Genomic DNA, 72,089 nt, shown 5'->3' with positions numbered 1-72,089 from the left:
TTATAGCTTTTTTCAGTCCAACCCGTAAGTCTCAATGAAGGCTTCTAAGAAAAAAAACACAATTTAATCAGTAATTGACCTCATCTTTGGTGGGGTTTCAACCTCTGGTATTTTGTTTTTGTTTTTAATATTTTATTTATTTATTTGTCAGAGATAGTGAGAGCAAGCACAAGCAGGGAGAGCAACAGGCAGAAGGAGAAGCAGCCTCCCTGCTGAGCAAGAAACCCGAGGTGGGACTCAATCCTAGGACCCTGGGATCGTGACCTGAGCCAAAGGTAGACGCTTAACCAACTGAACCCTCCAAGTGTCCCGGATTTCAAGATTTGTGAGAGCTAGTTTCTTTATAGCCTTGCCATTACTTTTAGAGAATATTCCTTCAGGTCTTACAAGTGAATGACTAAAATATTTACAAATGCTCCTTCACCTGGGTGGGTCTTACATTTAGTTTCTGTTATCTCACCTTTGAAAGATTGCAAAAATCTTTGCTCAGTATCTTGGATTTTGCACCACCATATGTGGGTTGTTAAATGCCAAGAGGAAGAAGTACCTAGGAAATCCGTACTTACTTCTTTATTTCCCTTTGGCCCAGGATCTACTTCCTTCAGATCTTGGTAGCCTTGAAGTAACTTTTGTTTTGTTTTGTTTTTAATTATCTGTATTTTCTGGTTTGGCGTTGGAAAATTTGTCTGATACAGGCTAATTTGGCATTCCTATAAGAAGTACTTCTGTTATGTATATGTGAAGATTCACCCTCTTATTCCAATTATGCATATGATTTTTATTTTTAAGCATATGATGATCACCAAAATTGAAACTGAAAATTATTTAAATTTATTTTCTTTTTTTTTTCTCAGCACTTAGTACTGTAATATTTAGCACTAAGGAAGCCATTATAGATTTCATATACTGACTATAAAGAAGAAATTCTGCTTGAAGTGGTACATTTTCATTTGTACTTGACTTCAAGACTAGTGAACACCTTACTATTAAAAATGCATTTTTTTTCCAAAAGAGTAAGACTTATGTAGCTTAATTAACTCATGGGACTTCCTGAAGTTATAAGGCCAGGTTTGGTCATCTTAAATATTATTAATGAAATATATAAAGAATAATGGATATCTAATAACTTACTAAATATTGTGGTAAACATTGGGAAGGAAAACACTTTTTTAAAATATGTTGTTATTCTTGGAGGTACATTTCTGAATTATTTATGAAAGCCATTGGAAAAATAAATTTGTTTCATGAAGAAAAATTACTTAATTAATAAAAATCATGATAAATGATAACAAATGATTAGGACATAAACTAAATACTAATCTCCTCACCTAGTCTTTTGCATGCATGATCACTATTTATCATTATAACTCTTAGAGATAGATATTAGGCTTTTATTGTCTATTAATTTCTCAAGATCTCAGAGGTCATAAGTGGTTAAGATCTGACTTAAGAACAGCACTGTCTGATTTCAAAGTCTTTTTTTAAAATAAAACTCTTCTTTACTCCTCATGTTATTTCACAAGTTTACAACTTATTCTCAAACAAGTATTTGAAGTACAGATTGTGAAATAAAAGTTAATTCTCATTTTTTATAACTAATTTTAAGTGATCTGTTAACTATTTATTACTAATAAATACATAATCTGAAATACAATAATGTGGATAAGCATAAGAAATGAAGAATTCTTGGAGCACATGAAATTGGCTTTTTGTTTGTTCATTTTAAATCTATTTGTTTACCTGTCAATTCTGGTTATTAAATCATATTAGGTATGGACGCCTATTGAGACAATCTGTCTCAATATTGTGGTCATTTTTAAAGTATTTTCTGACATTACTGTAGATAGTGCAAAGTAGCAGAATATGCCATCCCAAAATATAACCAACCATAGGCGTTAGGGCATGAAAACCGCAAATATACCACCTTAGCATAAGGATTATTTTGAGCCAAAGGCTGTTAATAAGAAGCAGACACAAGTAAAGCTCTCTGACATCCCGCTATTTGCCTAAAATCAAGACATGAATTTACAAAGGTATTCCTCCTTCCTTCTCTACTAGGAAGGGCAATGGTTAATCCTTGGAGACAACACTTTAAAACCTTCATGGGAGGGAGATCATGGAGAAGTCCATGACTTAAATATGCATAACAGATCTTAGCCTTGTTTATCATGTTTTTTCCGGGCAACTTTCCCACAACTAGCCTCGCTACTACTCACTGTACACATCTTTCTTTCTTTTGTCTCTAGCTAAAGATAATATTTAAGTTGGAGTTCTAAACCAGCTCTTTGAGCTAATCATTTTTCTCTGCATTTTTTCTCTGAATACATGAGGAGTTGTACATGTTAAAAACCTCTCCTTGTTTTGTTATTAATCTGTCTTTTATTACAGGAGACTTAGCTAAGAACTCAGAAGGTTAGAGGGAAAATAATGTATGTTAAACTAGCATATTTCACTTAGTATTCATTCTGATTAGCTATTATGGACAAGCAGAACTTCCTGTATGCCATCATATAGAATGAATATATCTGTTTTAAATACTTTAAAAATAATTTGTAGTCACAAATTATTAATTTCAGTTATTTGTTTTTATGTACTTACCAATTATAAATACTGTTTCAATCACCCTGCTTGGCACTGGGAATATGACAACTTGTCTCAGGGCCCACACACTCTAAAAAAGAAATACACATAAATACAGTGCAGGTAATCTTGAGCATTCTGGGAATTAAAGCTTAATCACCTAATACAGACAATGTGAGTATATAGCAGTTGCAAAGGGCATTAAAACACACATACACGCACACACACACACACACAACTTACTTTAGTTTCTGTAGGATATCACTTTTGGCTAACCCATCCCCAACCAAGTGTCAGGGAGGTTAAAACACATAAAGAAAGAATTATTAATTTTTGTTAGTTTGTTTGTTTCATTTTGATTCACTGAGACCACTAAGTGGTGAAGATTGAACTTTGTATTTTATTTTACTGCTAGTCTTTTAAGGAGAAGCCATACAGTTACTCCCCAGTATCAGTTTTCTTTATTGAGATATAGTGCTCCTGCATTCATTGGAAGACCTAGCTTCCCATTATCAACCATGTGGTATAATCATTTTCTCCTGAGGTGGGCAGTATTATACTCAGCTTATGCTGTATAATCAGCTTCATTACCATATTAATTTCTTCAGAAAAGGGCTTAAAACCCAAACAGATTTAACGTGACTAAGAAAAGCATGCCATGAATTTTTGGAGAAAGAAATTTCCCCTCTCCCAAAGTGACTAAATTAGGTGCTTCTTTTAACATTAATTGTCTATAAGAGTTGATCTGCACAGCTGTCTTCCATGTATTATAACATTTATTTTCCACACTTATACTAATCCATATGTTTCAAAGGAAGGGAGGTGTGTGTGTAAACTGTAGTAGTCATAGTAGATATCCTTTTTCTTTTTAAGCATATTGACCTATAAGAACAACTGAGAAAGTTAAAACTTTGTGTTCTTCTGTGCTTCTGGTTGAAATGAAACTCAGTGACATAATTAACTGTCTACAATTAACTAAAGTTAATTTACATAGTTAACTATGGTCAACAGTTTAGTTTTTCTTGTTTCATTTGCAATTATATAAATGGAATTTTTCTCAAGTCATAATAAAGTTTCACTTACTGATTACAAGAGATATGCTACATTCCTAAGCCCTTAATGGTTACCATAAGAAACAAATTTACATAGGAGATATATGTGATAACAACAATCTTAAATATCTACCTTGGGCTATCGTGTCTTAGAATTTTATTTTATTTTTATAAAGAGTCATATCATTCAAAACTGATTTTTGCTTTATATAAAATATAAGATTTAAAAATATAGGTATATAATTTTTTTTTAAATTGTTACCAAACCCAAGTTTGGCTGCCTGTTGCTGAAAAGATCAATATGCAAGAGACGACTTTTGATTGGAAGGAATAGAAGCTTTATTCAGAAGGCTAGCCACCTGGGGAGAATAGACTTTTATCCAAAAGCCAACTATGAGGTTTTTTCCTGGTCCAGAGATTTTTAAAGGGGTATAACCAATAAAGGAGTATAGTGGTCTGTGACATTTCTTGATTATGTGTAGACTGATGATGCCAGCTACAGAGTTATCTTGGTGCCCAGAGGTTGTGCAAAAAAACTCTAGTTCTTTGATACCTAGGGGAGATTGTACAAGACAGTCTGGTTCCCTGGTACAGAGTACTTGTGCAAGAAGGTCTTGTTCCTTGGTACCAGGAGATTGTGCAAGACTACTCTGTTCTTTCTGCAAAGGAAGGCAGAGGGCAAGGTCTACAGATGTTGCAAAGGGTGGTCAATAAGTCATTTGTGTGACCTTAAAGAAGAAAAACATTTTGCTAAAAGATTGCTAGACCAACCAGAAAGTTGAGGGAGCTTCAAACAGACTTGCTGGCCTCTGGGGCCTGGGAAGGTTCTGGTTCTTCATTCCCTAAGGAAAGAAAGCAAATTAGTTCTGTTACAGATCAAGGGCCTTAAGTCAGCAAGAAAGCGAGTATTTTTTTTTTTTTAATTTAATTGGGGCACCTGGGTGGCTCAGTGGGTTAAAGCCTCTGCTTTCGGCTTGGGTCATGATCCCAGGGTCCTGGGATCAAGCCCTGCATTTGTCTCTTTGCTCAGCTGGGAGCCTGCTTCCCTTTCTCTCTCTGCCTGCCTCTTTGTCTACTTGTAATCTCTGTCTGTTCAAATAAATAAATAAAAATCTTAAAAAAAAAAAAAAGAGAAAAAAACCCGTGTTATTTATTTATTTGAGAGAGAGCACAAGCAGAGGGAGAGGCAGAGGGAGAGGGAGAAGCAGACTCCCTGTTAAGAAGGGGGCCCCATGGAGGGCGCTCAGTCCCAGGACCCTGGGATCATGACCTGAGCCAGAGGCAGATGCTTAACTGACTGAGCCATCCACATGCCCCAGGAAAGAGTATGTTAACTTTATTGAGTGTTAACCCTGAAGACCGGCTGGAGTGCTGTTACAAAATGAGTAATCACCAACAATGGCTAACACCTAGAAAAGACGTTCTGAACATTTGCCAAATATCACTTCAGATATTTCTCTAATAATATAGTAAGTTATAACCAAAAAAAAAAAAAAAGAACAAAAATAATTTAATTTATCATAGGCAATATTAAAATTATTATATCTAAGTTGATTTTCACCCAAGGTGGGAGAACTATACTGAATACTGAATCTTTTTCTATTTTTTTTTTTTTTTTTTGGGAGTCACATATTCATTTGAGAGAGAGAGAGAGCAAGAGAGAAAGAGAGAGAGAGAGAGATCAGGAGTAGGGAGAGGGGCAGAGAGAGAAGGAAACAAAATCCCCACTGAGCAAGAAGCTGGACAAGGGTCTCCCAGGACCCTGAGGTCATGACCTAAGTTGAAACCAAGTCAGACACTTAACTACCTGAGCCACTCAGGACCCTCAAAACTATACTGAATCTTATAGGTTTTATGGTAAATGCTTTTTCACAGGAGATGTAAACTGAGAAATATTCTTTACAAACCAATAAATAAATTTTATAAGAAGAGAGATTAAGAAAGAAAAAGAGGTTAGTGTCACTGTATTTAAAATTTGTATTTTAAATTAGATTCTTTAAATCAAGATCTTGATATAGGAAGTGTGGATATTAGTATATGCATGCTAATACTAATTTCTTTCCAATCTTCTATCTTCTGATTTGTTACAGGGTTAATTTTAAAATATAAAGGCTTATAGCATTTATATTGTCTTCTCATATTTTTAGCTTTTGCTCTTTTCTAAGTGTATTTACTACTCGACAGAAATCTTTTTACCATGTTTTCTTCATTTGGCTTTATTTTGAATCATATTCTATCCCATGGATGATCTTCATATAAGATTTTAATATTTTTTTATATGCCCCTTCTTCTGGATTCTAATTTGTTGCAAATTTCTTTTACCACCAGAACTAAAAGATCATTTGTATTAATTATAACATTGTTGGGCCATTCTTTTTCTCAGATTTTAGTTGGAATTACTCCACCGTCATCAGTAGTGAATGTTGCTACACAGATTCTGAGACCTAACTGATTTTCCATGTGTAGGTGACTCTCTTTATTTTTGCTTAGACCCCCATTTGATTTCATCTTCATGATTAAGTTCACTGCCTTCACTTGAATCATTCTTTTCCCCTAGCTGAAACACTGTGAGGCATTCACTATAGCAAATTCTTTATAAGAAAAATATCTTCTTGTAGATGGGTGGTTTTTTTCTCTTTTTTTTAAAAATTCTATCCAAATACCAGTTATATTCTGCTGAATTTTATTTCTCTGGTTTCTATAATTAATCAGTAACCATTCTTATGCAACTATCCCTCTCCATTCCTTCTGTTGTGATTTCCTTGGTTTACATCATAATTCTCTCAGGTTATTCCTTTTTTTAAAAATTTTTATTTGATGATTATCATAAGGCATGAAAGCCTTTGCTGTTTAACATTTTAATTTTTCTTACATTTATTTCATGGGTCATCAACCTGAAGTTTTTGATATTTATACTTTTCCTTAAACTGTTTAAATTTGAGGGTTTTTTAAAATTTATTTTATTTTTTTTTTGTAATTTTACTTTATTTTTTTTTTCGGTGTTCCAAGATTCATTGTTCATGCACTACACCCAATCGTCCATGCAATATGTGCCCTCCTTAATACCCATCACCAGGTTTACCCGACCCCACACCCCACTCCCCCTCCAAAACCCTCAGTTTGTTTCTCAGAGTCCAGTCTCTCATGGTTTGTCTCCCTCTCTGATCTCCCCCAACTCACTTCTCCTCTCCATCTCCCAATGTCTTCCATGTTATTTCTTTTGCTCCACAAGTAAGTGAAACCATATGATAATTGACTCTCTCTTCCTGACTTCACTCAGCATAATCTCCTCCAGTCCCATCCATGTTGATAGAAAAGTTGGGTATTCATCCTTTCTGATGGAGGCGTAATACTCCAATGTATATATGGACCATATCTTCTTTATCCATTCATCAGTTGCCAAACTGTGGAAAGAGCCAAGATGCCCTTCAACAGACAAATGGATAAATTTGAGTTTTTAGAAGAGAACTTGTTTATAAACCCCTTTCATATTTTGGTTAACTCTTCTTTCTTCATTTGAACTAGGCCTTCTGTGAAGTCTCCATTTATCTGCCTCTGAATTTTGTCCTTTTTTTTCACTTTCTGTTCTTTTTAATATGCCTTATGACATTTCAGCTCTTGGTTTATTTGTGGTTATTTTTCACTTTTGAAAGAAGAAAAGATTAGTTTTTGTTCATAACTTTGTACTTTAATCAAATTCTTTTATATGGGTGACACTTAGTGTTGGATAATCTATATATCTTGTTAGCCTGGTAATAGTCAGAAGTAGTTCTGCTGACTCTCAGTATGGTTCAGCCATCAGAGCTTTGGACAGTGCATGCAATATCTATGAGTTTGAGGTCAAGGCGATTATCCATCTTTCTGTATTTTCCTCTTATTTTGTTTTATTCCACCATCTTTAAACCAAAATTTTGTTCCATAAAGCACTATAGCTGAATGGAACTTTAGTGACCATTTAATTGAACCACTCTGTTTTACAGATTGGAAAATTGGGTCCCAGGCCTTAGTGGCAGAGCTAGAAATAGAAGGCTAATCTAATTTGTAATCCAGTGCTTATCCTACTTTACCTGACTGCCTTTTTGTAGAACAAATTCAGCCATTCCACAGAGGACATTTCTATTGTACTCATAGGCCAAAATAATTTTTGTTCCACTATTATCTCAGTGATGTCACGATGACTCTTCCTCTCTCAGAATATGAGTTACTATTGAACCTCCTATCTTTCTTTGGCTTTATTGGAGGAATTGATTGTTTTGGGTAGAAAGCAGGAGGCACAGATGGAATCACAAACTGCCTGTTGTTTAGTTTTTCTTGGTTGGGAAGGAGCTCTGGGTTTTATTTATCACTAATCTTATTTCGTTGGTGAAGGAAGAAAGGGAAGTAGTAACAAATGAATCAAGAGCATTCACTTCCAGTATAAAATTTATTTTTGAAGGTAGAAGGTCAGTGATAGTTCTTGAATTCATAATCTAAGTGGAATAAATTTGGGTTTTTTTTGGTATGACTTTGTCAGAATTTATACAGCAGATCTAGCTATAATGTTTCCATTGACATCCTGGGATTCTGACCTTCACAGATGAAAACCTTTTTGATTTTTAATCATCCACATCCATCAAAGTGAAGAGAATCAAATCTAAGAGGAAGTAGCCTCTGCCCTTAGACCAGAGGTTAAAACGTTGTCGTTAGCATTGCTCTTCTCTGCTTCTGACCCATTTTTCTACATTGAATTCTTTAAGTCAAACTTAGTAAACGTTAGCTACTTGTTAATCCTAATGTCCTGCTTTAATCTTTACAAACTATTGACCTTGATCAGATCAAGACCTTAGACTCACTTGCCTGCTTACCGGTATCTAAAACACTAGCATTCTCTCTGTATTACACTTGCTGAGGATTTGATTTATTGACTGGTTAAAATGCTACTCTTTCAGAGTCCTTCTCTACAAGATGCATTACTCCACTGGTCTTCCTTAATATGTTTCAGCCCAAAGAACAGCATGACATGTTTCTAAAAGAATTTACTAGAAGTATTTTTGGAATTTTACATCCCCTTTAGAGATTTTTCCTTGATGCTTATCCTTTTAGAGTTCTATGTAAACATGTTGTTGATGAATACAATTATTTAATCTTTTGAGGACTTAATTTCAATTGAATAAATAATTGTGGAAGCCCCATTTTCTCTCACGTGATTCTATAAACACAGTAGAAGTGGGAGGTTTTCAGAAATTTGGATTTGATTTCTTTGCTGTCTTTACCTCTTGCAAGTCCTTTTTGATTCATCTGAGGCGTTATCATTTCCAGGAATATTTTCCTGACTTCTAAAGGCTCCCTTTTATATCTCAACAATTCCCTGTTCATAGTTCATTATGATTATGTACTTACTTTTCCCTTTTCTTTCACATTAATGTACATTCCTAAAAGATGCATTCACCTTGATTTTCCTGGAAGTTAGCACAATGTGTAGTATGGAAAGTGTCCAACAAGTGATTGATGAACAAGTGAGTAAGTCAGTAATACGAATTCAGCTTTGAGTTCAGACATTGTTAGAGCAAAAAGGGTTGAATTAGGTGAATTATGATGCCCCTTCCACATCTAATTTCTTCATTTTGCAGAAGTTTGAATTATATGAGAGAGATAAGAAACTTAGAAGTTTACAGTTATGTCAATTGAGTAAACCATCTAAACAAAAACCTTCATTTATGATAAATGAGAAACTGGAAATTTTCACTTGCTGAAAATACAGAATTTATAAGTTGCAGAATTAGAGCTGCAATCTATTTTTTAAAAGATTTTATTTATTTATTTGACAGAGAGATCACAAGTAGGCAGAGAGGCAGACAGAGAGAGAGAAGGGGAAGCAGGCTCCTGCTGAGCAGAGTGTGATGAAGGGCTCCATCCCTTGACTCTGAGACCAGGACCTGAGCTGAAAGGCAAAGGCTTAACCCACTGAGCCACCCAAGCACCCTAGAGCTGCAATCTGATTCTTCTGGTAATTTTGATATTTTTTCAGAGATATAGTGCACAGGTGAGGAAATAAGAAATATTAAATGATTGGCAGAAATATTTATAATGGTAAATACAATGTGCAAGTAAATGCAACAGAATTTAGTAAAATAATAGGGATATGGGTAAAGTGAGATAAATTAGATCCAGAAATGTGGTAAGACTTAGATAGAAAAGGGAATGCAGGTAGATAACAACATCATGAAAGACATAGTTGGGCATGTTTGGCTTGCTTAGGTATTTCAGAAAGGTAAATTGTAGCAAGAAATGGCAAAGGCCCCAGCCTTACTTTGGAAGACTAAAAGTTGAAAATTATCAACTTAATTTAAGCAATAATTTTCATTTGATGCATCTCATGTTTATTTGCCTCAAAATATCTTTCTGTTGTTATTAACGAATTCATCATCTACATGAAGATGAAATAATACTAATACTAATACTGAATATTTAAATAATCTAAACTGAACCATAGGTCATCACTTTGCTAAAATTTAGGTCTTTGATGTTACTTTTTTTTTTAAAAAAGATTTATTTATTTATTTGAGGAGGGGAGGAGCAGAGGGAGCAGGAGAGGGAGAATCTTCAAGATTCCACCGTGAGTGTGGAACCTGATTCAGGGCTTGCTTGATCTCCCAACTCCCTGAGATCATGACGTGAGCCGAAATTAAGAATTGGATACTTAACTGACTGAACCACTCAGGAGCCCCTCTGGTATTACTATTTTTTAATTTAATTTAATTTTATTTTATTTTTGCCTTTCAGAACTAGTAGCTTTTGATAGTCTCCCATATTTTCTAAATTTTGTTTTTGTCTCTCTCTACTTACCTTTTTTTTATGGTACTCTCTCATTATATAACCTCAATAACCTTATAGATAGGTGCTTGTAAGATTATGATAAATTTTACAAATGGTATTAATGTATATATAAGCTTTTGGAAACCAGTGTACTTCAATGGAAAGTCTCAAATTTTAGGAGTGAACCATTTAAGTTTACCATCCTCTTTCAGACATTTATATATAAGACCTCATTGCGAATTTTCACTAACCAATGGTAAGATTGTATTTATTTTATGATTAAACAATATCCTGAGCAACTATGATTTGTGTAACAACATAGACAGTGGCTTAATCACAGTCACAGTGGTGGGGCACTGACATTCTTTTCAAGTTTTTCTTCATATATGTATATTTGGTGATGGCTTTTTGGTAAACCTCTTTCCATTATTAATTATGCATGTTAGAATGTAAGAATACTTGAAAAATATTTAATATTTAATAATCGGGTTTGTAGAGTTTATGCCCTCAAGCTAGTCCCGTTCCAAAGTTTTGGTATAGCTCGTTTACTTTTATCATGTAGTCACATATTTTTTTAATTATGTTTGCAGATGAGAAAGACATTTAAAAAAAAATACATGAGTAATGAATTGAAAACTTTGACCTGCTTCTGCTTTCAGATGTTCTTGATACTTATAAATGCAAAATTATTTACTGAGACCCCACTTTCATATTTTTATCCAGATATCACTCCTCCTGTTTACAGTGAATTTGCCTTCTTAAGACAGATAATTTTACCCTTGAGATGTTAGGTCATTTTATGACATCCTGTGAAAGAGCCCACATCTGTTTGAATGATGAATACTCATTCTCATGTGGCTTTTTATTTGTGGCAAAAAGTTAGCTTCATGTTTATAATTTAATTTTGTCATTCAAAAATGGTTCTGTTGTTTTAGCTCAAGTGAGGACTGATCTGTTTCTTATTCTTATGCCTAAATAGAGTCTCGAGAGGAAATATGGTGTTTATCAATGGGTCCAGAGCCAGAAAATGACCTTTCAAAATTCTAAATTAATTTTAAGTGAAATTTAAATTTAAGTGAAATTTAAAGGTGTCTTATTTTCTGCAGTTGCCATTGAAAATATACTCATGCTCCATGCAATCCATGCCCTCTATAATACCCACCACCTGGGTGTGGTGCAAAAATAATGAATACTGTTATGCTGAAAATAAAAAATAAATTAAAAAAAAAACAATGAATACTGTTATGCTGAAAAGAAATAAAAAATAAAAAAAAGAAAATATACTCATGCTATCTATCCTTTTAACTTCTTTGATAACTTTTGCACATTTTCTCCATATTTTTAAAAACAAATTGGTCTTATTTGGGTCATTGTTAATTTTGTTTTTTCTTAAATAATCAAACTGAAAAACTATGTGAAATCAGTGGTTTCAAAATTTCATGTACCATTACCTTTATTTCTTTTTAAGAAGATTAATTGTAAAGAGGTTTTTCTCATCACAACAAAAATCCAAATTACTGTACATACAGAAAAAAAATATGGGAATTAGTATGTTGTACAAAAACTTTTTTTCAATACTTATCAAATATTTATTGAGAACATATACATTAAAACTTTTTATAAACCTATACTATTATGGTAGCCACAGTCACATATGCCTATTTGAATTTAAATTTAAACTAATCAATTTAATAAAATTAAATATTTTTTTCCTTCTTTGTAGGAATCACATTTCAAGCATTTCATATCCACATGTGGCTAATGGGTGCTATATTGAGTAAGGTAGACATGGAATAGCCCCATCATGGCACCGAGTTCTCAGTTCTATAAAATTTTGTTGATTTAAGCAATTTTTTCTTTTTCATTGAAATTCTGAGAGGATAAAAAGGAAAGGAAGAGCCATATACTTCAACAGATTTATTTAACTTTTATTTTTCTACCGATGATGAAAGCAAAACTAATTCTTCTTAATTTTTTTTTATTGAGGTATGATTGATACGCAGAAAAGTACATATTTGATGCATACATCTTGATGAGTTTGAATTAAACTATACACTGGTTAGGCTGTCGCTATATACAATATCCTAAACCTAACTATCACCTCTAAAAGTTTCTTTCTTTCTTTTTTTAACATAACAAATGAATTCTCATAATCTCTTTCTACTCATTGGAGATATTCACTGCTTCCATTTTCCCCTATAAATTTTCCATATATTGTTAAATCATCTAACATTTTAAAATATTTTATCTCTTTTGAAAAAAAAGTAATGTTTATTTTACTATCAAATTTTATCTTTATTTTTTACTATCAGTTATGTTGGCTTATTTGTCACTGTTTTCTCACATCAATACTTTCCATCTTACCAATACTCTAAGTTCTTAAGTTTAGGAAAATCTCTTTTATCCTTAAACTTGAGTATTTACTTGTACTTGTTATGGACAGAATCTATGTTCAAAATCATCTTTTTGCCCTTCAGAGCTATGAAGATTTTGTTTCCTTATCTAAGTTTTGTCCAGAAAAAAAATCAGTGGATGATATAATAGGTTTTCATTCAATAGTTAACCTGTTTGGTGTTCTCTTGAGAAATTTTAATAATTTTCTTTATTATTAGCATCTTGTGTTTTACAATTTTGCACTTAGATATATTTTATTATTTTCACTTTGTTATAAAATATCTTATTTTTATGTCATTATTACTTTAATGATGTCTACCTTTTTCTTTGTATTTGCATTTTAAACCACTGTAGGTTAAATTCAGGGCCTTCCGTTTTTGTAATCTATGACACTTTTCTTTCACTATATGTTTTCTTCAAACTTGGTGCCCTAAGACAAACCAGTTGTGCTTTCCTGCATTAAGGTTTAAATACTGAATTTTTTGAATGTTTATTTTTACACTGAAAAACTTTTTAACTTTTTTAAAAAATTTGTATCAAAGTCTCTTCTTTGTGGATAAATATCTTCATAATATTCTTTGTACATATATGTATTTTTCATATTTTAAATTTTTGTTTATTTAGTTAACTATTTTGTTACTGGGGATGACTTTCCAAACTCTCAAGCTCAAGGGGTCTATAACCGTTGGATGCTTTTTTAATTTTCTAGCTATTTTAGAACATCTGGACACCATAATATTGGTGGCTAGAGTATGTATCATCAAAGCAAGTAATGATTTATAGAATTTTTGGAGTCCTGGCCAGGTGGTTGCATGAGTGCATCAGAGGACTAGGAAGAGGAAGCTTCTGAGTAGGGCCAAAAGTCACCTCAGGTCCTGTTTAATTTTTCTGGCCTCACCACCTATTGTAGAAGTGCCCTACCTCAGGGAGTTGATATTCTTAGCTTCAGGCTGGGGATAAACACTGACATCAATATTCAGTGCTCAGGATCAGCATGGTTTTTTTGTTTGTTTGTTCCTTTGTTTATTTTATGCTTTAACACCCAAAGTTAGTGTCTACCCCAATCACAATTTTGAGTGTAAAATTAATGTTTTTGGCAGTCACTTCTGATAGTACCATTCTTTGCACCACTGCTGTGAATTTGTATTTGTTCATTATCTTTTTTCCCAGTGCTATTTAGAAGGATAGAAAGATGAAGGCAGATAATTCCTTGTCTAACGTAGTTTAGCTTTGGTCTTGTATTTTCCTCAGGATTGGATGCATAGATAGTACATGTGCAGGAGAGATGTTGCAGGTTGCTATCGTTAATTGTATACTTGTGATTTTTCAATTATCAACTTCTTTTTTGGCAGTAAATTCACTTGTTTTTTAAGAGTACACATCCTGATTCTAAGTTATTAAGCTCCTAATTATGTACTTACATTCAATACTAAACTTATACCCAGGGAGGAAATTAAGCATAATAATGATGCTACATCGTTCCCCTCAAACTGCAAGGACAATGACTTATGGCATTGGTAATGAAAGGTAAATCTTTTCAAGTAAAAAACATATCAATTATATTTTAAAGTTGACCTTCAGATTGTTCTTATGAATTAAAAAGCAAAATGAATCTTAGCTCATCTCATTTTCAGATGCTAATGATTAGAAGTGATTTTTAACATTATAGCTATTATCCAGTATTATCATTATTTTATTATTGCTTTTCAGAAAGTAATATATCTACTATTGATGAGATGAAGTGAGGGAAATCAATGGGATGCTTAAAAAGATAGGTTCCCTAAGCTTTTCTTGAAGCTTGCTGTTACTTCATCACTGCACTTGACAATGAGCCGATTAAGCAGAGACTGGTAGATATATAACATAAAAGATTGCATTTTAGTGTAAAAGTCCTTCTGACAGCTTAAAAGGTATACTTTATAAGAGTAGAAAAAAGTTGAAAAATGAATATAGCTTTACCAAGTATGTAAATGCCTATCTGTAATGAAAAATATACTTGAGTAAATATTCACTCTGAGGCATGTTTGTGTTTAGATAAAAATATAGCAGATGTAAATATGGAGTTATAAATCATAGTATTTTTTCGCAAATGAAGAATAATGAGTATCCTTATCTAGAATAAGATAGAACATCAAACCAAGAGTTTTAACTGATAAACTAATAGCACTAAAATGAAATGAATAGATTTTTCTGGGGCTCAGGCATGTATTTTAAATATTCTTATTTTTAAAAATGTATAAGATAGTTTTAAAAGCAAAGTTACAAAATGCAAGTCTAAAATAGTATGATGTTTTTCTAAATTAATGGACCTTCTCATTGAAATATGCTTACTCATCTCAAACATTATCTGCAACAGAAGTATGTCTTGAAGTTGTATGAATTTACATAATTTTCTAAGTGGGTTAGGACATTTTGTTTTGGAACTCTATAGGGCACTGGAAATACACAGACTTTCATCAGAATGTTGAGTCTGGGTAAAGTGAAGTAAGGCAAGGAATTGATGTGAGAAAGATTCACAGAAGAGCCTTTGGGAGGGATTGTCAGAGTTCTTGTCATTCTTCCAACCATTGTCAAGACCTTTACATAGATTCAAGAAATTCCTTCTCTAGAGTATCAGTGCTTTTCAGAGGGAAGTCTGTCCCCTCACTCCCAAATAAATAATCTCTAAGCTACAGAAGTCTGGTGTTTCTGAACATAATGGAATATGTAGTATTTCTGATCATGGAGTGGTGATATTATCATGTGACTCCTAGAGTTTGGGCAGAGAAATGTGTTGGTAATTGACTTTTACATTATGAATTTTAAAAGAGACTGAGTGAAATTTCTGTGACATGGAGTTCATTAGTTTCCAATGGCTGTTGTGATGAATTACCACAAACGATGTGGCTTAACACACACTTACTCTTTCACAGTTCTGAAGTCCAGAAGTCTGAAATCAATATAACTGGGCCAAAACCAAAGTGTCAACAGGGCCATGCTCCTTCCAGAGGTTCTGGGGGAGAATCTGTTCCTTGCCTACTGCAGCTTCTGTGGCAGCTCTCCTTGCTTGGCTTATGGCTGCATTACTCCAGTCTTAACGACTGGGGTCTTAAAATCTTCCTCTGCTATGTTGTCACATCTCCTTCTCCTCTGTGTGTCTAAAATCTTTTCCCATCTCCTTTTTATGAGAATATATGTGATTGTATGTATGGCTCACTCATATATCCAGAATAATATCTCTATCTCAAGATCTTTAATTTAGTCTAATCTGAGAAGACCATTTTACCATATAATGTAGCATGCATAAGTTCCAGAAATCAGGACCTCTTTCAGGAGGTCAGTTTCAACCTAACCACATGGGGTCAGAAGAGATGACTCAATGTGTGAAAATTTGCCCTTATACTCAAGGTCAACACAAAGACACAGAAATAGATTTGAGAAAGGTATCTTGTCGCGGCAGGCATGACAAATCGACCAGGAACTTGAGGGTAAGAGGCTGATGAAAAGAAATTAAGAGACAAAGAGTTGGGGGCAGGAGGAGCACTGAGGAGGATGTCCAACAGTGCTGATTTTATTCCACATCTTACAAGCATTTATAAGGCAGAGCACAATAGTAGGAGTAATACATCAGTATCTAGTCAGATAACCGCAAGTTCCTATAACAAGTCTTACATTAACTACAAACAAATCTCGTGATGCCAGGTAATCATGGCTAATGTCATTAGCAACTATTGATACAAGATGTTACAATCAACCAGGGAGCGGATAATGGGAAGTACAGGAACAACAAGGACCAACTAAGAATTCAGGACCCTGACCACATTGTTCCCTTCTGTAGGGAGAGTGTGTGGGAGGTCATGTAGGTGAGTGCACAACACATAGCACAGACCCTTTCCCAGTGTTACTCAACTTTCCTGTCCTTAACCCCTTATCAAGGCATCTGGACTTTAAAGGAGACACAAGTCAGGGCCTGGTTTGATCCACAACTCCAACCGTGCTGTGGCCTCCAACAGTATCTGGGCTCCTTTGCACTGAAAGAACCTTCTATTAAGAGGCATTACTTCCATCTCCAAATCAACTAGCCATTAAAATATGTGTGTAAAAATCTTAAGCAGTATATAAAATATTAAACTCAATTGGATAAAACAATAAATTGTTCTGAAAGGAAAAGCACATATTAGAAAATAGTACTATAGAAAAATTCCAGGAATAAAAAGGTAGGGGGGTAAGGGCACCTGGGTGGCTCAGTGGGTTAAAGCCTCTGCCTTCGGCTCAGGTCATGATCTCAGGGTCCTGGGATCGAGCCCCACATCGAGCTCTCTGCTTAACAGGGAGCCTGCTTCCCCCTCTCTCTCTGCCAGCCTCCCTGCTTACTTGTGATCTCTCTCTCTCTTTCTCTGTCAAATAAATAAATAAAATCTTTAAAAAAATAAATAAAAGGAAGGAAATAACAAAGATTAGAGGAAAAACAGAGAGTACAAAGACAATAGAAAAGGTCAATAAAAGTAAGAGCTGGTTCTTTGAAAATTATCAAATATTTACCTTTAGAGGAAGAGAGAGAGAGAAATAATTTAAATAAGTAAAATCAGAAATGAAAGAAAAGCTACAGCTAATACCACAGAAATACAAAGGATCATATGACTAGTAAGTATAAACAATTACATGCCAACAAGTTGGACAATCTAGAGGAAACTGATAAATTCCTAGAAACATACAACCTGCCAAGACTGAATCATGAAGAAATAGAAAATCTGTTCAGATTGATTACTAATAAGGAGACTGAATCTGTATTCAAAAACCTCCCTAGTGAATTCTAGTCATTCAAGGAATTAATACTAATTTTTCTCAAAATCTTCCAAGAAATAGAAGAGGAGGCATTGCTTCTAAATTTTACAAGGATTACCCTGATACCAAAACCAAACAAGGATACCACAAGACAGGAAAATTGTAGGCCAAGATTCTTGCTGAACATAGATGCAAAAATCTCAACAAAATATTGGCAAAATCAATTCAACAATATATTCAATATATTAAAAGGTAAATATACCATGATCAAATGGAATTTCTTCCAGTGGTGCAAGGTTGGTTCAACATCTACAACTCAGTCATTGGGATACATCACATTAATGAAATGAAGAAAAAAATCATGATCACCTCAATGAATGCAGAATAAACATTTGACAAAATTCAACATCAATTTATGATAAAAATTTTCAACAAAGCAGGTATAGAGGGAATGCATCTAAGCATAATAAAGACCTTATATGACAACCTCATTGCTAACATCATACTTAATTATGAAACACTGAAATCTTTTTTCTAAGTTCAGAAACAAAACAACGATGCTCACTCCTGCCACTTTTATTCAACATAATATGTGAAGTCATAGCCACAACATATATGGGAAAAAAAAAACATCCAAATTAGAGAGAAATAAGTAAAACTATTACTATTTGCAGATGACACAATATTATATGTAGAAACCCTAAAGATTTCATCAAAAAACTGATAGAATAATAAACAAATTCTATACTGCTGCAAGTTATAAAATCACTAATTAAGTATTTGCTGTATTTATATACACTAGTAATGAATTATCAGAGAAATTAAGGAAACAGCCCTATTTACAATTGCATCAAGAAGAATAAAGTATCTAGGAATCAATATAACCAAGAATATTAAAGTCCAGAGAAACCATAAGTGACTCTTAATCTCACAAAGCAAACTGAGGGTTGCTGGGGGGAGGGGGGTTAGGAGAAGGGGGTGGGGTTATAGACATTGGGGAGGGTATGTGCTATGGTGAGTGCTGTGAAGTGTGTAAACCTGGTGATTCACAGACCTGTACCCCTGGGGATAAAAATATATTATATGTTTATAAAAAATAAAAAATTTAAAAAAGAATATGAAAGTCCTATATACCAAAAACTATAAGACATTAAAGAAAGAAATTGATAAAGGCACAAGTAAATGGAAAGATATTCCATGCTCATAGACTGGAATAATTGATATTGCTAAAATGTTCATATAACCCAAAGCAATCTGTAGATTCAGGGTAAGTCCTATCAAAATTCTGATGGCATTGTTCACAGAGCTAAGACAAATAACCCTAAAATTTCTATGAAACCACAAAAAAACAAAAACCTGAAAAGCTAAAGCATTTTTGAGAAGAAAGAAAAAAGCTATAGACATAAGATTCCCTAATTTAAAATTCCAATACAGTTTGCCTGGATAGCTCAGTCTGTTAAGCATCTGCCTTTGGCTCAGGTTATGATCCCAGGGTTCTGGGCTCAAGTCCCATGTCCGGCTCTCTGTTCAGCAGGGAGCGTGCTTCTCTCTTTCTCTCTGCTGCTCCCCCTTCTTGTTCTCTCTCTCTCTCTGTCAAATAAATAAATAAAATCCTAAAAAATAATAATAAAGTAAAAATAAAACTCCAGTACAGAATAGTAATTAAAACAGCACAATATTGGCATAAAAATAGACAAACAGACCAGTGAAACATAGTAGAGGAAATGGAAATAAACCTGTACATATATGATCAACTAATATTTGGCCAGGGATCCAGGAATATTCAATGGAGAAAGGATAATATCTTTTTTTTTTTTTTTTTTTTTTTTTTTAAGATTTTATTTGTTTATTTGACAGAGAGAAATCACAAGTAGATGGAGAGGCAGGCAGAGAGAGAGAGAGGGAAGCAGGCTCCCTGCTGAGCAGAGAGCCCGATGCGGGACTCGATCCCAGGACCCTGAGATCATGACCTGAGCCGAAGGCAGCGGCTTAACCCACTGAGCCACCCAGGCGCCCGAGAAAGGATAATATCTTAATAAATAATGTTGACAAAACTGGATAACCACATGCAGAAACATTAAATTGGATCCCTGTCTCATACTACTCACAAAAATTAACTCAAAATGGATTAAATACTTAGTACACATTAGTATTTAGAAATAAGCCCACACCTGTAAGTATCAATTAACTTATGACAGAAGAGTCAAGATTATACAATGGAGAAAAGACAGTCCTTTCAATAAATGGTGTTGGTGAGACTAAACAGTAAGACCTGAAGCCATACAACTCCTAGAAGAAAACAGGTCATAAGCTCCTTGACATCAGTCTCCATGATGATTTTTTTAATTTGACACCAAAAACAAAAGTAATAAAAGCAAAAATAAACAAGTGGTATTACATGAAACTAAAAATCTTCTGTGCATCAAAGAAAGCCATCAACAAAATTAAAAGACAACCTGGTGAATGGGAGAAAATGTTTACAAGTCATATATGTGATAAAAGGTTAATATCCAGAATATATAAAGACTTATAATACTTAATAGCAAAAGAAAAATCTGATTAAAATTAAAAGGTCTGAAAGACTTTTTTTATTTTCCAAAGAAGACTTACAGATTGCCAATAGGCATATTAGAAGATGTTCAACATCACTAGTCATCAGGGAAATGCAAATCAAACCACAATGATGAGATATCTCCTTACACCTATAAGCTGTAAAGCTTAGCACAGAATACAAATAGATATGCAAAGAAATGTTGAATATCACATATGAGGCTCATTTTAGTATTAATATTTTTCCATTTGAAACTATCCTATATATATTGTAGCATAAAACAAGCAAAAAAATATGGTGTTTTAAGAGCTGTGATTTTAGTATAACAAAATCAGAGTTAAAAATGTTCAAAGTGTAAGTAAATCACTATAATCTTAAAACTAAAATTACTTTGTCTTTTAGAAATAGATGTATTTCTTAACTCCCCACTGACATATCTGGAAAATGATGTTCTAATTAAAAAAAAAAAATTGCATCCTAGGGGCCCCTGGGTGGCTCAGTGGGTTAAAGCCTCTGCCTTCATCTCAGGTCATCATCCCAGGGTCCTGAGATCGAGCCCCACATGGGGCTCTCTGCTCGGCAGGGAGCCTGCTTCCCTTCCTTTCTCTCTGCCAGCCTCTCTGCCTGCTTGTGATCTCTGTCTGTCAAATAAATAAATAAAATCTTAAAAAAAAAAAACTGCATCCTAAACACTCAGATTGTGGCTTCCAAATGCCAATTCTTCCTAAAAGAAATGCAAATTAGAAAGAAAATGGAAGCATTTAGATATCAGGCTGAAAAGTTTATATGCATTAAGGAATCTTGTACTAGAAAGCAAGAAGCTACTTGCTTTCTGGTACAATATTTGGTATTATGTTCAAAAGGACAGAAGAACAAGCTTGACTAAACTCTCACTACACAAGAATGGAACAGTTTGAGCATGAAAATGAATATCATGAATCACTATTCATTTATATTATATTCATTTAATATAATTTATTATATTCATTTAGTATAATATATTAAATATAGATAATCCATTTGGGTTTCAAGAAAACCAATGTCTTACTCTCAAAATTAATAAGGTGGAAATTAAGCCGATCTTCTCTCTTTCTTACAAACTAATGGTAAGGGGGGAAATATTCTCCTGCAGAATAAATACAGAAAAATACATTTTTAAAGGATGAATAGAGCTGGTCAGCCATCATAAGTGGATGCTACAGTAATCAAGTGAAAGATTAATGAGAAATTTTATAATGGTTGACTCATACTGATGACAACTTTACTTGGTGATCTCTCATCCATCTTAGCATCCTCAAAGTTGTACCATGCATGTTTAGTGTATATTAACAAAACACAGTGAGAATACAGACCATCACTTATTAATTACTTTTATAAATAAATTATTTAAGAAAGTCTCTAAATATATTTACAAATTAATTTTTTTAATGAAGAGAGTAGAAAGTTTGAGGATTCTCTTATGAAGCAATCACATATATCCAGGAAGTATCTGTGATACTGATGCAATGTCTTCAACAAATATGATATGGAAAAGACAAATGGTACAGAACAAGAAGTTTTAAGAGACATCCAAAAAATATACTTTGTGAGTTTTGTTTTGGTTCCTCTCTTTAGATGAATCAACTGTAGAAAGACATTTTAGTCAGAAAAAGTTGAACATGGGAGGCACCTTGGTGGCTCATTGGGTTAATCATCTGCCTTCTGCTCAGGTCATGATTCCAGATTCCAAGGTTCTGGAATCAAGCCCCCCACTAGGTTCCCTGCTCAGCAGGGAGCCTGCTTCTGCCTTTTCCCCCTGCTCATGCTTCCTCTTGTGCTCTCTTTCTCCCTCTGTATCTTGAAGAAATAAAGAATCTTTAAAAAAAAAAAAATTGAATATGGACTAGGCATTAAAATATGTTAAAGCATTATTTTTTATTAGGTTTGATAATGTCATTGAGATTGGTATAAAAACAAAACCCAAAACTCATGCATTTGTGATCTATATTAAATTACTAACTTGTAAAATAAAAAAAAAAAAAAACCTCTCTGGAATACTTTAGTGTATAGGAAAATAAAAACCAAACAAATAAGAACAAAAGAGGAGGAACATAGATTTAAAAAAAAAGTTTGGAAGGATGTTTATAATTCTTAAAGCTGGGTGAGGCATGTATGTGGTTTATTATGCAATTCTTACTGCTCTTAGGCAAAGGAAAATTTTCCATTTAAAAAAGAAAAACTGAGAAAAGACACATTACAACATAGAGAAGCAATCATTTGACTGACAGTAGTTTTCACAACTGTACTCTTAATGGCCAGAAGATAATGGACTAATATTTTTCAAAGTGCTGATAGAAAAAAAACAAAACAAAACAAAAAACTGTCAATCTCAGATTCTCTAGTCTTTTCAATATCAATTAAAATTGAACATGATCTAAAGGTATATCCCATTCAAAGGTTAAGAAGTTACTAATAAGTGAATATGAGAATTTTGTATAAGGTGTGGTGCAAAATAGTGTTTACTTGTATTTTTAAATTTGGAAATTTCTATCAAGTAGGTCACAATTGTGATAGGTCAACTGGTAAAAAATGAGAAATAGAAAGAAGACAAACTATAGAGGAAGAGTTCTAGTTAGTGCAAAAGCATGGCATGCATGGGCAGTGCAAATATATATATATATAAAACTAGATTATTGGATGCCAGGAAGCATGTGGTGAGAGCTAAGACCACCAGAGAAACTAACGATCCCCTTGCCTGTCCTCCTGTTGAATTTGAACATACTATGTAAAAACAGTATTTTTCGAAGGTCATTAGAAAGATTATTATTAAAGGCAACATTGCATTAAAATAGGATCCTTCTGTTAGTAGTAATATCCACGTGAGATCTTGAAGGGAAAAGATAGAATTGAGGTAAGAAACAAAGTAGAAGCCTTTCCATAATGAAAAAATGTTACAAAGTCTGGCATTAAAGTAACCAAATGTGGATAAAGATAACAGGACAGATTTAGAAAATATTTAGGAGGTGAAACCTGAAGAATGAGGGTAATGTTTGATTCAGAGTGTGGATGAGGTATAAAGCTACAGGACCCCCTCCAGATGTCTGTCTGGGTATTCCAGGGGATGCTCATGCTATTCTTTGAAATGAGACACACAGAATAACCAACTTATTTACTTACTTACTTACTTACTTACTTATCTATTTATTAAATTTTATTTATTTGTCAGAGAGAGAGAGAGTGTGTGTGTGCACAAGCAGGGGGAGTGGTAGGCAGAGGGAGAAGCAGGCTTTCCCCTGAGCAGAAAACCCAATGGGGAGCTTGATCCCAGAACCCTGGGATCATGACCTGAGCTGAAGACAGACGCTTCACTGACTGAGCCACCCAGGCTCTCCAGATACTCAATTTCAGTAACAGGGTCAAACGTAATATATTTAGCTGGGTGTTGTTCAGTTGGTGATACCCTCGTGGAATTCAGGTGTAAATGACCCCTGGGGATTTAATATGTTGGGTGTAAAAATGGAATGAATCATTCTGAAGCTTAGGAGTGAACAAGGATAATATTTTAGGAACTACTGTGCTAGTGACAGTGGATAAATCTCTCTCTTGCTGGAATGAGAAAAGATGAAGGAACTGTCAAGACCATGGGCATTTGTAAGCTGAGAAAAATGGGGGAACATTGAGTGAATGCTCAGATATTTGCAAAGATGTTATGAAAAAATGGGGGATAGTTAGATATGATAGATTTAATTAATCTAAGATATATATATTTAAATTTTGAAAAGTTTTCTAAGTTAATTAAATGACATTGGCAAAACATTTTTTTTTCAGAATAATTCTAATGTAGTAAAAAGCACAAGTAAAATTTAAGTAGGAAAGAACAAGAGTGATGAAATCAGCTGTACTGTAGTTTTAGAGAGAGAGGGAGGGGGAGGGGGAGCTAAAAGGCAGATTAAGAGTTTTTGTTCTGTTGTTTTTACGTTCTTGTGGAGAAGCTAAAGAAAATAAGCCTAAACAAAAGGATAGATACACTTGAAAAAAGAAATAGATATTGCAAATTCAGGGAAGAGAGAAAGCCAAATAATTAAATGTATATTTTCTGGTCAAAGATGACAGGAGATTGGATCAAAACTTAGGTGAGAAAATTAATCTTGAACCATAATGTATGTCTAGTCCTTCAAGACTGCAGAAGGAAAGTGAAGAGCAAACATAAAGGTTTATCTAGAGATATAAACAAGCATGGGAATTGAATGAATTTCCCTGTAAAGTAAAAAGCTAAGATATAGGCTAAAAATGGATAGCCCAGAAAGAGAGATGAATATCTGATCTATGGTACAGTTATTATTAAGGACTAAACAAACCACTGAAGTTAAGGACAATGAATTTTTTTTTTTGTCAAATAAATGAAATCTTTTTTTTTTAATTTTTTATTTTTTATAAACATATATTTTTATCCCCAGGGGTACAGGTCTGTGAATCACCAGGTTTACACACTTCACAGCACTCACCAAAGCACATACCCTCCCCAATGTCCATAATCCCACCCCTTCTCCCAAACCCCCTCCCCCCAGCAACCCTCCAATGGAATACTATGCAGCCATCAAAAGAAATGAAATCTTGCCATTTGCGACAACAAGGACAATGAATTTGTTTTGCTTTTCTTCTGCACCACTTCGTGAATCCGTCCAGAGAGCTTGAGAGTAAAAGCAGAGACTCGGGTAGTTGATCCAAGGCAGGTGGTCTGTAGCTTAAAAACAAAGAAAAAGATGATGTATTGAGGACAATGTCCAAAGAGTGGTGGTAGGGATTCCTCTTTGATTAGAGATTGAAATAGATAAGTAGCAAGCATAAAGCTGGAAGAGGGAAGATCAAGGTTACTCAAGAGAACATGTAATTCACAAAAATTATAATAGGAGCTTAATATATATTTTAACTTTATTTTCCGAATTTTTAGAATAACATTAATTCTACCTTTTTGTAATAGCTTCCCATAGCTGCCATCACCAACTGGCACAAATTGGCAGTATGGCAAGCTCCAGAATGAGAGAAATGCATTTTCATACTTCCGGACACCTAAAGTCTGAAATTAAAGTCAGCAGGCCCATGATCTTAGACATCATTTTTCATGTCTTCCAGCTTTGTGTGGCTCCTGGTGTTCTTTGGATTGTAACATAGCTCTAATTTCTGTCTCCATTTTCACATGGGCTTCATCATGTGTCTGGTTCTTCTTTTCTTTTAAGGACACCTGCTATTCGACTTAGGGCTTACTCTGATCTAGGGTCATCTCATTTTGTAATCTTAATCTTAAACACAACTGCAAAGACCTTAATTCCAAAAAGGTCATAATCTGTGATTGTGAGTGGATATATCTTTGGGGGCACAATTCAACCTCCCCACCTGAGGATCTGTAAGGTAAGATTGTGGGTGGGTGGCTTCCCTTCAAAGGAAAAGGTGTATTGGAGGAACAGTAATGCAACTCAGGTTAGGGTCTAGGGGCGAAAAGAGGATTCTGTGAAGTGGTTGACTATTTAAGGCAATGTATGACCACATAGCAAAGAGTGGGAATGAAGACAGGTGTATAAAAATCAGGGCACAGTGATGAGTAGGAATGTGGAGAGGAAAACATATGACTGGAGTTGTTTGGAAGATTCTTGCATTTAAGGAAGTGGCCAATGGCAATCAGGAAGAGTGTCATAGAAAGACTCACTTAGATATTATTTGGTTTCTGAAGCTTTTCACAAATTCAAAGGAATGTTGCTGAGAAGTTTTCTGGCACATTTGAGGATTTTTCTAGTATATTTCCAAAAAGACATTTCTAAAACTACAAATGGTAGAATAGGCTTTCTTTTGTTAGCTTATTGCTAGTAGGTTTATTTCTCTGAATTGAGAAGAATAGCATGATATCTTCAGTTTCTTTATAAAGAGTCAAGATAAGAAAAATTTGAATATAAATAGTAACTTATTAATAAAGAATTATATAAATATTGTAATATTTTGTTTAGTTGGAAATTACTAATTTTACGTAATTGCAAGTTTTATTAATTTATATTCTTGGGCATCTTCTCTGAAGTACACAAAGCAATTGCCCTATCAGTGAGTGAGGATATTCGTGACAGGTCTCTGTTTCAACAGCTCAGACTAGAGCTGAACAATGTATTTTAAAATCTTATCATATTCTATTATAAAAAACTACTTCTGATTGAAAACTTAGAATATATTTCCAGGGAATTTCCTGTACATATTTAAAAGTTTGAAAGAAGAAATATTAACATAGACCTCTTGAATGGCATGTGAAAAATGTTAAACATTAAATAAAAATTAAATTAACTTTCACATGAGTAATTTTCTCCTTGTCTTATACTAGTATTTTCAACTCAAAGTTAATAGAGAATTTATTTTTAATAGATATTTCTCAATCTCTTCATGGTTTTTTATACACTCTCCCAATTTTAAATATTTTATTTTAAAACTCAGTCATTCTAGAATTAGGCATTCTTCTGAACTCTGTCGTAAAATATTTATCTCATGGTTCTTATGTATGAATCCTACATTGTGTCTGCTGATATTTTCTTTTTTTTTTTTTAAAGATTTTATTTATTTATTTGACAGAGAGAGATCACAAGCAGGCAGAGAGGCAGGCAGAGAGGGAGGAAGGGAAGCAGGCCCCCTGCTGAGCAGAGAGCCCCATGCGGGACTTGATCCCAGGACCCCGAGATCATGACCTGAGCTGAAGGCAGTGGCTTAACCCACTGAGCCACCCAGGCGCCCCTGCTGATATTTTCTATGTAGACTAATAATGTGTCTTTTTTCCAGCAGCAATAATAATACAGTTTTCTTGCATTCTTTATTATTTCTAAATATTTTCATAGCATACAATGTATGACATATAGAAAAGCAGTTTTACTTATAATTCAGGGGGAAATGTACATGTCTAATGGCAAAAATCATATTTATATGCAAGTATATTTTCACAAATGTCCAAGAGAAGAAATCATCAACAATATTAGAAAATATGTAGAGTCATCTGTAGTCTTACATGCCTATCATGTATAATCCTATATGCCCCATCATAGTGCTTCATAAATGCCAGTTACTGTCATAGATGAAGGACTGATTTATATGACTGCTCATTAAATAGTAATTTACTCATTGAATTATTAATTCCCTTATAAATTTTTCATTAAACTTTTAAGTGCCAAAGAGATCTTAGACACTATGACTACAAGCATGAATGAGGTCTACTTTCTTCAGTTGCTCATAGTCTGGTGAAAGGTCTTTTCTTACTAGAATTTTAAGTGAATTTATTGTAGTTACTGATACTCTACAGTGATATGTTTATTCATATCCCATAATCCTCTTTTTTTTTTTCCACATCCATGCAACACCCGACTGAATGTATGTCATATAAGAAGATAAAAAGATTCCTAGGGGGCGCCTGGGTGGCTCAGGGTTAAAGCCTCTGCCTTCGGCTCAGGTCATGATCTCAGGGTCCTGGGATCGAGCCCTGCATCTGGCTCTCTGCTTGGCGGGGAGCCTGCTTCCTCCTCTCTCTCTCTGACTGCCTCTCTGCCTACCTGTGATCTCTGTCTGTCAAATAAATAGATAAAATATTAAAAAAAAAATTGCTTGGATAGTGACTCAGCAAAAGGCTATGAAATATGACCAAAGATGGCAAACAGTTTAATGAGTATGTATTTAATCTTAAATTTTTAAAAAATCACTATTTTTTAAATATTTATTTATTTGAGAGAGAGTATATATGTGTAAGCAGAGGAGAGGGGCAGAGGGAGAATGAGAGGAGAGAAGCTTAAGCCGACTCCCTGCTGAGCGTGGAGCTAAGGCCTACCAAGGGCCTGAGATGACCATGAGATCATGACCTGAGCCTAAAGCAAGAGTCAGAGGCTTAACTGTCTGAGGCATCCAGGTGCCCAAAACCATAAATATTTTTAATTAAGTATTCTATAAAGTTGCCCAAATAATATTATTCTTTGTTATGTAAGTTTTCTGAAGAAGAAATCAATAGCTTGATAGTTTCAAGTGAATGCATTTATTCTGTACTTTAATCCTAAGAGTAAGATAAATTAGGAAGAATACATTATATTGCAACTTGGTAATATATAACAAAAAATAGTATATCATATAAACAATATTGTGTAAATGGTGATCTTATATTTGAAAAATGAGTGTGTTCTATAATAACCAATATCAGTAAGACTTAAAAATCAATCTAGTATGCCCATATTTGAAAAACATATTTTTATTTCTCATTATAAACTCATATTTCTTTATTTTTAAGGACATTTATATGGAAGGTATGTAAATTATGTTAAAGTAAAAAAATAAATTATGTAAATTATGTTAAGTAAAAAAAAAATAGCATAAATCTATCTGTTCAGGTATTTCTAATTTATATATCTTAAAGTATTTTATACACTTTCCAGGAATGTTACAAAAAATTATTATTAGTTATTACCTTGAGGAAGAGAAAGTAGGGTGGAATAAGTGGTGTTTTTTTTCAAAATAGATTTTTCAAGTTAATTGAATGAGAGATTTATTTTTATTTGGAAGCCTAACAAAGTTCATTAATGTTTTAAAGAATTTCAAATATCCCCTTTGTTTTGGCGAGAGTATATAATTTTAGTACAGGTGCCACAGTATATGTTATCCTAGAGATCCTTATTTCACTAGATATTTTACTTGTCTTTTAAAAAATATGATTGAGATACATTAGGATAAATGATAATCCCCATAAGATTCTTTCTTTTCTTGTTAAGCTTTGGCAAGCTCTGAAGTTCTGATTTCTTCTGTACAACAGTACTAGAAAATAGATCATTAAACCTCTTTTGAACTTACCAAGATGATTCATTAACTTATGTGAAAAATATGGGGGCACCTGGCTGGCTCAGTGGGTTAAGCCACTGCCTTCAGCTCAGGTCATGATCCCAGGGTCCTGGGATGGAGTCCCATATTGGGCTTCCCCTGCTCTGCAGGGAGCCTGCTTCTCCCTCTCCCACTGCCTCTCCCTCTGCTTGATCTCTCTCTCTCTCTGCCAAATAAATAAGTAAAACCTTGAAAAAAAAAGTAACTTATTTGAAACATAACTGTTATCTATTATGGGCTAGGGATACTCATCTGAAACTTTCAATTTAAAGATACTTTATAGAGACTGAATATTGCAATTAAAAACAATAATTTCTGTTTTACACACACACACACACACACACACACACACACACACAAACGGGAGTCTTATTTGTCATCTTTTTTCATCAGTATATCCCTCCTTTTTTTGTATCTTCGAAATCTTTCCTCTAATTTGCTTTTCCTGAGTTTGTAAACGTGGTGAATTTCAACTGTTCTTTGATCCTGATTTGGTCACTTACTCTCATTCCTTCTTTGCAATCTAAGTGACCAGCAGAACTCCTCACAGAGAACATTTGTTCTGGGTTTCCTAGCCCCCTTTCAGTTCATCAGAACTTGCCTGTGAGTTCTACAGAATGGGCCATGTACCAAAATGACATGTGTTACCTTTGGGCCAGTGCATAGAAGGGACTGCAAAGTTTGCAGTTGAATTCTTCCCTGCCAACAATGATGCCACCCATATAATACAGCCTGCAGTGACTTGGAAGTGACTCTGCAGACCAGGGCCCCCACCCCAAACCCTGTCCCTGAAACACACTAGACGCATAGTTGGGGAAAACCAAGCAACTCTTTGTGGTATTAAGCAAGGGAAGTTGCAAGGTTAGTATGTTAGTGCAGCATGATATAATTTATCCTGATGAATACCCCAGTGATCCATTTTTTGTTCTATCTGGCTCTATTCTTTTGTTGTTGTTGCTGTTATTCCATTTGAATAAAATCTTAGTTTTATTATTCGCTTAACCCAGGAAAGATACTTAATATCTTTGCTTCTCTGCAGTTTCTTCTGTAAATTGCTAATATTAATCACTGAACAATACCTTTGCTGTAAAAATAGAGGTTAAATAGGTGTTATTTTCTTTCTTCTTTGCCTCGAATAACCTGGCTTCTATATTAAATAAATCTCCTAGGGTGCCTAACCTTTTCATTTGTTCTGTATTTCCTTGAGTGACTCATCTGTCCTTACTCAGCCACAGAAAACACAGCACCAAAGCACTGCTCTCAGATTCTCCCTTTCCTGAGTGTATGTATTTTATTCTCTTAAAACTATCATTTCTTTTCATAACCTCAGCTAACATTTCTATGGTTGTATTCCCATATTTGTCCAGCCAAGAGCTCTCTTCTGAATGCCACACTTCCTTTTCTAACTTCCTGCTAGATGCTCCCCCAACCCCCCCTTCATAAACTCAGCACATCAACTGCTTTACCCCGCTGTGTCTCTCTAAGTTACATTTTCCTTCATGGTCCTTGTCCTCATACCTCTTCTCAGATGAGTTATTTAAAATGTTCTCTTTAACCAACTGATTACATATTATTGAATCATAGTGCTATTATTTTACAGTCTTCCTTTCTTTTGACAGATTTTCATGGGTTCAGGCTAATAGAGGCTTACACCTAGGATTCCCATTGTGTACAGGATAAAATTTTTTAAAAAATGCGCACGCACACACACACACACACACACACACACTTTTTAGTACTTGTCTTTCTCAATAGAGTCCCAAATCCTATTTCCAAATGCCTGCCTGCCTATTGTAAGTTTTAGACATGCAATTGTATTTCCCCATTTGATGAACAAAGGGAACTCTAGCCCAGAAAATTATGAGAATAAGATCAGGGAACTTTGATTTTTCTTAATTTCCTTCCTCCAACCATATCTGAAAATAAATAAACTCTGTCAGCAGAGCACTCTAGAAAGATCATTTCATCCAATGCGAAGCAATCTCTCCCTAACCTCCTACAGAATTTGGTTCTTGCTCTATAGCACTATCATGGTGTGCCTTACACTTTAGTAATTGAAATGTTTATGGATTCTCTATTAATATGTGGCTTATAGAGAACAGCAAGAAATGCCTTAATCTTCTTCTATTTCTCATAATAACTAGAACAGTCTGGAGGCACTTAGTAATGTTATAAAACTGGAGTGAACATCTTTATTGGATTATCTGTAGAAATTAAAATATAATTCATTTATAATAATTATGGGAACTAGGCCTATAATCTACTTAGATTTCATCTATAAATTCTATGTAGGGAATATGCATGGATGCATATTTATAACTCCCCCCTTTGCCAACAGAACAGCTAAGGCTGTTTTTGAAAACAACTTACATGAGAGCACTATAGAATATAAACGTCACTTATTTTTATAATAGAAAGTCTGTCTCCATTTTAGTAGCATACTTCTGTACATGTCTACTACTTCGCTAGGGCATATAGCCTTCTTAGTAATATGCTACATCTAAACAAATGATAGAATATGAATTAAAAATTAAAGCTACTATAAAAAATTAAAGCTACCATTGAAAACTACTACACACCCATGCATCAGAGTCAAAAAGACTGATAAAATATGTTAGCAAGGATATTTCTATTCAGAGAGTGTGTGTAAACATTTCATATAAGGAATTAATATTTTACTTATGAACTCTAGCTCTAATTGTAGAATGACAATGTTTGTTGAATCTACTGATAAAAATGAGGATTCATATTCTAGATGTATTTGGCAGTCTTCTAGTAATTCTTTTTTAATTGTAGTATATACAAAATAATGTTTCATAATACATTAGAATAATGTATTAGAATGGATAATAATATATAATGGACTACAATAATAGGATAAATATAAATAAATATAAAGATAATAATAACAATAATAAACTAATCATTTGATAATAGTTTGGAAGTACTCCTCAGACCCACTGAAAGGACCCTTGCATAACAGGAATTTGTAAATAATTAGCACAAACAGAGAGGCCTGACCTTCTGGGAATTCACTTGGAGTAGTTTGTTGATATCCACCATATATCACTAACAAAGAGCTCTTTTAATTATGGAGGCAGTATTTATCTAAGCTATTTACCATGTGCCCAGAAAAATTGCTCACTCTGTGCTGTGAAGTGTGTAAACCTGGCGATTCACATACCTGGACCCCGGGGGATAAAAATATATTATATGTTTATAAAAAGTAAAAAATTTTTTAAAAATTGCTCACTCTTTTTTTTTTTTTTAAAGATTTTATTTATTTGCCAGAGAGAGAGAGAGTGTACACACAAGCAGGCGGGAGAGGCAGGCAGAGGCAGCGAGAGAAGCAGGCTCCTTGCTGAGCAAGGAGCCCGATGCAGGACTCGATCCCAGGACCCTGGGATCATGACCTGAGCTGAAGGCAGCCGCCCAACCAACTGAGCCACCCAGGTGTCCCAAAATTGCTCACTTTTAAAGGAATTCATAATCAGAGACTTTTTTTTTGTAGCAAATCCACGTTTCTCAATGTCCCTAACTCTCTTATGTCAGAAATGACAATTATTGAAATCTAATAGATTGGGTTATGGTAGTGAGGAATTACAACAGATCCTAACAGAAGAATCACATTGAGTAGTCCCATTTTCCCTTTGTTAATTTTGTTGGAACACCATGCTCTTAGAAGTGGGAATGCACCTCTATGTCCTGACAACAATCCAACATCACTAAACATATACCATACATAAACAAGCTGTTAGAGTCTCAGCAGACACAAGAAAGATCCATGATCAGGTTTCTTACATTTTAATATGCTCAATGTTTTTTAGTATATTTCTTATTCTCTCAGGAAATGAATATGCAAAGAAATACTTGATCTCAGTCTATGTGTGGTTTTACCTGATACCATGTCACTAGCTGGAATTGAACTGCAATCGCTTTGGAGAATAGGCTGGAAAATGATGAGCAGAAAAAAATATGCTAGGGTACAGATGATCTTTTATTTTTTTTTATTTTTATTTTTTTTAAAGATTTTATTTATTTATTTGACAGACAGAGATCACAAGTAGGCAGAGAGGCAGGCAGAGAGAGAGAGAAGGAAGCAGGTTCCCTGCTGAGCAGAGAGCCCGATGTGGGACTCGATCCCAGGACCCTGAGATCATGACCTGAGCCGAAGGCAGCGGCTTAACCCACTGAGCCACCCAGGCGCCCACAGATGATCTTTTAAAGTGCTATGTCCTGCCATCCACTATTGTTATCCAGAGCTTGCTAATATGACGGATGACCTCATTTCTTTTTATTTATTTACATTTAAATTACAGGTCTTCTTTGAAGGATACCGTGTTCTGAATGATGCTTAGCTGTAGTCCAAATACTCACCTTATTATGAAGGGTTGGAGTTAGTGACAATCACATATGATGGCCCACGTTTGAAATGGGTCGCTTGATCTCAGGTTTTATGATTGTTGGTAGGAATACTATCAGCTGGATATTCCAGGCTTCTTATGTTGTTAGAAGAATAGAAAGAAAGGAAAGCTATGGTATACTCTGAATTCATGGGATTTGTGAGTAGAGGCTGATCTGTTATATATAAAACAGATGATATATAACATAATCATCATTTAGTCATTGTGCTGCCACTTCCATAAATAAAGCAAATGGAAACTATTTCAGTTAAATGCATAATGCACTGCTCAGAAGCTATGAAGGTAGAAGTTAAGTCTTCTCTACTAGACAAGGGAAGTTGAAATAGCCAAAAAAAAAAAAAAAACGAGAAAAAAGCAAGAGAAACCTGGAGGTAGTAGTGGAGGAGGGAAGCAGTAATATCACTGGCACTGTGAAAAATTTGATTTGGGCTTATATTTTATGTTTGTGTTCTTTCTGTTACTAGTGAGTATGGTACTTAGAATTTAAAAGATCTATCCACTGTCATTTTTTTTTTTTTACATTTCTTAAACAGTATTCAAAGCGCTAATGCTTTAATCTGCAGAGCAAAATTGGCAAGAATAAGGGAACTGAAAGAAATTACAAAAATACAGTGACAAATGGTCACCACTAGTTCACAGGTTGCAAACCAGCAAGATACATTCATACAAATGGAATCGCTATGATAAATGAACACAAGTTTCCATTGCCATGTGATAATGGACTCTAAGACTTAAAAGTCACATCAAGGTACTCTAAAATATCTGTAACATCCTGATTCGAAAGCTGAGTATAACCTTTGAGTTGCAATACAGACAATTCCATAAACCCAAGGCAACTACATATGGAAATACAATCCATTTGTTATTAATAACCATGTCAGAAATAAATCAATCATACTCTCCATTTAGAAGTATAGTTTCAGGAAAGAGAAAAATGAGTGTGATGATTCTGCTCAGAACTGCTATTCTTTGTTAGCAGGTCACATGTATATACTAATGTATAAAGAATTCTTGTACATCACTGCCACTGTTCAGGTAATTCCTTTTCAACCTCGTATATACTGGCACTGAACTTCAGTTGTTGTAAATGGTAGCAGCATAACTTGACTTTCAATTCTCAGCAACCTGGCCAGGAAGTTCATAGAATACTAATGAGTAATACATAAGAAAGTCAGAAAAAAGGTACTAAAGCAGTTGTGAGTTTTTCCTACTCATTATTTCCTGGAGGACAGGGATTATGTTGTTTGTATTATCATCATTTCTGAACATTTGTCAGCTAGCTTATGGTAATGATATTATATCCCATTGAAAAAATAGGAAATACAACAAATAATATAACAGACTTAGTTTTTCAACATCTGACAATTTCCATAATGGAAGATTAGGGCTAGATGTCAGGAAATGACTGGACTTGGGAGAAAACATATGGAGAGAGAAGAAGAAAATCATTTTACTGGATGCTTCCGAGTTGTATCTCTTAGCACAATTTTAGCAGCTGATTTCCAAAATACAATTGTTAATAATTTTTCTGTATGATGCTTTCTGGTATGAGAAAAGGGATGAAAAAAGAGAGGAAATGGATAGGAGCAACTATGAAGAAATATCAGAGAAAATTCCATTGAGAAAGAAATAAGGGGAAAAATTAACAGTGAGGGCTTAGATTACATAGGATTCCATGTGATGTCTTGTCTGTCATAGATGAAATATATTAACTTGAAGATATGTATGTATGCTGTCAGAGGGAGGAGGAGAGAGAAATGAGAGAGAGAGAAAGAGGAAAGAAGAGAGAGAGAGAATAATTTTCAATATTGGCACTTGGGAACAGGAATATTTGATTCACTTGGAATAAATCAATATGTCAGATAGTGACAGACTTGTACAGTGAAGGTGGAGTTACTACATGTCTTTTTCACCTCACTTGCAGATTTTCATTTCATCTTCCATTTTATTTTAAAATTTCCAGAAAAACGTTCATATTTTCCAAGACGAGTTTCTTGCACGGCAGTGATGTATGCTTTGTATTATGGTAGATATGGCAGGATTGGGTGTTTTGGATTTAGAAAATCTTTCACTGTTGATGCCTAATCTTAATTAGTTACCTGCTACACTTGCTTATTCCTACACTATCTTTTCCACTCTGTTGCCTTCTAGTGACAAGCAGTGATGCTACATGCCTGCCCAAGGCTTTACTTGTCAAATTGAAGTCACAGAAAGCATAGCACCTTGTTTTGGATGGAACTGGATAAGATAAATCTTGTTTTTCTCTTCTTTCTGTTAACAGCTAGCTTCTTTTGGGGGGAAAAATGGCCTTTTTCAAACTGAATACATAAAATCTAGAAGGTTGGAACTGCAGAGGGTCAGCTTGTAAAGTCTAAAGCCAAATAAATTCCTGAGCTTTTGTGGTGTAACAGCATGTTAAGAACATAGGGACATTTTCCCCCCTCTTTTATTGGATTTAGGTCAAAGAAGGATCAAGTGAAACTATAGCTCTCCTGGGAGAAAAAGGACTGATGGCTCTAAGTGGTTTCTAGTTTTGGCACTGAACAGACCTTAACAATCTGTGTGAAAATAATAGCCATTTTAAAGTAAACATCTATAAATTGGTTACAAATATAATAACGATGAAGAAAAAGTATTGTTCACATGTTAAAATCCTTATAGCACCTAAACTTCTATATAATCATGTAGCTATATGTTGCTACAAAATGTTAGTTTTATAATATGCATTTTTGTTGTGATATATACAATGTGGAATTTTTAGTTTCATTGTGCTTTCTTCTTCACATTGAGACAAGAATGATGGTGATGAGAAACATGTGTATCACATCATCACCAGCAGAGCATATTGCCATATATTGTGCTAATTGTGATAATAAAGCTGGCACAAGATTGTGATGGAGACATTTCAGACAGCTTCCTCAAGGTACCACAGTTACAAAGTAAGAAGTGTTTAACTATGACCCAAATTGTGAGACTCTCTTCTGTCCTCAAACCATTGTCTTTAATAAGACTAGTATTATTTATTGCATTTTTAGTTATTTTTGAGGTTCTTTTTAATAGTCTACTTTGGGAATTTTACATATTATCATATCTATTTATACATATATAAATCCACTTGGTAATTAACAATTTTTTTCTGACTTAAAAGAATATACATTTATTCTCTTATAGTTACTAGGTCAGAAGTCCAAAATCATTTTCACTGAGTAGAAATTAAGGTGTCAGCAGAACTGCTTTCCCTCCTTTGGCTCTAGGGGAGAATAGGTTCCTTAACTCCTGCAGTTTCTTTCTTTCCTTTTTAAAAAAATTTTAATTTTATTTGTTCAGTGTTCCAAGTTCATAACAAGTATTTCTTGGGTATCTACTAAGGGAGAGTTACAATACCTGGCAAAGAAATGATGGCAAAAAAGGGAGAGGGCACTACTGCTATCATGTAGCCAAAAGAAGTATACAGAAATACATACAGCAAGCGCAGGGTTCGCTTTTTGGTGACTGTTATAGTGACCTGCAAGATGCTACCGGAGTAGAGAAAGATGTATGACATAATCTGGAAAGTAAAAGATTTCCAGAGAAATACTTTTTTTTAAAGATTTTATTTATTTATTTGAAAGACAGAGATCACAAGTAGGCAGAAAGGCAGGCAGAGAGAGAGGAAGGGAAGCAGTTTCCCTGCTGAGCAGAGAGCCGGATGTGGGGCTTGATCCCAGGACACTGGGATCATGACCTAAGCCGAAGGCAGAGGCTTTAACCCACTGAGCCACCCAGGCGTTTCCAGAGAAATACATTTTGATTCATGACCTGAAATTATTAGACATTACTAGAGTAGCAGGTAGGAGCATGCATTTTTCACTCAAACAGGAGCAGACATTGGAAATTTGGGAGAAGGAGCAGTACGATGTAAGAACTGGGGTGAATCCACTGTATCTGTAGAATAGAGGGAAAGGAGAGGTGAAGGGGAGAGATAACAGGATTGGGTTCAGTGAGAACCACAGAGGCAAAACCATAGAGGAGCTTTCAGTCACTGTGTGATGTGAGACTCACGGTGGTGGCAGGAATTCGGAGGGTCTACAACGGCCTCACAGCTCCCATCTGCACATGTCTTTCTAATGCCACATTCACATTGTTAGCTTGAGATCAGCCATGGCAAGGATATTTACACCACAGAAATTGCCACTTTTAGAATTCTGAAGGAGAATGGATGTATGGGCCACATTGAGCAAAGATGTGAGAAGGTTCATTATGTGTTTATTGCAGTAATTCAGGTGAGATGTAACTTAAATTTAGATTAGGAAATTGACAGCAAGGATCACTGTAAATTAGTTTTGAGAAGTCTTTAGATGTTGAAAGAGGATTTGTTGATTGATAGGAGTTGGGAAGTGAATGAAAGTTAAGTGGCAAAGGACAGCTACCACATGGCTGGCATGAATAATTGAGTTCACAGTCCCTTTTATGAAAGCCATAAAAATGCCTTACCACAAACTGGGAAGACATTTGCTCCTGGATACTTGCTAATGGATATCTATTTGGTACTGGATAATTGTATAATTGTTCCCATTGTGTCTAAAGTAGGTAGCTCTAGCAAACGTGAGTTTTCTTTCAGCCCCAGTCTGTAGAGTGGGCAGTGATGATTCAATGTAGGATACAGAAGGGGATGCTAGAGCAAAGATAAAGGTATCAATGTGAGTAGCTAGAACAAGAATCAGTTAATAGTTAAATAGTGGGTTGGTGAGATCTTAGGAGACACAAGTCACACAAGGAGACAGCGGTGACCTAGGTATGGGATTGCCTGCATAAAACAACTGTATAAAAATACAGAGTTGGGGTTTGACACCGTGCAGAAACTGAGCCTGTGGCACTACGATTCCCTTACAAGGAACCATCAGATTCCTGAGAATGATTTCATGCTGAAGAAGAGTGTCACAGAAGTAGCAGCTAGTAATTTAGGGGGTAACATTTGGTGAAAGGATTTGGAGAGAACTTTGGGAAGATTTTCTGATGAAAGGAGAAGAACCCAAGAGGAAGAGCAGGAGGAGCATTTCCCTTACGGGTCTGATCACACAGGAGGAGCATTTCTCTTACGGCTCTGATCACACTCCAGGCCCGCGAGTGAGGTCCTGAGTATCATCTCATCTCCCAAGTTAGGAACCTTGACGTTGTTGCCTGCAAAGCAGCCTTGCTAGAAAAATCAGCTTTGTTTTCTTAGTGACCTGTGTAAGTTTGTAAAAATATTTTAGCACCTGTAGAGCTACCTTCTCCAAGATCACTCAACTAGTAAGTGGCGTCAAACCTGAATTTCATTGCCCTAGTATCCTACAATGCCACTAATGAAATCCAAAGTTATTTTTCTGATTTTATTTTAAAGAGAATGACATTGTAAGGAATAATGTCCTTAAAACCAGTTTGCTCACAAATTAAATCTTTTTGAACAACAAATAAATTACCACAAATATATTTCCCCTTCCATTTTAACCTAATTGGAGGCCAAAAATTATAGCAGCCAGCCAGCCTATTCAATACAAATATTTTTGAGATTGTTCCATATTCCTTATAGGTCCATAATTAATAAATTCTTTATTATTAGTTAAAAGAAAATAGTAAAACCTGAGAACATACCAGAACTGAGGAATTAGGTACCGACAAGGATATTTGTGACCCTTAAATCCATTTCCGACTTCTGTTTTTTATGTAGAAAAACTGCGTGAATCATTTTAACTTGAGGAGGTTTTGCTTGTTGGGTTTTTTGTTGTTGTTGTTGTCCTTTTAGAATATACACAATCACTCAATATACTGCTTGTCAAAACCTGCCAATATAATTTTGGTATGTTGTACATACAGACACTCTCAATTTTAAGTTAAAGGAAGACTGCTTTCAATAACTAAATGTGGAAAAGTATTGGCTATGTTTGTGTTTTGTTTTTGCAAGAAGAGGAAAACTAAAGTACAAAGAGCATTTGTTCATTAAAAGTGTCTGAAAGTTAAATGAAAAAAAGAATTACTTCCATTCTCCTGGTCAGACTCCAAATTGGGTAATTGCTTTTTTGCTTTCTTACAGTTTCTTCCCAGCTTCCTCTGCAGCTGCTCTCCTGCTCTGTTGCTATGCTAACACTGCAGCCAGGGCTCCCAGGCCTAATGTGAGGCAGCAAATTGTTTCACTCTCCAGAGAAGGGTGAAGCAAGGAACAGAACGGGAATGGGCTCTGCTTTTCTCTGATTCCAGAAATGCGATATGACTTAATCATTACATATTTTGGGGGGAAATGGCATTGTGTATGTTGTATTTTCCCTTTGTTATCATGCTTTGTCTCTACGCGCTATATATGGTGAAAAGAAGTAACAGAAAATATATAGTTAAAGATAGTTTCAACAAAATGATTGACTATATTTTTACATAGTTGAACAAATTATAAAGGGTCCATACACATGTTTCTTAGATAAAGTTCCAAGTAGATTTCCGTTAGCATGTAGGGGGTCTCTAATATGACAATTGTGTGACCCTATCATGCATAGACAAGATTTTTTAATGTATAGATTAAAATGGATTAGAAAAATGGTCATCTTCAGTCTGCCAAATGATTTATGATGTTGTAACATCATTCCATAAATATATTAAGGCTGAAGATGTACATACCCATGCCTCAACAGAAATATACATGCATGCACCAAAAAGCATGTACATGAATTGATCATAGTAATAGAAAAAAAAACTATTGTTACATGCATAGAAGTAAAAGAATAAATACTACATAATTCCATTGACAGATGAAGTTCATAAAGAGATAATACCAATCTAAGTTGTCATAAGGATGAATAGTGATTGAGAATAGCATTGAGGGTTTTTTCCTGAGGTTGTTAATGCTATTTTTTTTTTTTTTTAAATCTGTGCATCTGGCTTTTGGTAACATGGCTATGTCTGCTGTGTGGACATTCATTCAGCTATATAACTATGATTTGTGATGCTTTCTATACATATTGGATTAACTAACAGCATATTAATTTAAAAATATTGTTTATGTTTTCAATAACACCAGTCTATCCATCTGCTAAAAATCACCCGTCTGTATTTTAGTGAGTATTAATAATTGTGTCTTCAATTCCACCAATTTCTTCAGGAGTCACCAGGTATTTTCATTTCTCCTAAATGGCAATTATCATAGTGGCTAATAGAGGAAGGTGCTCAATACTTGTTTTTAACATGAAGGAACAGGCTCTGAAATGTTTAGAATTAGAATTAGGCATGGGTTTTATTGTTCTACAAACAAGAGTCAGATAAGTATGGGAGAAGGAGATGATATAAAGGAATCTATAGCAAGAGAAGGAGACGGTAGCTGAGAAAGCAAACCAGGAAATCTGATGAAACAGAAATCTGGAACCATCCAACATACCTCTACAGGTCTTACAGATATCTCTGATATAATATAGAGCTGAAAAGAGTAAATTAGTGGGGGAACTTTTGAAGTTTCACTTCTATTCTTCATTCCGCTCCCTTAAATAGGACACATACAAGAAATGTATGATATGCAGGGTTTTATTGTAGTTTCTTTCATTTCTCTATACATACAAGATTATGCTGAGTGATATCTAAAAATATCTCTTTCAAGCCCTCGTTCAAATCAAAGAGATATTTTATGGAAAAATAGTAAATTTCCCAGGGAATTCTCCCAAGTTGGTTACTTTGGCCACCTTCCCCCAGAAAGTTCCATTGTGTCCATATTTCCCCATCAAAATTTTTTTGTATTATTTTAATGATTGATGTAATTATCTACATGAATATAAATAGCATGTTTAATAAAAAAATGTTTACCTCACTGAACTTCAATGCCTGGACAGGAGTCATAGGTCTATTTTATTCGTTCCTGTACCTTTTCCTTTTAGCATACTGTTGGGGATGTAGAATGTATTCATAAAAATGGGTTAACAGAGTGATACTTTGTATTAAAATTCACAATGCTCAAATCTGCATAATTTCAATTACCTTACAATTCTAATCCAGAGAGTGGTTTTGCTGTGTTTATTTACATAATTAAAGAGTGAGTGGTCTATTGTCAACAGGATACAAGGAACATGGTCATTTTGGTTAAATGTTTCAGTTGCTTTGGATGTTGATATCCATTAACATTCTAATGTGGGGCACTTGGATGGCTCAGGTGGTTAAGCTGGGTAAGTGTCTGCTTTTGGTTCAGGTCATGATCCCAGGATCCTGGGATTGAGCCCTGCATGGGGCTCCCTGCACAGCAGAGAGCCTGCGTCTTTCTCTCCCTCTGCTCCTCCCCCTACTTGTTCTCTTTCTCTCTCTCTCAAATAAATAAAATATTAAAAAAAAAATATTCTAGTGCAGTCATGTCACTGTGAGGAAATGGTAAATATATAGCTAATTGCAAATGTGTAGACCAAAACACCTTAGCAACCTTCTGTCAAATGACAGAACTAAGACAATTTAGTAATGGGTTTGATGTCCTTTATTTAAGGGATAGCACTGGGGAAATAGAGGAGCTCACAAGCAGTGGGGCACTCTTCCTCAGAGATCTGGGCAAGAGTGAGCTTCATAGAATACTAGAAAAGGCAACATGGAAACGAGGCATGATTGTCTAGGAAGTCAGTGATTTCCTCATAAAGCTTAGCAGGTTCTCATATAGAGTGATACAAGCTACCCAAATCTGAGTTGGAAGATTGTGATTGGTGTATGTTAGGTTTGTGACATGGGCTGGGCCACTGGGGTGGCCTTCATTTTGTGGGTCCCAAAATAAAAATTAACTTTACCATTTCAACATGCCAAATAATTTTTAATGTTGTAAAATCATTTTATAAATATGTATATGAACACTTACCTTTAACAATTCCATTCTTAGATACTTCCTAAGTATAGGTGTCTATATATGTGCACCAGAAATATTGACAGAATGTTCCTAAAAGATTTCTAGGAACACCTGGGTGGCTCAGTTAAGCATCTACCTTCCACTCAGGTCATGATCTCTGGGTCCTGGCTCCCTGCTCAGAGGGAGTTCTGCTCCTCCCTCTCCCTCTGTCTCCTCGTGCTTTCTCTCTCTCTCTCTCTCTCTCTCTCAAATAAATAAATAAAACCCTTAAAAAAGGATCTATAAAAGGTTGGATGATGTAGGAGAAGACATTTTTGATTCAGCCTAGCACAAGGTGGCTCTTTCTATCACTGTTCTACATTTTGTTATTCCCGTGTTATTTACTGGTTGCAACACATAGTTATTTGTACAACTCCCTTGATCATTGTTTATCACTATATGTGGTGTCATTTTATGAAATCATAATTGAGTGTGAGCTGTGAAATCAAACTTCTTGAGTTTGAATTTTATTTGTTCACTTACAGTGCTTGCCAACTGGGTACATTTAAATTCCATGCCTTTTCACCCTCATCTGCAAAATAGGGGAGAATACCAAAAATCTAGAATGACTATGAGAACTGAATGAGATAATAGTTGAATTGAGCTCAGACAGTGCTACCCATAAAATATGCTTAACATAATTATGGTTATTGTGAACTTTATTGACCAATATAATGTAAATTTCTATTTGAAGCTATGAGTAAAGAAAGAAATAGTCTTTGCCGCTTTTGGTGGCAAAAGAACATGGATGAGGTAAGCAGGAGCTCTCGATTTGAGTTCCTGCTCTGACTCCCAGAATGTATGATGTCATTAAACTCAAGTAATCTCTCACCCCTTCAGTATTCCCATATTTAAATAAGATTCATAATTTCGATTCCATAGAGTTATTGCAAGGTTTCCTTCCTTCCTCCCTCCCTCCCTCCCACTCTTGGTTTCTCTCTTTCCTTATTTCGTTCTTCCAGTACATGTGTTCTAAAAATGTAAGGATTTCTTCTATATATGATAGACTTTGGCATGTAAAAGATACTAAAAATTTAATTACAGTTAAAGACTCACTATAGGAACAAAAAATTTGATTAGATATTAATTATTTATCTCCCTTTGATAGTCCCCTTTATAGATGTTGAACTCTCTTGATCAAATGGATACATTTTGCTTTACCAGGAACGTTAATGATGGAGACTCATAGACTCAAGGAGATAATATGTGGAATGAATGTATTCACAGAGTAGATACATTTCCCATGATGTTTTGAAGATTTTTAGAAGATGGGCCCAGGAAAATCAGAATGTTTCACAAAGAGCTCTGCATGTAATATTCAAATGAGGCCATTGGCTTCATTTGAAAGAATGAGCAGAATCAAAAACTAATTATAAATGCAGAAAAATATATTAATTTATTAATTCTAGAGCAACAAAAGCAAAGAAAAATAAAAACAGATGTTTAGTATGAGCTCTACAGAGTAAGAATATGCGTAGGCTTTCTATCCTAATTCATATTTTTTTTCTTAATTCAGTTTGACAGTAACATCAAGGAATATAAAAATATCTAGATAAAATTATTTAATCTGCTCTTTTTTGGGAAACAGGTGCAAATAGATGGTATGTTGGCAGACATATTACAAAATAATTATTTGAATAATCAATTAAGAACTAAATATCTCTCTTTAAAGTGTATGTTTAAATCAGTTACGGATTACTTTCACCTTACAACTTCAATTTCGAAGTAGAAATTTCATTTTTGATTGTACAATCCTTATTTTTATAACTTTTTCAATACAGTGTATTCTTCACAATAAACAAAAAATGTATTCTGATTACATTGCATTTCTCTGCTGAGTGTGGAGTTTGTTTAAGATTTACTGTAAGATCCTAATATATATACCAGCTTTTACTTGTACACACTAAGACATTTCTCCCTTTCCTATCACTGTAGTTATGTAAAAGATGCTGAATCTACATTTCCTGGTCAGAGTCAGTACAACATAAGGATTCAATAATAAAATATATTTTTATTACATCACTACATATTGTCTTTATATTCCTGCAAAAAGGCTTTGCCAGTTATTATATAGCTCTAAAATTAGTGACTTTACCTGGATGCCCTGATTCTGAAGAACAGCAAAGATCAAGAAATCCCCCAGCCCTATTGCTCTGGAAAACCACTCATTACAAACAACCAACCTTCCCCATATGTCTTAGATAAGATTTTGCCCCCTTTGTTTACCTATGAGAGAGCCAAACACGAATTCTTCAAATTCCCATTCTCTGCTTCATAAATCATTAGCTGAACTGCTAATTCCCATTGATCAGCTGGAATGAAATGTTTATTAAACAAACTTTGTTTAAGATACTCTCCTCTTCCCAGATCCAGGATCTCCTGGCTCACCCTTATTCAGAACCAACAGACAACTTTTGTTCAATGGGCCTTCCTGAAAAATAGGCTAGCTTTAGGGTACAATATTCTCTGTCCTGTCTGATCACACCATTTTTTCATCCCACTCCTGCACATGGTTATTTTTAGCCTTGTTTACTCCTCTATAGGAGAAAATCTCATTTTTCATGACCTTTGAGACCCTTGAGATTTTATGATCAGAGAATTCTCCCTAATAGCCTTCCTCCACAGTGCAGTCATCCTTTTGAATAGTGACTCCTTACTAAACCCGGATTAATTTTGTTTCAGTGTTTTGTTTATTTGACAGTTCTCTTATTGTTTCAGTTGAACTTAAATGTATAATTATGATATCTTGACTCAAGCTTCTTGTAAATGAAAATTCTATTTTTAGAAGGCCTATTTTTAGAAGGCTTGGATGATTATTTTCTAATAGATATGATAGAATGATTACATATTCCCAGGATTAACGCATGTAATAAAACTTGGAATATCCTTGTACATTTCATGAGAACTCAAGTATTCTTGTCCAAACTTTGCAAACTCAAAGTAAAAATTGAGGTAGGAAAAAAAAAAGATGCACAGAATTATACAGCTCAAAGACTCATTAAAACTCAACAATTCTAAACTTCTCATTTACAGATGAGATAATATGAGAGTACAGAGGTAAACCATGTCACCCAAAATAATACATCTAATAGAAGTGGAATCGTGGAGAAGACATTAATTATATGAGTAAAAATTGTTATGTACTTCATCAGGCACTAAAAAGGAATTTCCAGTTTCTTTCAGAACCTCTTCAGCAAAGCCAGTCAACCTCAGCTTTCTCATCTTTTACTGCTTTACATTAAGATATAAAATACATTTGGACAAGCCCACCTATCAAAATTATATAGCTAGCTAGCTGAATTTTCACAAACTGAACACACCTGTACAAAGGCATCCTCTCAATTCATTGTATGCCTTTTGTAAAGCCAGGTTTTTTGTTTTTGTTTTTGTTTTTTAAAGCCTGGCTTTTTTAAAGCCAGGTCTTGAAATTGTCAACATATAAAGTCTCAAGAAGAGCCAGAGACCTTAATTGTCTAATCATGGGCTGTGGTATTAAAAAGTTTGTGTTTGAATCAGGAGGTGCCACTCAAGTCACTGTTTTCCATTGGAATGCAGATTCACCTTCCCCAACTAAGTGTAGCCATGTCTAAGCAAGAGTGTTAACCCCTCCACTCACTCCTCACATAATGTGAATTGTGGAATCCAAGCTTCACATATAGTGGACATTCTGAAAAAACTCGTTATTAGCACCAGTCTAAAGACCCTCTAAGTCACCTGAAGAATGGCTTAAGACTGGAAACCGCCTACCTTCTAACAACCTCTCATACTTCCTCTCTTTGGATTCCCACTGAATGTCCCTTTTCCAGTTTATGTCCCTGCCCCTGGACAGTCAAGGCCTTAAGAGAGAAATCACATAAGAGTATTAATTGCTTCATCAACATTAATGATTTCTAACCCTGGCTAGGTATTCAACCCTACTCTGCAATCTTTTTATTTATCCCTAATTGGGTTCTTTTCACATTTTCTACAGTACCAATTAGTGTCTTTTACTTCCTCACAAACCCTTCATCTTCTTTCAGGGATTTTACACACATGTGGATGTTTTTGCCTCACTGATAACTGAGAAGATCAAAACCAGCAGTTCTTTGAATTTCTTTAACTCCTCCTGGCCCCATTTGTTTGAAGGCCTAGATCTTTCCCTTGGCTCTCCGTTTTCTTTGCCTGATCATTTGTTTAGAATTATCTTTTGAATTCACATTATTGTGTGTCTCTCAACCTTTTTCCTTAATTAACCTTGCAGGTTTCCAGTGACTCATATATTCTTCTATTTGATGTGTCAAGCTCTTCCAATTTGGCCTGACCCAGAGCTACATGCCTCTGCTTTTGATTTTTCTTTTTCTTACTTTGGTGGAACTTATTTAAGCCTGTGAAATTAAATCCAGAATGTTTGAAACAAAAATGGGAGCACTTTTTGAAAAGAAAAAAAAAATTGTTATGTTCGTTTGGGAAGTTCACTAATTGCTCTCTAACAGCATAACTGTTTCATTTGTGTATATAAATATTATATGTGAGAAACAATCTAGAATTTTATGCTGATTTGAGTACAAAATATGTGGCTCTGAAGCAAATACTACGATTGTTAGTATTTTGAAGTTGCAGCTGAGCGATCCCAGAGTAGAAAGAAATTTGCTATTTCAAATCCATAGACATTACAAGAGCAGAATATTCCCTTGGTAACAACTGATAAAAGTGCCAATGGGCTATGTGGCTTTCATTATGATTATTATTATTTTAATTTTTTAGATTATATTCATAGTAGGTATGAAATATCTTTTGCTGACAGAGAAAAGAAAAAAAACAGAGAGTACATTGTTGAAGGAGTTCAGATTTTATAAAATCATGATTAAGAATTTGATTTTTAAAGTGTATGTAGGGGAAAAAAAAAGCTGATCATGCTTCAGTAATGTAAATCGGAATTTGCATCATTTATCTGAGACTGCCAGTATGAGTGATAAGGTTAATGGGAAATTGTTAAGGAAAATTTGGGGTGGGTGACAGGGAATTGATGGAATGGAGAGACAGGTGAACACAAGAACTGGAAACATGTGATCCTAGTCCAACTTTCAAAATCTCCGACACACAGGTAATATCCACAGTGCATTATAGAAAAGAAGGGAGCAGGTAACTTAGGAACCCATAAGCAGACTAAGCACAAAGCCACTTAAAAACCATACCTAGGCATTTAAGAGTAAAATACAATTATGATTGTTCCTAGTCATGGAAAACCATTCTTTTCTCTCCTTATAAATATCTTATAGTGTTAAATCCCACTTGACTTTGAACACTTAACACAAGAATTGTTTACAATTGGCAGATATAGAATGTATTTTGTCATATATAATTGAAATGTTGTAGTATATGTAGTTTAAAACAAATCATTTTACCTAAATATACTCACCATAAAAGGAACTGTCTTTGAAATCAATACATGAAAACTTGTGTATATTTTGCTATAATTAATGTTTTTAAAAATCTATTCAAAGGGAACTTGGTTTATCCTGTATTACCCCTGTATTGCCCAGTATATGAAGCAATGAGAACAGATTTTCATGGAGATAGACTTGAGATCAATGGAAGGTTCTTTTTTTGTTTGGTTTGTTGGGCTTTTGGAGTTATTTGTTTTTGTTTTTGTTTTTGTTTTTTTTGTTTTTTTGGACACTGTAGAAGGAATTTGCATGTTTTATATGATCCTGACTCACACCCTCCATTTTCATCTTGACAATGCACCATTTATAATTATAATATTATAACCTAAATTTGTAATCTGAGAAAAATGCTATGGAAAAATTAAGGGTAAAATTACTTTGGGACAGTTATTGAATGTTTGGATGGATCAGCTAAAGTTTACTCACCAAACTGCCTTGTTTTATTTAAAAATGACTAAATGTAATAATATACCTTAACACAATGCTATAGGATATTATTTTTTTTTTAATTTTTTATTTTTTATAAACATATATTTTTATCCCCAGGGGTACAGGTCTGTGAATTACCAGGTTTACACACTTCACAGCACTCACCAAAGCACATACCCTCCCCAATGTCCATAATCCCACCCCGTTCTCCCAAACCCCCTCCCCCCAGCAACTTTATACAAACAGCTAAAATATAACAATTAAAAACTATTTTTATTGTTTCAGGAAGTTTTTTTGGTTGTCTTTCAGTGTCCTATACCATTTGAGTGGGTAAGAAAGAAATTTAAACATGTTCTTATTTACTGTGATCATTATCATTATACATTATTTTTATTCTACCTTTTCCTTGATTACCACAACCTCCAAAAAATTAGCTCTTTTCTTTTTAAATTACCAGCCATGAAAATAATTAATTCAGTACAATTTCTGGCAGGCTTGAGAGAACGGAAACAAATATTCAGAAAGTTATTAAATCTAATTGAGCCACCCTTCAAAAATACATGCATAGACAAGACCTGTTTAACAGTATGAAAGTTACCAAGTACAAGCAGTGTTCAGTTGGGTATATTGGACTTTGAAGGCTAGATAAGCTAAGGGAGGACTTCTGCTATTCTAGAGCAAATTTTTCCCGAAGGAACATTTTCCTGGCCTGTTGTATTCCCTGTGTTTGCCTGGATCAAAGAGGCTTGGTTTACAGTTTATTTACTTGTCATGTTCACTTTTGTTCATATTCTGAAATGAAAGTGGGCCTTTGGCGGCACCACATCATGATATATTCTGTGTAAGCACATTAAACACACCTGGCAATGGTAGCTCACGAAGCGGTTACTTAACTGTTACAGTATATAATGAAGGCTGTCCTATGTCTTGGGAGGACCTGAGAAGTTACTAACACAAAAAAGGCTGGTAGACCTATTTATAGGACCTAATCCCTTAGACTTTGGGGTATAATGGTGAGAGAGAAGGAATGTGTATGAGTGTGTGTTTGTGTGTGTGTTTGTGTGTGTGTGTGTGTGTTGTGGGGAACGGGGAAACACCTAAGACACCATTTCAGCTTTATTAATAAAGCTATGAACTTTTTTCCAAACTTTAAATCCCAAAACAATGTTTTTGAGGCATATCACATTTTGAACATTTAATCTTACCTTAAATGTTTGAGATACTTTGGTGCTTTAGTTACTTTTTTCAAAGTTTAATTATTGAATGTGGAATATAATCAATGTATTCTAACTTGTACATAATCAATCTAAGTAGTTTTTTTCTAGGCAACTTCTTAGTTATCTTATGAACTTGGCACATGGGACAGATTAGTATGACAGAGCGAATAGGAAAGATAGACCCCATTAATGAAAGGCCCATTAAAATAAACTATTTGACTATGATTAAGTTAAAATAGATAATCACCTAATTGAGTCTAATTGTGCAGAAATGGCTCCATTATTATTATTATTTCTTTTTACAATTGTACAAGATGGATTCATTTCAAAATTCTGGTTCTCTTCCAAATTTCATGTGCTCTTATTTTCATTAATTAAAAAATCTACTAGTCGGCACCTACATGCCTCAGTTGGTTAAGTGTCTGCCTTCAGCTCAGGTCATGATCCTGGGGTCCTGGGATAGACACTCACATCGGGGCCCCTCCTCAGCGGGGAGTCTGCCTCTCCTTCTCCTTCTGCCTACTGCTTTCCCTGCTTGTGCTCTCTCTCTCTCTCTATCTCAAAAATTAATAAATAATCTTCTTAAATTATTTTTTAAAAAATTAAAAAATAAAGAATGTTACTAGAGAAGTGATTTAGAACATAATATAGTTGACATTTTGCTTCTGAACATCATACCATAATTTCCTTACCACACTGGGGAAAAGAAAAGAAAACAAGAATAGTAAAAGCAATTCAGTTGTGTGTGTGTTTCCATGTATATGCCTTTACTTTTAAGTGTACATGCCTCTATGTGTACACACACACACACACACACACACACGTTTAAATCTCAAAACAAGCATACAGTATGAATGTACTATTAGAATGTCTTTCTTATATATGAAAATTGTAAAGCACTTAGAGGTGAGGAAACTTACCCTATGGCTAGTTAATGGCTGATCTAGAACTGGAATGGAGCCCAGGACACCTTGCTTTGGAAACCTGGTATGGAAGCACTATGCTGTACTGCTTCCCTTGGAAATATAAATGAAATATACTTTATACTTTATAAAATCAGGGTGTAAGTTATAAAGAAATAACATTAAATGTGTTTGATGACATTGTGTCAGTGCATGCATTAATGTTTACAAGAGCTCAGAAAAAAAGTATCAATGTATAGAGGAACTAAGTCTTAACTTGAAACTTCAAGTAGCAAATTCCAAGTGTAATTTGAGGACCTTTAAGGGGTACTAAGGATATTTCAGGGGATGTGTGTGGGGTTGGATTTTTTTTTTATATACTCAACCAAAACAACATACCGTGACAAACCAAATGTATAAGTAGATAGGAGAATCTAGCTCTCTGCTATTAAGCCAGACATTAAGGAGATTTGGAAAAAAAGGCAATGACATTCTGATCACTAATTTTGAAAAGTACCTTTTTTTTATATAGAGGTCTGTTACTTATTAAACATATAATAGATTAATGGTGTTTCTTTAAAATGTATTAATAATTTTTTCTAGTTTTAACTTCTAAGATGATAAATACTATTATGTTAAATCCACTTAAACAAAAGCATTTAGGAATTCTTTTTTTTTTAACTTTTTTTTTTTAAGATTTTATTTATTTATTTGAGAGAGAGACAGTGAGAGAGAACATGAGCGAAGAGAAGGTCAGAGAGAGAAGCAGACTCCCCGTGGAGCTGGGAGCCCGATGCGGGACTTGATCCCTGGACTCCAGGATCATGACCTGAGCCGAAGGCAGTCGTCCAACCAACTGAGCCACCCAGGCATCCCCGCATTTAGGAATTCTTAAACCAAAAAGGTTGAAAATGCAAGATTTAAATAATCAGAGTAATAGGGAAAGATTAGGCAAGACTAAAGCAAAAATAAATAGCAGAGACCAGAGTGAGCATGCAAATGTTGACCACATTGAGGACCCTTACCTGACAGATTTACTGGAATGAATGGCTTATGTTTGAAGATATGTGGGAAATAAGATTGGTGGGATAAGGCTAGAATACTTCTGAAATATCTAAAACAGCCGGGTTAAAAATTTAAATATGACTTTATAATATTCTATTTTCTGAGGCTGGGAAATGCCATGATTTAAATGGATTTAAGGACTGTATCCAGCTCAAGTAGGGGGCTGATAAGAACTTTATCAGTGAAACTTATTAACTGGATTCTTCCGTGGAGATCAAGATTCACAGTGAACACCAATAGGATTAAGATGATGGTGATGGGATTATGGAAATCTGTCCTAGTTCTAGGCATATGGAATAAGTAAAATTTGCTAAAATTTGCCTGAGTACAGCAGATGGAAAAGAAACAAGAATTAAAAGGGAATAGAGGATTCTGCATTTGGACCATTGGGATAGACATAAATATATTTATCTTATTCTGTGTGTCACTTCTGACATACCTCTCAAGTTTTCCATATTTACTGGTTCCAGAGCTGTCATTGAAAATGTCTTTGATATTTTATTACACATTTTAGAATTCCTCTTGCCTAGGGATACAAAAGTTCAAGCAAGTTGTTGATTAAAATATTCTCTTCAAAGAGAAACACAATTTACATTTTGCACAGCTAGTCAATGATATTTTGGTTTATGAATAATCAGCCAGTAAAAATATACAAAATGACTAGATCATTGAAATTGAACCTAAGGTTGTACTACTAATATTTAACAGTTCGCAAAACAGAAAAACTGAACAACTAGAACAGAGTTGGCTTAAGGAAACTACACATCCATATCAGAATAAACAGTTGAAATCTAAGCCATAGTCTCCAGAAATCTAGATTAGTTCCATGTCATCTATTTGAGGACACTCCGAGAGATCTAATTAAAAGTGAGGTGAATTTACTAACGTTACCAAGTAAAATCGCTATTCATATGACTGAAGGTTATAGTCAAACAGCATCTTTAATGCCCCTCCAGTTAATGGTCATTAACTTTATTTTTACTCTGCAGGCTGAGAACACAACCATGCTCTGAGTTCAAGTTAACATTCAGAAATTAACTGTAGTTTTTGAAATCTAAGAACCCAGTGAAAACCCTCAGTTCCTTAAAAACTGTAGCATATATTTTTTTTTTTTTTTGTTTTTTATTTTTTTTTTATTTTTATTTTTTTTTAATTTTTTATTTTTTATAAACATATATTTTTATCCCCAGGGGTACAGGTCTGTGAATCACCAGGTTTACACACTTCACAGCACTCACCAAATCACATACCCTCCCCAATGTCCATAATCCCACCCCCTTCTCCCAAACCCCCTCCCCCCGGCAACCCTATTTTTACTTGTGTTAGTGAATGAAAGAAGATCAAGTCAGTGAGTGCTTAATCTCTTTTTAAATTCTATCTCAAAAAGAATGGTGTGGGTTGGTGAAATTCAAAACCGTGTTTATGTTTGTTCACAGAAGAAAAAACCTGAGACTAATTTTATTTTCTGCATCTAACTCTTTTAGATCTGAACTATTTATTAGTTTTAAAGCAGACAGCTATAACTATTGGGTATCATAATTGCAGAGGCCACCACAACTGAGTACCCATGTTTACTCGGGGTCACTATTTTCATATAAGAGACAGTTTAATATTGTGATGTAATAATGGCATAAATGTTGAAAGGGGGTCTTTAACAGGGGGTTAAAGACCAGCAATTCTGTATGGCCTCAAACAGGTCACCTAACCTCTTGAAACTCCACCATCTTTATCTGTAAAATTAACATGATAATAGTATCTAAGTTATTGTGGGAGATACATTTCTTTATGGTATATAAATATCGGTGTTGTTAGATAAATATACATATATAAGACATATGATTGATAATAAGTGTTATTATATAGAATAATTTAATTATTTTAATTTTTTTTAAAGAAAACCGGGTATCGTAATCACTATCAACAAAATTTTAATATACAGACTTGAAGCCATTTTGTCTTTCTGTTGGTTCTACTTCTTCCTCACTCTTATTCTGTCCCTCCTTTGTCCCCATAACTTAAAGTTTCTATAGTAAGTATATAAATATAATTTTCAACCATAGGGTCTTTTTTTTTTTTTAAAGATTTTATTTATTTATTTGACAGAGAGAGATCACAAGTAGGCAGAGAGGCAGGCAGAGAGAGAGGAGGAAACAGGCTCCCTGCTGAGCAGAGAGCCCGATGCGGGACTCGATCCCAGGACCCTGAGATCATGACCTGAGCCGAAGGCAGCGGCTTAACCCACTGAGCCACCCAGGCGCCCTCAACCATAGGATCTTGAGATGACTTGCTGCTTGTGGCAATAGAAGATACAGTCACTATTACTGAATTTGGCTAGAAGTACATAAATATACAGTGAAACAACCTGCTTTCATGTGTGGTTATGCTCAACAAACCTAATAATGGTGCTAGAGCAAAATAGCATTGAAAATATCTGACTGACATATTTTTACCATGAGTGTAGACTGACAGCCAGGAGACTATAATTCCCTTTGCAACCACTTTGTTACACCTGTGATTTTTTTTTTTTTTAATTTTTTTGTCAGAGAGAGACAGAGAGAGCACAAGCAGGGTAGCAGCAGGCAGAGGGAGAGGGAGAAGCAGACTCCCCGCTGAGCAAGGACCTCCCCGCCCCGCCCCCTGTAACCCTCCCGCCTTGTCGGAGATGTGGGACTCAATCCCAGGACCTTGGGATCATGACCAGAGCTGAAGGTAGACTCTTAATAAAGTAAGCTATATAGGAATCCCAATTTCTAACACTTAAAATTTTAAACAAAATCCAATAATATTTGTATTAAGTTCTATGGAATAAACCTATGTCTAATGACTCAATCTTTTTTGGATAACCTATAAGAATATAATGAAATTTATAGGACCTCACTTAGAAAAAATGTACACATATACATACAATGAATTATTTGTGTATGATGCTCAGGTCTTTAATGTCTCCCATGAAGGCCATCTGTATTGATCTAAATAAAGGAAACGAAACAAAGAAGACATACTTCAATAACTGTATTAAATATTTACAAACTAAAATATTTAATAAATTTTACATAATCTGTTATATAAAATATATGAACATTACATAAATACAGTATTTTGAATTGCATTCAATATTATAGGTGTATTGTATATATAATAGTTGAGTGCCAGTATAAGTAGTAATATGCAGAGATATATACATATATACATACATATATATACATGTATATATACATACATACATACATACATATGTACACACATACATACATATGTATTCATATACATATGAAAAACATGGAGAGACAGAAAAAGAGTATTAATCTGATTAATGCAAACATTTTCTTCACAAATTTTTGTGTTGTTATTTCCTAAATAATTGTTTTACATAAATTTTATTTTACCAAACATCATTTTAAATAAGATAATCTGTTATTTAATGGAAAAAAGACTCAATAATAACATTATATTTGGCAAGAACATACTACCAAATTAAATATATTCAGTTTTATTATAGATGTAGAGTGGTACTTCAAACATCTACATTCATTTTTTGCCTTCAGGCACTTTTGATTTTCAAGTGTGTATGTATTCACTGAGAATAGCTTCACAAGTTTGGTAATTCAGTTATGAAACATTAATTGATTCTCAACTCTGTATGATATACTCTTAAGCCATATAGGAAATGTAACGATTCCTAAAAGTGAAAGTAATTATTCCATGTTCTAAAATTCTTAAAGTAATTAGGACAGGAAACACGATATTAAAATACAATTTGTATTAATACTCTAATTCCTTTTGCTGCTGGGCTAGGTACCTTTTTGTCATTGACACTCTGTGCCATTGAAACAGCATTGGCTAGTCTACTTCAGCATACTGTTTTGTTGACAAATATATCACATTTTTTACTTGTATTTACCAGTAGCTTATCAGTTCCCTTTTTTAGTGCAGTAGTTGGGTGTTACGGCTGTATCAGAGTTAAAATGTGAAGCTTTAGAATCAGAAGCCCAGTGCTGTCATTGGTGATGCGCAAAAGGCTCTGACGGGTCCTCTCTTTTGAAAAACACATCCCTTCAAAGTAAGAAGCCTTAAGCAAATCTACAAAAGCCAAGGAAGCCCATATAAAAGGGAATTGTGATGCTGGAGTTGGCACCATCATAGTGAAGCCTATTCATGTGGGAACAGCATATGTGACCCAAATGATAAAAGTTAGAAGCACACCCATGGTTGCATTCTGGAAGTCAAGAACAAAAGCAGTTACTTCATAAGTCAGTTTTTTTTTTTTTTTCTGCAAATAACTGCATTTCATTATGCAGCATACTTTGGAATGTTTACGTATTAACTAATAAGTAAAAAAAAAAAAATTGCTCTTCTAAAGAAGGCAGAGAAAAACCCATATACTCTCTTATGTGATTATATGAATGATCCTTTATACAAATCAGTAGCTAAAGAGTTAAATTAGGGCCTAATCACTCCTGTGGTGCCCAGTTTAAGCTTCAGCTCAGACTTCTTTCTACTCAGTCCAAGCCTAGTGGAATATTCATTTTGGCATAAACAAACAGAAGATTTGTCTCTTTAATATACAGTCAAAATTCAGTGGGTGGAAAAATAATTTTGCTTTTATATTCTCTTCTTTCTCTGAGGCCGTGTTAGCTACTGGTACATATTTGGTAATTTTCTCTCAAGTTCTCCTTTACCAACAAAAAGTACACATTTTAACAAGAGTCATGGGTTTTTACGCGCATGTATAAATAAACTTTTGAAGATTTCAAACATCGTTGATTATGTTGGAAGAAATAAAGAATCTACATAGCCCCATTTGTGTAAGGAAATGTATACATTACATTCAGTGCCTTAAAGTACAGCCATTTGACAATGACAGAAAGAATTGTGAGGGTAAATATTTGCAATTTATTTGTCTATATTATAACAATGAGGTGAAATATATTTTTCTAAGAAACTTTTCCTCAGAGGATGTGTCTGATATTTTTTTTTCCTAACAAATTTGGTTTTCTATTTTTAGGAGCTTTATTAGATGTATATTGTACAGCAAACAATTGAAGCATATAATAGAAAATTTTTAGGATATTCACTGCCTTGTCGAGGCATCATCCCCAAAAGACATCTTAAGCTCATTAGTAGATACAACCCCTGCTTCCCCATCCTGAGCTCTCAGCAACCACTGCTCTTTCTTTCTAGATCTGCCAAATCTACGCTTTTAATATACATGGAGTTCAGCAATCTGTGATCCTCTGTGTCTGCTATTTTTCACTTAGCATAATATTTTCGATGTTTATCCACATCTCATCCTTCATTCATTTGTATTTCTAAGTAATATTAATTTATTGACATACCTTTTTTTATTTATCCATTCATCAGTGGCTGGATATTTAAACTGTTTTTAATTTTTGGCTCTCATGAATCATTTCACTATGGATGTTTGTGTGCAAGTTTTTAAGTAGCTGTTTGTTTTCATTTATCTTGTATGACTTCATTTCTCTTGGGTATAGATCCAGGATTGAAATTGCTGGGTTATATGGTAACTTTATGTTTGACCGAGGAACTACCCAACTCTTTTCCAAAGAGACTGAACTGTTTTTGTGTTTTCTCAGGCCATGCATGAGAGTTCAGATTTCTCCACACTCTCACAAATGCATGATATTTTATATCTTTGATTATAGGAATATTAGTGGGGTGGTGGTGGAGGATTATTTGCATTTCCATGAAAGCTAGTGTCAAGCATGTTTTTTATGTGCTTATTGGCCAGTTGTAATGTAGTTTTGCATAAATGACATTTATATTTGTTCATTTTTAATTGAGTTGTCTCCTTCTGTTGAGTTGTAAGAGCTTTTAATTATTTTTCTGAACATAGTTCCCTTATTAGATATATGATTTTCAAATATATTTTCCCAATTTATGGGTGATTCTTGCCCTTTCTTGAAGTCTCCTTAAAAGTATCCTAAAAACGTAAAATTTTCTAGATATGATTAAGTCCAATTTAGTATTATTATTTTTTTTAGTTGGTTGTGATTTTGGCGTCCTAAGAACACTTTTGTCTAAATCAGGTTTATGAGATTTAATGCTTTTTTCTAAGAGTTTCATAATTTTAGTTTATATGTTTAGGTCTATGATTTTTTTTGAGTTCACGTTAATTTATGGAATACAGAACAGGTCCAATTTCTTCATTTTGTCTGTGGATATGTACTGTTGCAACACTAGCTGTTCAAAAGACTATTCTTTCCCCCCATCAAAGTGTTTTAGTATGCTTATCAGAAGTTAAATGACCATAATTCTAAGAGTATAGTTCTGGACCCTCAGTGCTATTCCATTGATTTTTTTTTTTTAACTCTCTTGCTATAATCTCATTGTATTGATACATAGTATCAAAACATAGTGTGTTTTGAAATTGATAAATGAACATCTTTCATCCTGATTCTTTGCTGAGATTGTTAAGGCTAGTCTATGTGACTTTCCATTTCCATGAATTTTAGAATCAATTCACTAATTTCTGAAAAAGAAACCACTGGACTTTTAACAGATATTGCATTAAATCTGTAAACAAACTTGAATTGTTAATGAAATCACATTTAGTATTTTTAATCGATATATTTGAATACATGCTACCACATTACTTTTTGTTTTCAATATGTCTCATAGTTTTAATACCTCTGTTGCTCTTTTATTGTTTTATTTTGCATTAAGTGGATATTTTCTAGTGTAACATTTTAATTCTCTTAATGAAGTCTAACTATGTATTTGAGTTATTTTTTTAAAGATTACCTTGGGTTCACAGAGTAAATTTAATCAAAATCTACCTCAGATTTCCAATTATTTAATTTCAGTGAACTAGAAATCTTATTCTTCTATAACTTTAATCCCTCTTTTGTTTTGTGGGCTATCATTACTATTATTCATATATACATATATAACATATGTCATATACTTAAATATACATTGTTATTTATATTTATTTTGTAAGATTTTATTTAAACAAGTTAAGAGAAGTAGGAGCATATGCTTTTAGTATGTATTTATAGAATTTGTTATTGTTACCATTGCTTTTTTTACCCCCCATTTCTTCATGTTATTATCTAGTGTCATTTATTTGATTACTACAGTATCACTTATTCCCACCTAACTCCTTATTCTATTATAATCAGATACATGGCATATTTGTATTTTTATGACTAACTGCAATTATACACATACCGTTTTTGTAGGAGCTGATAAGTATGTTAGAAAGGGGCAGAATATGTAATTATACTACCTTTTATGATTATATAACTTATTAATTGGTACTTTTTTTCTTGTGGAGCTTAGAATTACTATTCTGTGTCACTTAAATTTCAGCTTGGAGATTATAGGCAGGGGGAGTAGAGGAGGGAGAAGCAGGCTCTTCACCAGGCAGGGACCCCAATGGGGGGCTCGATCCCATTACCCTGGGATCACAACCTGAGCCAAAGGTAGATGTTTAACCAACTGAGCCACCAGGAGCCCCTATTTTTTTTTTTAAATAAAAATTTAGCTGGTAATTTTGTTGGGAGTTTTTTGTTTTGGTTTGGTTTGGATTTAGGTTTTGGTTGTGGGGTTTTTTGCATATGATGAGTCATTTTGCTCTCGGTGCTTTCAAGATTTTCTGGGTTTTGTTTTCTGATATTTTGGCTAGGATGCATCAGGGTGTGCATTTCTTTTATTTTATTTTTGAGTTCATTGAGTTTATTGAGTGTGTAAATTAATGTTTTATCTCAAATTTGAGAAGTTTAAGCCATTATTTATTTGCATATTTTTCTTTTCTTTTCTTTTCTTTTTTTTTTTTAATTTTCCCTTATTCGGGCTTTCCTAGTACATGCAAATTGACATGTTTTATGGTGTCCCACATTTCTCTTAGGGCCTCTTCTTTCTCTGTTCTGTTCTTTGTCCCTCAGATTGAGCAATTTCTATCAATTTATTTTCAAGTTCACTGATTCTTTCCTCTGTCAGCTCAAGTCTATATTTGAGCCCCCTGTAGTGTAAACTGCATTTCATTAATTATACACTTCAAACTCCATGATTTCTATTTTGAGGTATATGTAATTTGTATTTAAATGATATTCTCTATTCAGTGAGACATGAACATATATCTTGCTTTTCCTTCTTTTATATTCTTTGAATATATTTTAATGGCTTTCCCCCCCACCATCCATCTCCTACCCACCTCCCCTCTGGTGACGATCAGTTTGTTCTCTGTAGTTAAGAATCTGTTTCTTGGTCTCTTTCTCTCTCTCTTTCTTTGCTTATTTGTTTTGTTTATTAAATTCCATATATGAGTGAAATTGTATATTTGTCTTCCTCTAATTGAGTTATTTTGCTTAGCGTTGTACTCTCTAGCTCCATCCATATCTATTGCAAATGGCAAGATTTCATTTTTAATGGTTGAATAATATTCCACTGCCTCTTCTTTGTCCATTCACTTGCCCTTGAATACTTGGTCTATATCCATAATCTGGCTATTATAATAATGCTGCAATAAATGCAAGGGGTGCAGACATCCCTTTAAATTAGTTTTTTTATATTTTTTTAATAAGTATCCAAGTCGTACAATTACTGGATCATAGGGTAGTTTCATTTTTAACTTTTAAGGAAGTTCCATAATCTTCTCCAAAGTGGCTGCCAGTTTGCATTCCCACCAGCAGTGCAAGAGGGTTCCCTTTTCTCTGCCTCCCTGCCCATTATTATTTTTTTGTTTGTTTGTTTTTTGTTGTTTTTTTGTTTGTTTTGTTTTTAGATTTTATTTATTTATTTGACAGACAGAGATCACAAATAGGCAGAGAGGCAGGCAGATAGAGAGGAGGAAGCCAGCTTCCTGCTGAGCAGAGAGGCCAATGTGGGGCTCGATCCCAGGACCCTGGGATCATGACCTGAGCTGAAGACAGAGGCTTAACCCACTGAGCCACCCAGGTGCCCCTATTATTTGTTTTTGATTTTAGCCATTCTGACAAGAGTGAGGTGATATCTCATTGCAGTTTTGATTTTATTTTCCTGATGATTAATGATATTGAACATCTTTTCATGTGTCTGTTGGCCAGCTGGATGTCTCCTTTGGAGAAATGTCTATTCATGTCCTCTGCCCATTTTTAATTGGATTATTTGTTTTTTGGATGTTGAGTTTTATAAGTTTTTTTTAATGTATTTTGGATCCTAACCTTTTATTGGCTATGTCATTTGCAAAGATCTTCTCCCACCCGTAGGTTGCCTTTTAGTTTTGTTGATTGTTTTTTTTTTTTTCCACTGTGCAGAAGCTTTTTATTTCGCTTTAGTCCCAAGAGTTTATTTTTGCTTTTGTTTCCCTTGCCTCAGGAGACATAACTAGAAAAATGTTCTTATGCGCAATGTCCAATAAATTATTTCCTGTGGTGTCTTCTGGGATTTTAGTGGTTTCCTGTCTCGCATTTAGATATTTAATCCATTTTGAGTTTATTTTTGTATATGGTATAAAAAAAGTGGTGCAGTTTCATTCTTTTTAATGTAGCTGACTAATTTTCCCAATACATTGGCTGAAGAGACTATATTTTTCCCATGGTATGTTCTTTCCTCCTTTGGTGAAGATTAATTAATCATGTAATTTGGGGCTTATTTCTGGGCTTTCTATTCTGTTCCATTGATCTATGTGTTTATATTTGTGCCAGTACTAAAGTGTTTTGATTACTGTAGCTTTTTAGTATAACTTGAAGTTTGGATTTGTGACAGCTCTAGTTTTTTTCTCTTTGATGACTGCTTTGCCTATTTGGGGTTTTTTGTGGCTCCATACAAATTTAAGGATTATTTGGTGTAGTTCAATGAAAATGCTGTTGGTATTTTTTAATAGATTTTATTTATTTATTTGAGAGAAAGAGAGAGAAAAGATAGTGAGAGAGAGAGAGAGAACGAGCAGGGAAAAGAGGGAGGTGCAGACTCCGTGCTGAGCTGGGAGCCCGATGTGGGGCTCAATTCCAGGACCCCAGGATCATGACCTTAGTTGAAGGCAGACACTTAACTGACTGATCCACCCAGGCACCCTGCTGTTGGTATTTTGATAGGGATTTCATTTGATCTAGATTGCTTTGATTAGTATAGACATTTTAACAATATTTGTTTTTTCAATCCACGAGCAGGGAATGTCTTTCCATTTCTTTGTGTTGTCTTCTGTTTCTTTCATCAGTGTTTTATAGTTTTCAGAATATAGGTCCTTTGCCTCTTCGGTTAAGTATAATTTTTGGTATTTTATCATTTTTGGTGCAATTATAAGTGGAATTGTTTTCTTAATTTGTCTTTCTGATGCTTTGTTATGAGTATACAGAAAGGCAACAGATTTATACACATTTATTTTGTGTCCTGCAACTTTACCGATTTCATTTATCAGTTCTAGTAGTTTTTTGGTGGCGTCTTTTGACGTTTCTATAAATTGTATCATGTCATCTGCAAATAGTCGAAGTTTTATTTCTTCCTTACCAATTTGGATGTCTTTGTTTCTTTTCTTCTTCTGATTGCTATGTTTAGTACTTCCAATACTGTGTTGAATAAAAGTGGTGAGAGTGGACATCGTTGTCTTGTTCCTGACCTTAGGGGTTTAATAGCTGCTTTTAAGTCTTTTTCTGCCAACTCTGCAAACTGAGCCTCCTTAAAGGCAATTTCTACTGCCTATTTTTCTTCTTGTATATGAATCACATTTCCTGTTTATTTCCCTGTTCATTTGCATGTCTCATTTTTTTGTTGTTTTTGTTGAAAATAGGACATATCACATAATGTCTTGTAGCAATACTGTATTCTTATCTCTTCCTAATATTGTGTTTTGATCTCTTCTTATCTCTTTTTGGTTGCATGTTTGCTCAGTAACTTTTCTAGGCCATTCCAGTGTAGTCAATTTTCCCTGTAGAGCAAGTCTCTAATCTTTTTTTTTTTTTTAAGATTTTATTTATTTATTTGACAGAGAGAGATCACAAGTAGGCAGAGAGTTAGGCAGAGAGAGAAGGGGAAGCAGGCTCCCCACTGAGCAGAGAGCCTGATGCAGGGCTTGATCCCAGGACACTGGGATCATGACCTGAGCAGAAGGCAGCAGCTTAATCCACTGAGCCACCCAGGTGCCCCCAAGTCTCTAATCTTGATTTGAAAAGACTGTAGCCTTGGTGTGGGTGAGTCACTCCAACCCCAAATCCCCAGGGATAGCAATGTTATTAACAGGATTTCTTTGACCATCATCTCTTTCCCTAATTTCTCTCTTAAGTTTTTTATCTCTATTAGATTCAAACACAACCATTAGGTTCCACTCATTTTTAGCTGCTTACCATAGAGCCACAGAGGTCTCTGTTCCTAAGAAATGCTTCTCTCCTCTCAGAATCTCTGTACCATCATTTGGGAAATGGGTGTGAGAACAACAATCTACATCACTCACAGTGTCACTCCTGCTATATGGGCCTGGGCAGTTTAGTAGTCTCTGAGCTTTTTGCCGTTTCCTGTATAATATGGAACTTTTGACCAAAAGATAAGCTAGGCAAAGGTGATAGGGGCACAGTATTCTGAGCCTTCAGTGCCTGGGTTAGAGCTTTTACCCTACAAGTAGGTGTTGGAGAGAGGAAGTAAGCCTAGACCTCTTATCTCCCCTTGCCTGAAATAGTACTTTTGCAATATGGAGTTGGAGTAGATGAGAAAGGCTGGTAGCCTGGTCCTTTTGGAGTAAGCCTAAACTGGAAGGCTAGGTGGCAGGGGTGGGGGGTGGGGTGTCTCCTTCCTTCTTGGTTATACTTACCTGGAATAGAGTTCCTGACACACAGTTGCCTGGAGGGACTTGGTGAAATGAGGTGGTTTGGTTTTACTGACCCTCATTGTTTTAATGGAGATTTATTTATTTTATATTTTTTTCTTTTTTTTTTTTTTTTGCATCACATTTCACCTTTATTTTCTTTTTTCTTTTTTTTTTAATATAATTTTTTATTTTTTATAAACATATATTTTTATCCCCAGGGGTACAGGTCTGTGAATCACCAGGTTTACACACTTCACAGCACTCTCCAAAACACATACCCTCCCCAATGTCCATAATACCACCCCCTTCTCCCAAACCCCCTCCCCCCAGCAACCCTCAGTTTGTTTTGTGAGATTAAGAGTCACTTATGGTTTGTCTCCCTCCCAATCCCATCTTCTTTCATTTATTCTTCTCGTACCCACTTAAGCCCCCATGTTGCATCACCACTTCCTCATATCAGGGAGATCATATGATAGTTGTCTTTCTCTGCTTGACTTATTTCGCTAAGCATGATACGCTCTAGTTCCATCCATGTTGTCGCAAATGGCAAGATTTCATTTCTTTTGATGGCTGCATAGTATTCCATTGTGTATATATACCACATCTTCTTGATCCATTCATCTGTTGATGGACATCTAGGTTTTTTCCATAGTTTGGCTATTGTGGACATTGCTGCTATAAACATTCGAATACACGTGCCCCTTTGGATCACTACGTTTGTATCTTTAGGGTAAATGCCCAATAGTGCAATTGCTGGGTCATAGGGCAGTTCTATTTTCAACATTTTGAGGAACCTCCATGCTGTTTTCCAGAGAGGTTGCACCAGCTTGCATTCCCACCAACAGTGTAGGAGGGTTCCCCTTTCTCCGCATCCTCGCCAGCATCTGTCATTTCCTGACTTGTTGATTTTAGCCATTCTGACTGATGTGAGGTGATATCGCATTGTGGTTTTGATTTGTATTTCCCTGATGCTGAGTGATATGGAGCACTTTTTCATGTGTCTGTTGGCCATCTGGATGTCTTCTTTGCAGAAATGTCTGCTCATGTCCTCTGCCCATTTCTTGATTGGATTATTTGTTCTTTGGGTGTTGAGTTTGCTAAGTTCTTTATAGATTCTGGACACTAGTCCTTTATCTGATATGTCGTTTGCAAATATCTTCTCCCATTCTGTCAGTTGTCTTTTGATTTTGTTAACTGTTTCCTTTGCTGTGCAAAAGCTTTTGATCTTGATGAAATCCCAATAGTTCATTTTTGCCCTTGCTTCCCTTGCCTTTGGCGTTGTTCCTAGGAAGATGTTGCTGCGGCTGAGGTCGAAGAGGTTGCTGCCTGTGTTCTCCTCAAGGATTTTGATGGATTCCTTTCGCACATTGAGGTCCTTCATCCATTTTGAGTCTATTTTCGTGTGTGGTGTAAGGAAATGGTCCAATTTCATTTTTCTGCATGTGGCTGTCCAATTTTCCCAGCACCATTTATTGAAGAGGCTGTCTTTTTTCCATTGGACATTCTTTCCTGCTTTGTCGAAGATTAGTTGACCATAGAGTTGAGAGTCTATTTCTGGGCTCTCTATTCTGTTCCATTGATCTATGGGTCTGTTTTTGTGCCAGTACCATGCTGTCTTGATGATGACAGCTTTGTAATAGAGCTTGAAGTCCGGGATTGTGAAGCCACCAACGTTGGCTTTCTTTTTCAATATCCCTTTAGCTATTCGAGGTCTTTTCTGGTTCCATATAAATTTTAGAATTAATTGTTCCATTTCTTTGAAAAAGATGGATGGTACTTTGATAGGAATTGCATTAAATGTGTAGATTGCTTTAGGTAGCATAGACATTTTCACAATATTTATTCTTCCAATCCAGGAGCATGGAACATTTTTCCATTTCTTTGTGTCTTCCTCAATTTCTTTCATGAGTACTTTATAGTTTTCTGAGTATAGATTCTGTGTCTCTTTGGTTAGGTTTATTCCTAGGTATCTTATGGTTTTGGGTGCAATTGTAAATGGGATTGACTCCTTAATTTCCCTTTCTTCTGTCTTGCTGTTGGTGTAGAGAAATGCAACTGATTTCTGTGCATTGATTTTATATCCTGACACTTTACTGAATTCCTGTATAAGTTCTAGCAGTTTTGGAGTGGAGTCTTTTGGGTTTTCCACATATAGTATCATATCATCTGCGAAGAGTGATAATTTGACTTCTTCTTTGCCGATTTGGATGCCTTTAATTTCCTTTTGTTGTATGATTGCTGAGGCTAGGACCTCCAGTACTATGTTGAATAGCAGTGGTGATAATGGACATCCCTGCCGTGTTCCTGACCTTAGTGGAAAAGCTTTCAGTTTTTCTCCATTGAGAATGATATTTGCGGTGGGTTTTTCATAGATGGCTTTGATGATATTGAGGTATGTGCCCTCTATCCCTACACTTTGAAGAGTTTTGATCAGGAAGGGATGCTGTACTTTGTCAAATGCTTTTTCAGCATCTATTGAGAGTATCATATGGTTCTTGTTCTTACTTTTATTGTTGTGTTGTATCACATTGACTGATTTGCGGATGTTGAACCAACCTTGCAGCCCTGGAATAAATCCCACTTGGTCGTGGTGAATAATCTTTTTAATGTACTGTTGAATCCTATTGGCTAGTATTTTGTTGAGTATTTTCGCATCTGTGTTCATCAAGGATATTGGTCTATAGCTCTCTTTTTTGGTGGGATCCTTGTCTGGTTTGGGGATCAAGGTGATGCTGGCCTCATAAAATGAGTTTGGAAGTTTTCCTTTCATTTCTTTAATGGAGATTTAAAAGGACTTTTTGAGTAAAGGTTTCTATACTTTCTTTATGCCCTGAAAGCAATCTCCAAATACTTTAAACAGTCATCTTTATGATAATTTGCATAAGTTATTGTTTTGCTGGGAAGAGGGTCCACAGAGCTACTAATAACAACATTCTGGAAGTGCTCTCTTCACCAGTTTCTTTTTGGAGATTCCCACATATAAAATCTTTGTTTTCACCCTCCAACTGCTGCAGCATCAGACTTAGCCATTATTTGAATAAGAATAAATAGTAAATAAGTAAGAATATATTTCTATTTAAGGTAAATATGTGGTATGAGTTGTTATTGAAAATAGCTCACTCCATCAGCCCTTTTTTTAATTCTCTTCTTAAAGCAACCAACATCCTCACATCAGTGGTCCTTGATAGGACTGTGATTTTCTTCATACCCAGAATATACTTTTTTTTACCATATGTGATTAAAATTAACAATTGTTAGAAAAATAAACACATTGAGGTAATAACATTCTTTGTCTTAAACTTATTTTTTACCAATAATTTAGTGTGTTAATTTTCTCTCTTTGTTCACATATATTCTTAGCCTAAGAAAGTTAGTCTCTCTTAGACAGAAATTATAATTCTCTGTTTAACTCATAGGAAAATACATCCTGATGAAATGAAAGGCTTTTTAAAAAAATTAAATATTAATATATTAATTATAAAAATGCAACTTTTAAAAATTTATGTCCCCAATTTTAAGTTTCTTTTTTCCAATGTCATTTCCAGAAAGTAATAATTAAAAAAAAATTCATACAAGCTTACTGGGTAAAAAAAAATTCATTTTTATCTTGTCCCTTTCACTTATAGAAGCATTCTAATTTGCAGCATACAAATCTACTATGGTGGTCTACCATTCTTTGTAAAATATGTTTTGCCAAGAATCATGGTACTGACAAATGGGATGCTGTTATGACAAATACCTTAAAATGTAGGTATGGCTTTGGAATTAGGTAATGGGTACATTCTGAAAGAATTTGGAGGCCCATGATAGAAAAACCCTAGATTGCCTTAAAAAGACTGTTGGTAGAGATATACACAGTAAATATGTTTCTGGTGAGGGGTCAGAAGGAATTTGGGAATATGACATGGGAAGTTAGAGAGGAGAAGGGAGTTGGGGGAAATTGGAAGGCGAGGTGAACCATGAGACTATGGACTCTGAAAAACAATCTGAGGGGTTTGAAGTGGCGGGGGGGTGGGAGGATGGGGTACCAGGTGGTGGGTATTATAGAGGGCACGGATTGCATGGAGCACTGGGTGTGGTGCAAAAATAATGAATACTGTTATGCTGAAAATAAATAAATAAATAATAATAAAAAAGAAACTAGAGAATAAGATAATGCAACCAAGGAGGTATAAATTGGAGTGATGTGGCCATAAACAAAAGAGAGCCATAGTCATCAAAGCTGACAGGGGCAAGAAATGGATATTCATCTTGAGCATTTAGAAGGAGGGTGACTCTACCAATACTGCGATTCTAGCCCAATGATACTGATTTCAAACTTCTGGCCTCTAAAACTCTGAAAGAATAAATTTAAGATACCAAGTTAGTGTTAATTTGTGATTGCAGTCACAAGAAACTATACCATATTTAACTCTGAGTTTTAGTCTAGTTACCTCTGAAATGGGAACTCTAAGTTAGGAAACCTTTCCCACATAGCAATCTTTGATATATAGTATAGATAATCTAATTTTAAAAAGTAAAAACTATTATTGCAAGAAGTGTATTTGTTCACTTATTTTTTTACCCATTTAAAAAATTTTCTGTGGATAAATTAAATAAATCCAATAGTATTACTTGGATATCTTCTATGTTACATATCTGTTATATCACAGGATATGAACAGAAAAATAAATAATTTACTTTTTCCATCATAGAACTTACTTCTAACCCAGAGACTAACATAGCAGAAACCAACACATAAAGAAAAATTGTGAAGCACTATGATGAGTGCCAAGTAGAAGTCAGTCTACAGAAGTGACCTATGGGATGTTGCACTGATGCATCCCCAGACCTCTGCTAGCTCTGGCAGCCCAAAGTATGCCAGCAGATAATTAGACAGTGTTTTAGAGAAGGTAACATATTTTTTTCACTAGCCAAAAATATTTGAGTGACTTAACACAAAAAGTGAAAGTTATGAAACAAGTTCTATGCAATTAAAAAAGGGAAAGAAAGAAAAGAAATAGGTATAATTGCAGAGGTAAAATCACTGTGTTTGGCACTCAGGCCATTGTTCCAATGATGGGAGGTTGAGATGTTAGTAATTACAAGGATATTTTCTCTTGATTATTTCCTCCCTCTCTTTTCAAGACATGTTGCTAATTTTGAATCCAAAAGAAACTAAAAACTCAAGCATGTAAAAGAAATAATGGTCTTTCCTTACATTCTGTGGACTTCTTAAAAATATATGCCAGGGCACCTGGGTGGCTTGCTCAGTTAAGACTCTGCCTTTGATTCAGGTCATGATCTCAGGGTCCTGGGATCAAGCCCTGCATTGGGCTCTCTGCTCAGCAGGGAAACTGCATCCCCCTCTCTCTCTGCCTGCCGCTCTGCCTACATGTGATCTCTCTCTCTGTCAAATTAATTAAAAAAAAAAACACAAAACTTAAAAACATACATGCCATATATATATATATATATATATATATATATATATATACACACACACACACATAAGCACGTATATAGACATACACATACATGTATATATGCAATATACATGCATGCATGTGTGTATATAATGTATATATGCATGCATATATATATAATATATATGCATGTATATATGCTTCATATATACACACACATATATATGCAATCATTTGAAAAACACACACATATATGAAATAATTTAAAATAAAATGAAATTATCTGTGACATAAATATACAGTTTCTGGAAGAAACAGAACCAATATATGTATGTATATTCCTAGTGCTAATTCAACCAATGTCTACTGCTGAGGCTGATATTTTATCTGAAAAGAAATTAATGCTACTTGTCAATGACTCTAAAATTGGGGCATCAAGCACCAGCATCTTTAAGGGAGTTTTTAGGAAGAGCCAGGTTTGAATGTTGTATGAGAGTTTGTGTTGGTTTTAGGACCATCATTTTGTGACCAGATAATCAGTGTATGATAAACATACTATTTGGAATGCAAGTGACTACTAGCAGACTTCATCCTTCAGTATGTTTATTATTTAAACTATTAAGGATGCCTTTAAAGATCATCCTATTCATTTAAACCTTGGAGGCATTCTTAGTGATGGAGAAGATCCTAAACCGTCAGGCTGCAAGGAAAATTCTGGCTCATGTGTAATACACTCAGAGGTGATATTTGACATAGTCGAATGTTTATTCTAATTTAATGAATTTCCATTGAAACACTGAAACCTCCCTGTTTCTTTTAATATATTTAAACATAAAAACTCATTTTGTGGTGGTATTGAGCTTTTGTTGTGGTTTAACTCATTTGTTTCACCACGTCATTAATTTAAATCTATTTTTAACCATCAGTCACATCTATGTTATTTCTTGGCTGCAGACTGGCCAGATAACCCTGGCCACCAATCATGCAAACTAATTCAGTCAGCCTCTCCCAAAGCTTCCTCCAACCTTCTTTAAGCACAGGGTTCTAATCTTTTTCACTGGAACGCTTAGCTAGCTGCTATAAACCCAATAATACTTTAATCTGATCCACAAAAACATTTCTCCATATTCTGAATAATCCTCTTCTCCCTCTCTCCTGATTCAAAGGAAAAGGATTTTTTGTTGTTGCTGTTCCTTCTCTTTTTGTTCTTTAATGTATTCTCAGGGCTTAACTTATTGTCTAGTATATACGGTTAAAATTCAGTACATGTTTTATATATGTCTCCTTTCTCCCAGTCTTCAGAAAGTATACTTTGCAAGATTAATCTTTTTCATTTCTCTTATCTCATCCTTTCCAGTCTCAGCTAGGTTCTTAGAGCATCCTGGCTTCTTACCCTATTTTTTTTTAACAACGTGTAATAATGGTTAGAGCTATTGCAATAGTCTACCTGTGCTCAATTTCTAACTCCATTACTTACTAGATATGTGACTATAGGCACATTATCAATCAGTCTGTACTTCTGTTTTCCTGTCTAGAATTGGATGTAATAATATCACTTACCTCACAGAATTATTAGGAAGACTAACTAGGTTACACATGGGATACATATAGAGCACTTAGAGTAGTCCTTGGCGTATAATAAGCATTCAGTAGTATGCCTGTTATTAATAGCCTGGTCTGTTCATTCTATTTTTTTCTTTCTCTTGGTTTATCACTTTGTTTGGGACTTTTCTTACTACAATACAATATCTTCATATATGTCTGATTCCCCTTTTAATTTCTATGTTTATCATTAAACTTTTGAAAAATATATATATTTTTTTACTTCTTGGAATTCATATCCCTTAATAGAAACAACAACAACATTCTGATTGAAAAATGGGCTAAGGACCTAATTAAACATTTACTTAAAGAAGACCCAAAAATGACCAACAGGTACATGAAAAGATGCTCGACATCACTAATCATCAAGGAAAAGCAAATCAAAGCCACAATGACAGGAACACCTGGGTGGCTCAGTTGGTTGAGTGTCTGCCTTTGGCTCAGATCATGATCCCAGGGTCCTGGGATCGAGTCTCACATTGAGGGTCCCTGCTCAGCAGGGAGTCTGCATCTCCCTCTCCCTCTGCCTGCTGCTCCCCCCTGCTTGTGCTTTCTCTCTGTCAAATAAATAAATAAAATATGTTAAAAAAAAAAAAAGCGCCACCATGACATATCACCTCACATATGTCAGAACGATATTACCAAAAAGACAAGATCACTTTCGTGAGATGATCAACTAGGGTACACAAAGATAATTCTGGAATAAGATGCCCCTCATCTGTTAGTAAACAACAACAAAACAAACAAAACACCAGGAAGCACCAAAAGCAGGGTATGGAATTTATGTTAAAAGTAATGCACTGGGTCCCTTCAGGAATCTTTTTTTTTCCCCTCAGTATTTTATTTATCTGATAGAGATCAAAAGTAGGCAGAGAGGCAGGCAGAGAGAGAGTGGGGGGGGGGGGGGGGAAGCAGACTCCCTGCTGAGCAGAGAGCCTGATGCAGGGCTTGATCCCAGGACCCTGGGATCATGATCTGAGCCAAAGGCAGAGGCTTAACCCACTGAGCCACCCAGGTGCCTCTCCCTTCAGGAATCTTGTAATATAGAGCATCTGTAACTTGTTTTGTGCAACTCTTAAGACAGGAACTGAACCTGCTGGTCTGTTGAGATGCTGGTACACTCCCAGGTCGCCGGGGGAGCTATCAGCCACACCAGTGTTGGCTAATGGCAAACTCCTGTTTTCCTTACCAATCAGTAACGGCCAATAAAAGACTATTAACAATACACTGGGTCTCAGAAGCCAAGTATGAGAAAACTTTGCAGGTGATTCTCCCTTCCTCCAAATAGACACGAACTTCACAGACGCTATAGATGATTGGGAAGACTGAAGTGGTACTTCATCAGCCTTTTCTTCATCCCTAGGATGCGATGAGTGATACTAGCATTGTTCAGCTCCAAACAACATTTATGTGTCATGATGATATATGCAAATTTCTAAACTGAACTACCTGCCTGTTGGACTCTTTCAATGAGGACGAGAACCTTCTTTTTTTGTAATGCGTAGATATGACCTGCACCCCAAGTGACGTATGTAGCTCTTCCAAGATTTTTAATTAAGACTTTTTTCCAGGGCCCCATTTCCACATGCTGGTCAGGATTTTAGGGAGTTCTCTTCCTGGGAAAGGAAAGGATCATAGGAGATAATGGAGTGCAAAACTGCACACACGGAACTACTCTCAGGTGGATGTAGTTGAGCTGATCACAACGATATTCTCTTAGCCATGTAAGGCCAAATAGTCAGTGATACCAAGCAAGACTTTGAGGCCTAGTGGATTAGTCTGCTTTCCTTAGCCAGAGTAGCTTCAACAACAAAACCATCTCTAACTCTCTGTGGTTCACCATGTAGGAGTTTGCATGGAGCAACTCAAGTTAAATGTAGGTTAAAACAGAATGGCTAAGTAGATAAATCCATTTCCTGAGTGTGGGAATTGGCCGAAGATTTTCTAAAACTCCACAATCAGTACCTTAACATTTTTCTTTCTGGGATGGGGTTCCTTTAGGGGAGAATTTCAGGTGCTCAAGGATTTTTTCGTTT

Source organism: Mustela putorius, unplaced genomic scaffold (assembly GCF_011764305.1).
Source record: "Mustela putorius furo isolate JIRA1106 unplaced genomic scaffold, ASM1176430v1.1 tig00000508_pilon_pilon_pilon, whole genome shotgun sequence".
NCBI classification, from domain to species: domain Eukaryota; kingdom Metazoa; phylum Chordata; class Mammalia; order Carnivora; family Mustelidae; genus Mustela; species Mustela putorius.
This window is presented reverse-complemented; position numbering follows the sequence as displayed.